This window comes from Vicia villosa, linkage group LG5, assembly GCF_029867415.1.
Source record: "Vicia villosa cultivar HV-30 ecotype Madison, WI linkage group LG5, Vvil1.0, whole genome shotgun sequence".
Lineage (NCBI taxonomy): Eukaryota > Viridiplantae > Streptophyta > Magnoliopsida > Fabales > Fabaceae > Vicia > Vicia villosa.
This window is the reverse complement of record NC_081184.1, coordinates 113,381,792-113,453,880: the sequence shown is the minus strand read 5'-3', so window position 1 is coordinate 113,453,880 and position 72,089 is coordinate 113,381,792. Positions and strand designations below refer to the sequence as shown.

General features: G+C 35.5%; 1 protein-coding gene across 47 annotated transcripts; it reads left to right on the top strand.

Moving 5' to 3' along the window:
* Positions 1-17,781: 17,781 nt before the first annotated feature.
* On the top strand, positions 17,782-54,192 carry LOC131602045 (transcription initiation factor TFIID subunit 1-like). Of its 47 annotated transcripts, none has more exons than XR_009283915.1 (18): positions 17,782-19,730; positions 19,852-20,468; positions 31,342-31,422; positions 31,591-31,665; positions 31,852-31,911; positions 32,158-32,489; positions 35,540-35,779; positions 36,121-36,201; positions 36,326-36,549; positions 38,242-38,992; positions 41,623-41,829; positions 47,285-47,771; positions 47,942-48,126; positions 48,299-48,421; positions 48,795-48,854; positions 48,970-49,021; positions 49,186-49,280; positions 49,625-49,668. XR_009283915.1 is itself a non-coding variant. In XM_058873993.1 (18 exons), the coding sequence occupies exons 11-18, from the start codon at positions 38,807-38,809 to the stop codon at positions 49,829-49,831; spliced, it is 1,359 nt and encodes a 452-aa protein (XP_058729976.1). In that variant the 5' UTR covers positions 17,782-19,730; positions 19,852-19,911; positions 20,136-20,468; positions 31,342-31,422; positions 31,591-31,665; positions 31,852-31,911; positions 32,158-32,489; positions 35,540-35,779; positions 36,121-36,201; positions 36,326-36,549; positions 38,242-38,806; the 3' UTR covers positions 49,832-54,192. The 47 variants fall into 47 exon arrangements, 35 of the variants coding, with proteins under 35 accessions (XP_058729976.1, XP_058729988.1, XP_058729985.1 ...); XR_009283907.1 differs by having other exon boundaries at positions 48,761-48,854; XR_009283916.1 differs by having other exon boundaries at positions 48,970-49,055; positions 49,625-49,666.
* Positions 54,193-72,089: the final 17,897 nt, after the last annotated feature.

Genomic DNA, 72,089 nt, shown 5'->3' with positions numbered 1-72,089 from the left:
GAGATTTATGCACCGTGCATCAGGATATACCTTATGCACATCAACCTGACCCGTGTTTGACGTTTGATTAAGAATAATAAAGGGTTAGGGTTTTCTTTTACCGAGTTTTTTCGGTGATAAATCATAATAAAGGCTCCACTAAGATTTTGAATAATTATTTGGGTGTGTTCTTAATAAAGTAGGGCTTCTGTTGCCGAGTTTTGTTATAGTTTTCTATTATATTATTTTTGATTCTTTGTATTTTCTTACATGTTGTTTCAAGATTCATCATTGACTCCTCTAATACCAGCCAAATCAATTATTTTTAAACAATTTCTTTATAGACCTCCCTAACTTCTTAGCGACTCAGACTTAGAGCTATGACTTCCTCTTTGCCTCCTCACCAACTCACTCACTTCGTTGATGTCGCTAAGAAAAATTATTATTTCAAGCAATATGTCTTCCACGTGTCCTGGATCGCCTTATTCAAATCTTAAGAAATGACTACCTTACAGGTTCGTCTTCGCAATAGTTTATGTTTCAAAATATTCGAATAGGCCTAACCCTTGGGGGGGGTATGTTATTTGGTTATAAAGAGGGACTCCCACCCTTTTTTCACTTTATCACTGGATTGCAAACTTACTTATCCTTTTCGATAGTCTTCATCTAAGAAGATGAATGAGTCCCGTTCGACGGAAGGGTTCTTTGTGTTATGGCTGGGATGTCCAATCTCTCGATGATAAGCGACTCTGTGTAGAAATGCGTATTACGCTTTGAAGAATCTGTGCCCTTCATTGCAAGATGAATTAGAGAGTAGTAGTATGCAAGAAGAGAGTCACGCTCTCTCTTTTTTCACCCTTTTTCTCGTTATACTTATCTCTTTTGGACCTTGTCACAACCTAAAAACCTAACAATTGTATCGAGCTATAGGCCCTTCTCATACAATGTTGTAAGCTACAGGCCATAAAATGTTTGTGGACCGTTTTGTTTTTGTGGGTTGGTCCGGTCTATTGCCTTTTCCTTGCGCCTATTTTACCGTTGGGAGTTGGTTCACGGTAGCCAAGTGTGGAGCGGATAATTGTTGAAAGCATTTGATTCAATAGAAGCTAAAAGGAATGATCAGGGGATTAGCCGCTTCAACGGGATCTCTTCTTTTGGTAGGAGGAGAAATTACTAAACGTCTAGCATGCCCTCACGCCTAGCGCCAATGATTCTTATTTGTAGAAAAAAAGACTATGCCTACGCCAATATGAAGTAAAAAAAGCATGGCGATCCAACTACAAAAAACATGGAGTCTGATAGAAATAGATCTATTCCTTTCATTTTTTATTCGACTTTTTTGTTGTTATTTGAATTTGATATAAGAAACTAGATAAATCTTGATTTCAATCATTCCTTTTTTTTACTTTACTCTTGTTCTTTCTTTTAATCTGGGGGCGTTGTTCCCAAAACTCCCTTCCTCCTCCCCGTCCTTTGAAAGCTAGAACATTCGCATAGAGGAGTATCCTTATCACACATGGTTTTTCACTAATGGCAAAATGACGTTTTATGATTTGGAAGAAGCTTGTATAGTTTGGGAAGGGGTTTTGATTGATCAAAAAGAAGAATTTACTTAAACCAATATGCCTTTAGGCTGTAGGCTGTAGCAGCTCGATACCGTCAAGAATTTATGACTATTGCATGGGAACAGGTTCATGTTCGAAGTATTTTTCCCTGCCAATATTTTTCTATTGGAGCTTCCCTCGCTACCTGGAAACTTCGCTCCCTGCGCTGAAAACTTTGTCTTACGCCGAAAATTCTGGAGATCTTTCTTTCTGATCTTCTGTGTAAATAACCCAATATCGGTTCACAATCAATAACATCTTCACCATCCAGAGTAACAATAAGTCGAAGAACACCTTGCAACGGTGGGTGTTTAGGCCCCATATTTACTATCATGAGGTTGCGATTGCAATGGCCCACTTTCAAGCTAAATAAGGACAAGATTGTCTTCCATTCTTAGCAATCCCTCGAAGTACTTCTGCTGAATGATAACGATCCCCTACCCCCAAGACCAATAGTTGCGGATTTAATAGCATCGGCGGGAGAGAATTCCTATTGAGTTAGCTTTTTTTCCTCCTCTTCTTGTTCTATTGATAAGAAGCATCCCGTAGCGCCACACCAGTAGAAAGTAAGGATTTTTTTTTGTGAACGTGTCATAGTTAATTATTCCTCTTATAATTTCTAAAAAAGTGAATTTTTTTCTCTTATATTTTAAAATATAGAATCTTTAAAAAAAATCATTTCACCAAAGGATTTAAGTGAACTATTTAAGCTATCGAGAGAGTATCGAATGCTGACAAAGGTTACCGACTTTTGGTGGACGCGGAGCCAACGCCCTTTACGCGAGGGAACGCCAGACAGACTGACCTTTGCTAACTAAGTTTTTTTATATAAACTGGAAGCTAGAGAGAAACTATACTAAGGTATAGTGCCGCTACTAGAGAAGGTTGTTTCATGCTAGGCGTCCAGACCTGCTACGCCCGAGTTAGAACTACTCTTCCTCTGCGTCCCACACATGCCTGCACTATTGATTGGCAAATTAAAAAAATAAGTCTTCTAATAGCGCTCATTTTGTATTGGGTTTTCTTCTCTTTTTCTTTTTCTAGTTAGTGTTTCAAAAGCTTTTTCTCTGACTTTTGTGACATTTGTCCCGAAAACAATGTTCGACTTGCATGTGTTAAGCATATAGCTACCGTTCCTTCTGGGCCAGGATCAAACTCTTCTTTAGAGTGTGATTGGGCCCTGCGATGGTAGAGCCTGGTGAACCGTAAAATAAGAAATTGAAAGATTTTGTTAAAATTGTTTGTTTGGAAATTTCCCGAAAAACTAATCATGGGTTTTTCTCTCCATAGGAACAACAACATCGTTATGCTCATTACTAAACTTGTCCCGATAGCGGAATCTATAAATGTTCCCATGGAGCGGTAACTAGGTCTAGTGCCCAAAAAAGGAAGCTTGTCGAAGGGAGGAGTGGAAGCTGCTCTTCCAATGCCCTGGCCAAGCTAATTATTGCTCCTTCCCCTGTCTACTATTCGTGGAGCTGATTCGTCTCAATCAAACTATCTAAATTAATTAGGAAATTCTTTTGAAACCAATTCAAAAAAATTGGGATAAGATGGCTCTGACTTCATGAATAACCAAATTTCAATTGAAGTGGAATCTTTTGGATAAATCAATATAAAGACACAAAAATAGATAAATAACATGTCGTGCCTTTATCGTTGGGGATAATATTCTTGATGGTGAGTGGTTGAGTGACCAAATCATATTATTGAGCAAGATATGATAAGTACTAGTCAACCTCAGTAATGTCATCACGACTCTCGAAGTCATGCGCGGTAGCAATACCAAACCAAATACGACGCGTAGTGGGGTTTTGAGCTAAGCCTTGGCTAAACCTTGGAAATCTTAATGCCATAATGCTATTTACAAGCGGTATTCAAGCTCTTATTTTCGCTACTTTAGTTGCGGCGTATATAGGTGAACCCATGGAAGGGCATCATTGCCCATCTTTTGTAATTTATGTCAACTAATCTCTTCAATGTTCGTTTCTAATTTATGTTAGAACATTACAGTGAATGCTATTCTGATCTAAGTAGTCCTTATTAGATTCCTGAAAACGGGTAAAGCAGTTGCCCATACGCCCTTTTAACCCAGTGGGAGAGTAACGTCGTGGTAAGTGTAACATGGTGGGAGAACTGACCTTTTTTAAAATGTGTGGATAGCTAGAGTCGCCACCGATTTTTATTTTATCCAATTTTTAGGAAAGGCAAAAAGAACAGGAAAGACCTTTGAAAGAGATTGAGTTCGGGGGTAGGTTATACAAAGGGAAAGTGTAAGCACCATTTGTATCCATGGTTATCCATGAACTCTTAATTGCTTAGCTCACTTTTTGTTTGAATTGTTAGAAAAGTGCGATGTGTGTTTAGAAAAAAACAATTTGTAAAGAACTTTACTTTGTAACGATTAATCATTCGAATATATACAAAGTACTTGTCTTGACAGGTGTTTTTGAAAAGCGAGGTGTGAAATGTAATTTGTTTGAATTTGTCGTGAGCAAGCAATTAGGAACTACCTACCCTAAGTTTGTAAGGTCTATCTTGTTCTTTTCCTTTTGTTAAGGGAAAGACACTATTCACACCATCAGTTAGTGGGAAGTCCTTTCATTGGATGTAATCGAGTCATCGAAGGGTCATCGCGTAGTCATAGGGCTATCCATACCATAAAGAGGGTAGGAAGTCATATGCATGGATGTGAATAGACATAAAAGCAACAAGTAAGGATACCTTAGCGCTCGAAGAGACCATCGTCATTTAATTGAGGGACGATATCATTTATATCGTATGTAACATCGAAGGGACCATGATCTTCAAACCGGAGGGACTATGATGATTTAAATTGGAGGCAACATTTGCTAAGGTATCCCTACGCTCGAGGGACTTGACTATTATTCATCGAAAGACAATATAAGAGAGGATTACCCTAAAGGTGAGTGTGTGAGCAAAAGTGATTGATTTATTTAATCTTGAAAATTAGGGTTGTTCTAGTTTGATTTATTTAATCTTGATTTATTTATTCTATTAACAGGCATCTGAACAGTTTATATAGCGCGAAAAATAAAAGCAGAAAGATAAAGTCCTACGCTATTACAAGACTTCAGGGAGGGAGAATACATAACCAAAAGGGGTGTGCAGGAAAGTAAACGTGCGGGAAAATAAAAAGTTCTAATTACTATTACATCAAAAGGAACTTGCAACCTATACACCTTCTAGAATTTAAATGGAAACAATAAACAAACATGCATGCGACAATCATTGAGAGTTTGAGAGGGAGAAGCAGAATCGGGAGAAATTAGAATTGGGAAATTAGGTTTAAGGGGAAATTAAGGTTAATGTTTAAGTAAAAAAATAATTATAAAATTTATCCTAATTAATTAGTTAATTATATGCAAAATTAAACCTAACCAAATTAACCTAAATGTCTAATTGATTTTAATTAATAAACCTAAAAAAACCTAATGACTAAGTTAATTAGAGAATTATGTCAAAAACAAATTAATTAAAATCTAAATCTAATTGTTTTTATATATTTTTATGTTTTTTGGTGGAAAACTATATAAAGGGGCCTAATTAAGTTTAGTTAGTTTATTGTTAAGAAATAAAATAAAATTAAATTAAACGACTAATGTTTATGTGGTTTTATGATTTTATAATTGGTTGATTTTAATTAAAATGTTCTGTAACAGAGGGTGTGAAAAGTAAGAAATTAGGCCCAATGCTCATGAAGAATCCAGGGGCGCGTGATCTAGTGTGGCTGGTTCCTGAGAGTCCACGATGGAGTAGCGTTTGGATACTTCAAATCTGGCCTCGAGGTTGATCCAAGGGCTAACATGTGAGGGCGCGTCCTGGTTATACATCAGCTACAAGTACTGGATCAGTAACCAAGTAAACACAAATAAATAAAAAGATTGCAAAAACCTGGGTTCAAACTCAGGTCTTGGAAGTCATCAACACACTCTCCAACCATGTGGGCTATGCTACTGCGCTTATAATTCAACCACCATCGATTAATAATATATTAAAATCAAACTTTAATTTGAAGTTGTCAAACCGATTAAACATGTGCCCCTGTGTTTCAAGCGTGGCAAATCATGTGTAAAGAGAGGGACGACTTGGTTTAATTGGCCAATAGCAACTCATACAAGTGCCACACATTGAATTCAAATATTTCAAAGTTTTTGTAGCCGCCGGAACAGTAATTCTGATCACCATCTCCAGCTGCCACGAGATGTAAACCTGCATGAATTGATCAGAAAACGAAACCAAAATGACCTAGATCACATATGATGGACCCTGTGAATCCAATGACATGGTTATTTCTCTCTGAAACGGTCTGCAACTAGGGTTTCGAAGATTTGAAAGCCTTGAGCCCTAACAATGGCAAAACCTCATCCCTGCATGAAAACTAAAAAATGAATGTTCCAAACAACTAAAAACATGATTATGAATCAGTATGCACGCATGAAACTCGTTTAAATTACATGAATCAAAGGTTTCGAATTTTTTTAAAATATATACAAATTGGTGGAGATGGTTGCGCAAGTTCTGGCCCGTGAGTGGCTTCAAGAATGATTGAGAATGTTCCTTGCACCTTAAGAAGACAATGCAACATTTGAAATTGGCTGCAACCTGCCGTACAAAGAAATCTCTCATGCCATAGTTTTTGTGAATCTTTGGAAATTTGGTTAGGGTTCTTGCCTTCTCTTTTTCGTCCCCTCATTGTCTTTGAGTGTTATATATTTATAGTGGAAGGAATTAGGGTTATAATCTTGCTTGAGAATCAAGTTGACTGGTGAGAGAAGAAATTGAAAAATATTTGTTTGAAATTTTTCTAAATTTGAAAAATATTTCTTCACCGAACTTTCACGAAATTTGGACTCACTTATTGTGTCATTTGGGCCTTTGGATGATTAGAAAATAAGTTCCTTTAATTTATTCTATTATTTTGTGATTTTATTCAATTTATTTTGTATTTAAATGAATAAAAATTCAAATAAATCAAATAAATGGAACAAAAATATGAGAACAATTCTATGGGCCCTTATTTAGGTCATAATCATATTTAGATTCTAAAACTTGGGCCCATTAGCTTAAAAGTATTAAAATTGCCAATTAGGGGTTTAAGCATTTCTCACAAACAGCCTAACTTGTGCAATCCATATCTTTCTCAATTTTGATCATATGAAGGTGATCTAATACTTTTAAGAAATCCCAAGATGTCCTCTACAACCTACTTTGGAACATTTTTTGCATTTGAAGATTTTATCTTGATGATATGGCTTCTGACAAAAAATAGCTTTTTGTTGACTTTTAAAAGGACCTGTAATGTTTGGGCTTATATCTCTCAAATGGAGCATTTATTGAGCTTGGGCCCAACATTAAAGTTGTAAATAATTGAATTTCCTTGAGAATAAGTTTTGGTTGAGAAATTTCTGATGAACCATGTGAGAGTTATGGCTGGTCAAAGTTCAGTTGACTTTTTCCTAAAAAACCCTAATTTGGAAACTTGGACTTTTGATGATCTTGGAGCTTTTCTGGATGAATCATGATCAACCCTTGATCAAATGATGAATATAAACTTAATATGTTTATGTTGACCAAAATCAGGATTTTTGACAGTAAGTTGACCACAATTGAGTTTTAGGTCAACATAGTCGACTATTGATTTATTGAGCAGTTGTCTGGGCAAATCTTGTGAATCAAAGCTTGAGACTTGATATGAGTATTCTTTGAAGCATAAGGTAAGCCATGGAGTACACTTGAGGCCTTGATACACCCATTTCCTTTTTAAAAAAACCAAAACCCTAATTGTAGCCTTGTTATTTAGGAGAGAGAGTAGACAGGCTCGCTTCTTGCGCCTCTTTGATCAATTGGAGATCTCAGCGCTTGAGCCAAATTATTTTGAAATATGGTAGGAAAATTTTGGGGTATGACATTAAGGCATAAGTCATTGGTTCAAATCCAATAAGGGGATTTTTTATACAAAAAATGATAATAGTAGTATTCCTATTTGAAGGAAGATATAAAAATATGAATCATTTAAAAAATAAACGTATTCGTTCTGTAGCAGATCTCTTACAAGATCAACTTGGATTGGCTCTCATTTGTTTAGAAAATATAATTAGAGGCTTTCCACCATTCAAACTTGGTTACTTCCTACGCTATTCGTCGGCATTAAACTATTCTCTCTTTTGGTGGTCTTATTACCATGGTGGGGTCTTCGACTGCATACCTAAAAAAGAGCCAATCTTTCCAGCCCTAGAAAAGAGGTTGAGTCTGTTGTGAGTGTCCCCTCTGAGGCCAAACATTGCGGTAGAGGGTCTTACTAGATAGGGTGGCAGAATAGGAGTCTCACTAGTAGTAGTATTAAGCGGACAGCGGTAATGGATTCCTTTTTTGACTTTGTATCAACGATTCCACTATTATTATAAGATATTATCAATTTTTTAGTGAAAAAATCATAATACAAGAAAAATTAGTAAACAATAAAAAAAGAATTTCTTCATATCTCTTTCTTTATCTTCACCCGCCCTTACTCGTCGTGAAAATTGAAAGAAAAAAATAAAAGCGTCCATTGTCATGTTCCAAAATTCATTAGTTGGGGGTTTTGATACATTTCGAAATAGAGAAATTTATAGTGGAGCTTATGCAGCTTTCTTGATTGCCTCTACATTAGGTAAATTTGGTTAATTTGATTTTTTATTTTATCTCCAAAAATTTCATCTCTTTGTATGAAGCCAACTGTAGCAGCACCATCTGCTAAAATTTGTCCCTTGTTTACGCATTTACCTTTCTGAAATTGGGGAATATTATTTCTAGTGCCACAGGATACGATTGATTAATTAATGTTTCAAAATTTAATGTTGGTTCATTAGAGGCATATAAATCGATATATTTTGGGAAAATAATCCTTCTATCTGTTGATTGATTTTATTTGATCTATAAAAGATACCCTTATTTTAGTCAAATGTCTAAGATCTTGAATTTGAATAATGTCCTAAAAAAGTTTGATAACCAGCTACTAATTCTTCTTCTGCTTTTGGTAAATCAAAAGGTAATCTTTCACATTCTGCTAGCGAAGAAATTAGAAAAATGATGAAACCTATAAGTTGACGCTATAAATTCCAACCCCAAAAACCATATTTTGATTATGCATTAACTATATCAACTGTAATTAAACCGCGGTCAAACTGTCAAATCAAAATGGAACGGGCTAAAAACTAATGATCTAAATGCTAAACTTTACTTTTCTATTGTAAATCTAGTTAGTTGGTTCTTGTGAATCGGATTCTCTACTTGCTATAAAGAGTGAAGTGACCTTAGGGAGAGGAGAAAGTAAGTAAGAATAGTGACCTTCGGCCTTCTTTTCACACTCTTACGTATACAAAAAGAATGAGCAAAATTGGATTCCCGTCTCTGCCCAAACTTTTCTGGTTTACCCCAACATTCCCTACTTGTTCGACTGTTGCTGAAAGGTGTTTTTTATGTCAAACGGACCTTTCCAGAAGGTTTTTTTCGTTCCTATTCTTCTTTTTTGTGCTATGAAAAAGGGACTTAAAATTGTTGAAAGGACTTTTTCGTTCCTGATAGTCATTTATTGAATGAGTGGATGGAAGCATGCCCTTGCTTCCTTTATTGAAGTAAGCACAAATGGTTTAATTGAATTAAATAAGTAAAATCATTTCCCTCTAGACCTAGCTGTGGTCGAGGCTCCATCTATAAATGGATAATATTCCGCTCCTTCAACTGACTGACCCAGTTGTCCGAGGTAAGGGCGACTGAGAAAGAACAGGAATACGAATCCCTAAACGTAGTGCAACCTTCGGTTCTTATGAAGCCTTTATTAGTCCTCCGCCGGTTCATGTGGATTCAACGGTACACTAAGGGGACATCATTTGCCGCTGAAACCCCAGCGAGAAATGTTATTTAAATAGTAGTCGATCAAGGCATGCAACGAGCATAAATCAGGATAAATGGTCCCGGTCTAGAAATAGATGCGACATTAAGAGCTATTCTAGTAGCTAGTCGTTCTTTCTATGTAATTCTTTGAGTTGTTTTGTGTCTACCGCCTTATCCTCAACCTTTTCCTACCTAAATAAGGGCGTATTTGATAAAGTAGGTTTTTTCGCAGATAAAGGAAAGGATATTCCCGCACCGAATCAGTACCAAAAAAAGAATGAATAAAAAAGTATTCTAATTTCTCTCTTTATCCTTAGGAAGGTGAGTCATTTTTGTTATCGAATCTTAGCTCTCTGGATCCTCTAAACTGCCATCTTCTACTAAGAATAGTGGCCACCCCTTTCCTAGCTGACCTTTGAAAAAGTTCATAGTAGGGTGTTGTTCCCTTTCCCGAAAGAAAGAGAAAGATCCCGAGAAAGCCAGGTGCTGGAGGTAAGCTATATTCTTTTCGGCCCGGAGCATTATTTTTTTAGAATACAAGGAGGAATATTAAATTCCAAATTAAGACATAAGAACTGTGGTTTTCTAAAAGCTTCTCGTGATGATCTCACTCCACGGAGGAAAAAGGTTTGTTAATTCATTCAAAAGACGAGCTAGAAAATGAATGATCATGGCACTAGAAAATGAATCAGCATGCCAAAAGCAATACAATATAAAATAAAAAAGAACCAACCATGAGTTGAATGGAATCCTACGCAAAAATCAGATAAAAAAGCTTGTAAATACATGATTATCATGATTATATTGACTATTTTTTCTTTTCTGATTACCTCAAAAGAACAAAAGAAACATCTTATATATATATATATATATATATATATATATATATATATATATATATATATATATATATATATATATATATATATATATATATATATATATATGTAAACATGATTTGCTGTTGTATTTTATCTTTTTAATTGTCTTAAAAACCGGATTTAATCGTCTACTAAATTCTAAATTATCGGGTTAGGATTGATCTAAACCAACTAATTATGTTATTATTATATGAGGTTTTATCTCTTCTGAAGAGATCCATTTTTTCCTGCCTTTCTTTGCTTCTAATGATAGAAAGGAGGAGAGGGAATGATGCGCGCCAAACAGATGTATCTTATTAGAAGTTTGAAGAGATAGGATGTTTTCCTTGGCACGAACGGGGGAAGAAGAAGTTATTCCAGCTACATATGTCTTGGATTCGGCTGGTGGTCTCGGAGACATAATTTTTTCTGAAGAATTCCCTTGTATCTAGGCATATTCTTTATGGATATCTAAGAGGGAGTGTTATAGATGACATGATTATGGATGTTCATCAATTAGGAGATTTCATATTAATTTCTATTTATTACACATGTATTATAAATAGGACTCATTGTATTCGAAATCAACACTGATAATGAGAACAATACAATATTATTTTTCTCTTCTATTTCTCTCATTCATCTTTACTCCTATATTATATTACTTTTTATTAATTTCATAACAAATCTCTAGTATATAATATTTAAGGTGAAATATTTTCTCACACCTAAACAATTAAACACAACCACGATACCCAACTTCAAATCACAATAATAATAATCATAAAATCACATTAGAAACATCAAAATTTTAATATGAAAATCTTTTTTTAAAAGTGGGGAGCACAAAAATCACATAACCTAATCTAATAAAATCTTACTATTTAAAATGATAAATACACATAAAGAAAAACTTTATAATAACATGAGGAAACTACCACCATTATTATTAAAGGTGGAAATTAAACAACAAAAGAACATTTCATAAAAAGAAAATATAAAAACAATTTTAGAAAAATTAAAACTCCTTTTAAAATATATCAAAATAATTAGTGATTTCAAATCTCCTTTCTTTTCTGGTTAGTAATTTCAAATCTCCGTTCGTTTCTTATATGTACAAGTAGGGTTCTTTGTGGACCTCTGGATCCGAGAACCGGACCGGTGGTACTAGTCCATTGAATCGGCCGAAACAAGGAATAGACCGGGAATGGTTAAATAAATTATGCGTATCCTGAAGGAAGATATGGACCATTTATCCAACAAGTATTTGAAACAAATAATATAAATTCCATCTTTATTTCTTTTCCTCACTTTTTCCCACACCCTCTTAGACTCACCCTCTCTCGTCTCTTCTCCCCACGTCTCTCCTTCCTCTATCTCCGACGACCTCTTATTCCCATCTTTGTCTCTGATGATCACTATTCACTCACACCCAAATAGTTACTGATTTTACTTCTTCCTGATTGCTGCTGCGTTGTGTTTAATGCTATCTGTTTCAGAGAAAGTTGGAGAGTATCTTCCTCTTAAACTTGTAATGTATTCAAACTTTTTTTGTTATATTTCACATACATATGTTTGCACGTTATGTTTCATGAATCGTTCTATACTATATTTCAGTTTTGCCCTAATTTGTTTTGACCTAAAATGTTTTGTTAGGTTTTCTTACCTAAATTTTTTATAAATGCATGTTACAATTTTGACCTGAGTATTGTGTTTGACGTTTGATTAAGAATAATAAAGGGTTAGGGTTTTCTTTTACTGAGCTTTTTCGGTGATAAATCATAATAAAGGCTCCACTAGGGTTATGAATAATTATTCGGGTGTGTTCTTAATAAAGTAGGGCTTCTGTTTCTGAGTTTTGTTATAGTTTTCTATTATATTATTGTTTGATTCTTTGTATTTTATTATATGTTGTTTCAAGATTCATCATTGACTCCTCCAATACCACCCAAATCCATTACTTTTAAACGATTTCTTTATAGACCTCCCTAACTTCTTAGCAACCCGCGGTGAAAACCCCAAAATACTCTTATATTTTGGAAGTGCATTTCTGATGACATTTTATTTTTTGAAAAAAAATAGTTTTTTGGAAGTGCATATCCGAAGACACATTTTTTTAGAAAAAATGTGACTTCGGTGATATACTTTCGAAGACTTTTTTTTTTGGAAAAGGGTGTCTTCGGAGATGCATATCCAAAATATTTTAATTTTTTGTCTTGGGATTTTTCCGATATGCATATCCGAAAGAACTCAATACTTATTAAGAAATTACAATCAAGGGGATGAGTTGATGTGCATAAGGTATATCCTTATGCACGGTGCATAAATACTCAAATATTGTTTATATTACTCAAAGTATTATATTTATTACTCAAAATAATATACAGATTACTCAAAATAGTATAAATATTACTCAGAACAATGAATATATTACTCAAAATAGTTAAAATTCGATATTACTCAGAATGATGTAAATATTACTCAGAATAGTGTACTCATTACTCATAATTAATAATTACTCATAATTAATAGATGTGTACAAATAATGCATATATTATTCATGGATTATGATATTATTACTCGTTTCTAACTAAAATGTTACTCGGAACAATTTAAATATTACCCGTACGAGATTTATGCACCGTGCATAAGGATATACCTTATGCACATCAACCTGACCCGTGTTTGACGTTTGATTAAGAATAATAAAGGGTTAGGGTTTTCTTTTACCGAGTTTTTTCGGTGATAAATCATAATAAAGGCTCCACTAAGGTTTTGAATAATTATTTGGATGTGTTCTTAATAAAGTAGGGCTTCTGTTGCTGAGTTTTGTTATAGTTTTCTATTATATTATTTTTGATTCTTTGTATTTTCTTACATATTGTTTCAAGATTCATCATCGACTCCTCCAATACCAGCCAAATCCATTACTTTTAAACAATTTCTTTATAGACCTCCCTAACTTCTTAGCAACCCGCGGTGAAAACCCCAAAATACCCTTATATTTCGGAAGTGCATTTCCGATGACATTTTATTTTTTGAAAAATTTTTTTTTTGGAAGTGCATATCTGAAGACACGTTTTTTTAGAAAAAATGTGACTTCAGAGATACACTTTCGAAGACAATTTTTTTGGGAAAATGGTGTCTTCGGAGATGCATATCCAAAATATTTTAATTTTTTGTCTTGGGATTTTTCGGATATGCATATCCGAAAGAACTCAATACTTATTAAAAAATTAAAATCAAGGTGAATTAATACAATTAATAGTATAATTAATTGTATTAATTAAAATATATTATTAAATATATATCATTATAATCAAGATATAATAATAATATTAGCCTAATAAATATTTAAATCAATACCTTGTTTTTATATATAAAATTAATAATAATAATAAATATATTTATTTACTATTTATTTATTATTTTTTATGATACATAAAAAAATTATTTCTTAAACTAATTTTCAAAAACAATTTTATAGTTAAAAAAATTTTATTGTATAAACAAAATTTCCAAAAAATATTTAAAGTTAAAAATTATTTTATATATAAATGATTTTTTTATCATAATTTTTTATATTTGTGATTTTTATTTATTATTTTGAAAAACTATGTAATTCAAAATTTATATTAATAAATTGACCTCTTCTATTTTAAATTTTTGTTGAATAATTATTAATATATTTATTTTTTATATAGTCTTAATTGTTGTGTATTAGTTAATTTTAGTAATTATTAATATGAAATTTATCAAAAAATAATTAAACTTTCTATGAGTTTTATTTGTTAATTTATATTTGAAATTAGAATAGAAATATGAACAGTAAAATTATATTATTATTCATAACTTATAAATTATATCAATTCTCAAATATTTGAATTAATCAATATTTCGAATTTTTCAATTTTTTGAATTTTTTTTGGATATGCATATCTTAAAAAATCTCTAACAATTTTTTAGGGTATTTTTGGAAATGCATCTCCAAATTAATCACAATTCCAATTTTTTTAATTTTATTTTAGAGTGTTTAGCAAGTTTTCAATTCCATGAGAATCTATAAAGAAATTGTCTACTTTAAGACATAATGGAGAAAAATCCTCTAAATTTTCTATCAAGTTTTATAACCAAAGAAAGATATGCAATCATTATATTAGATTAAAGATCAATTATTACTTTAACAACTCACTGCAAGTATTCAGAAGAGTAATAAAATTTAAATAATAACATTATTTATTGTGTTTTTCAATTCGCCCAACTGAAAAACTTTGATTTTATTATTAATTTTATCCATTATATTATAGTGCACTCATTTCTATTTCTTTTTTATTAATAACTTTTTTATCTTTTAATTTATTATCTGTTTTCATATTTATTAAAAGAAATTAATATTTATCAAATTTTCATCAAAGTTGTGATGTCCTCTTTCGATCACAGTTGCAAGAATCAAACCATAATCTTACCTATCAAATACAACGTCAATTATCACTGTGCTAATTTTCATTGAGCCAACTAACAATTGATATATTTTATATATTTATCTTTAAGAATTTTAATTTAAAGATATCAATTTTATATATTTATCTTTAAGAATTTTAATTTAATTCAAAAATAGTACAATTTTACTATTTTTAAATATTACTTCCTTCGGATTTTTTATAAGTCGCTTTAGAAAAAAACTATATTTAAATATAAATTATTTACAATTCTAATAAATAATTAATGATATTTTTATCTATTATATCTTTAAATATTTATTATTTTATCTTCTTTCATTTATGTAAATTTAGCTTCTACATGTCATGAAGATAAATTTAGAAAAACCTTCGTAATTTTTCATTTTTATATAATGATTTTTTTTAACATGTGTGTGAGAAGTTCAAAATAACTTATGATAAAAAATCAAGTAGTAGTTAATACACCATTATTTCATGAATCATGACTTAACAAGAGTAAGAGAATAAAATTAATCTGAATCGACTAGCACATGAAATTCTCAAAAGCAGTAGACGATATTTAAATTAATTTTTGCATACAAAATAAAAAATATCATTAAGTACATGTTTGATTTATCGGTGATAAATAAAAAATCAGGGTGAAAAATCACGTAGCCTATAAGCTCTCTTTTGTAGGTTATTGTTTTCCACGGTAGAAGGGCATGTAGCCGTGCGTTGGTTGAAAAAAAAACTATTCCAGTCTACATTTTACAATATCAACTTTACATATTAAATATATAACTAAGAGAGTGTGTTTCACGGGGATTTGGATTTTAGTATGAAAAAATAAAAATAATTAAATAATTGTACAGAAATATTAACGAAAGTTTTAGGAGTATGAAAATATTTTTTAATAGAAAAATAAAAATAATTAAATAATTGTACAAAAATATTAACCTATGAATATGATATGTCAATTATTTATTTTTAAAGCATGATATCTTGGGCACTAGTTCATTTAAAAATAATAATTTTTAAAAAAAAATACACAAATTCAATACATTATAAATTTTTTATTTTATTTTGAATCTTTGAAGAATGTTCTTAGGCGTTTATTATGGCCCATAAATTTTTTTAATAACATTATAAATAATATTGTTTCTAAGGTGGGTAAGAAGTTGAAACCAAATCCAATCAAATTTCAATGGAAGATAAGAATGGTTCTTTTCATGGCGACCTCAAATTTCAATGGAATCATCCTGTCGGATCCAAAACCCGTCAGTTACTTCACTTTTTCGTTTTTTTTCGTATTACTTTGTGTTTTTGTTTGTGAATTCATTGGTTTCCTTTTTATACGGTATCTCTGATTATATATATATATATATATATATATATATATATATATATATATATATATATATATATATATATATATATATATATATATATATATATATATATATATATATATATATATATATATATATATATATAACAACTATTTGATTTGGATCCTAATTAGTGATTTGTGATTCATTTAAGGGTAAATGTTTGATTCATGATTATTGATTTATTACAAGGTCAATGCTTAATCTGCCTTTTGATTGTTTGTTAGAAAAGAGTTTTTTTTAGGATGAAGGGATGCTAAAAGTTATTATTAGAAATTGAGGATTTGCTTATTAGTTTTTTGTTCTTATTTCATTTTAATTTAGGATTTTGCTTAATATGTTTATTTCGATGGCTTGCAATATCTTAATGGTCAGTTTTTTATTGGACAATATATAACTTGAACATGTGCTTATATATGACTTGAACATGTGCTTATAAGTGGAAGAAATTCTTATCCTACAAACCACCGATTTTGTAGGAATGAATTAGACCTAACCACAATTCTTAATATTCAATTCTTTGTATCCATGTTTCATGAAACATGAACTTATTATTCATACTATAGAAGATTTAGAATTATAGAACGAAATTGTTGCATGTATGATGAGCGAAGGTAGCATAATTTAGACTTATTGAAGATAAAAACACCCTAAAATCACTATTATAAGCAAATTTAAATTTTTTAGTTCAATTCATATGTTGATGTATCGGGTCTATATATCCAAACTATACATCAACTGCTCAAAAAAGTTCTGTAGTACCAACACTTTTGAGAAAATGCATGTCAATGTTGGTGTCCGAAATCGATATTGAAATTTATGATTAAAAAGTGAAAAATGGAAAGTGAAAAAAATGAAACGTGAAAAAATAAAAAGTGAAAAAGTGAGTTGAAAAAAACTACAAAATACATTTTTTGCCCCTTACTTATAAATTTAGACTAAAATAACAAAATATTATTTTTGTGATTTCCAAAACAACAAATTTTCCTAGATTTACATCATTTAACTCATTTAAGACATACTAGTTGAACTATGTCAATTATTATATACAATTTTATTAATCTATATTTAAATATTTAAAGTATAAAATATCATATATAATTAATTAATTCTAATCATCAGTTTTTTATAAATAGTTTATTTCATTTAATCAAATCTATAAAATTAGATTGTTATAAATATTTTCAGACTAATCTAACATAAAAATTAGATTCGTTTTGATTTTTAACGGGAAACAAAAATTAAATTCATAAATATATCTCTCTGTCGAGTAAAAAAAGACGTGGACGGTCCTGATTGGCTCCAACCAACGAACCACAAACGTGAGCCATTGGAAAAGTACTCTTTAGAGAGAGAAACAAAAGGTTTTTGTAAAGAGCAAGATCAAGACTTCAAAAACCAAAAATTCGTCATTGTTAGAGGTGGATCGGAGGTCCAGGCAGTCGGAGGAAGGAAGGAGTTGGGGCCCGACTGGGGCGGTCCTCGACCCGTTACGGACCGGCAACGGTGAGAAAGTGGAAGAAGAAATGGGTTCACGTTTCACCTTCTTCCGCTTCTTCTAATTCCAAGAACAACACCAATCACAATCGCGGTTCTTCTAACAATACTAATAATAACGATTCTCATCTTCTTCTTTATAAGTGGACCACTATTACTGAAAGCCAGAACGCCAACAATAACGGAAGTAATGGGAACGTTAAGGACGCGCAGATTGAACCGGTGGAAGAGCCTCCCCGGAGGAAATTTAAATATGTTCCGGTAATTTCTTTACGATGCAATTCTTGTGTTTTCTTTATTGGTTTGAGTTTTATTGGATGAGGATTAATTGAGAGGGTTTTGTGGATGCTGATTGTTTTTTGCGTTTCTATTAATTGTTGCACTTCTGAAAATAAGCGTATCTTTGTCGGATACCGAAGCGACACTACACTTGTGATTAAGTTCAATGGCGTCATGTCTGGTGTCCGAGCTAGAAATATTAATTTTGTTTTGATAATTTTTATATTTGAGTGTTGGTAAGATAGCAAAATCCCTTTTTGGCGGCTTTCTGAATCACGTAAGTATAGGAACCAATTAATTATCTGCTTAACTTTTCAGTATTGCCTGGGCTATAACTTATAAGTTGGTTTACAGTTTAGCGGAACTTGAATTAGGAACGCGATTTATGACTTTTTGTTTAAGCAATGAAATTCACTTTGCCGTGAATGTCCCGAGATGGAAATGGAGATATGGATGCCTTGTGGGAAACGTGAAATTCACTTTACCGTGTGATTGTCCCGAGATGAAAATGGAGATATGGATGCCTTGTCGGAAACGTGAAATTCACTTTACCGTGAATGTCTCGAGATGGAAATGGAGATATGGATGCCTTGTGGGAAACATGAAATTCACTTTACCGTGTGATTGTCCCGAGTTGGAAAATGATATATGGATGCCTTGTGGGAAACGTGTCGAATACTGTGAGGACGAAATAAAGTTAACGGATGACTTTTTGTTTAAGAAATACTAACAACCTGTTGCTGGTTACACAAGGACCCTGCTGCAATAGGTTCGGTGAAGGAACTACTAACAACCTTGGAGGAAGCTCCAAACTCTTGTCAGTTGGATTAATGTAGGTGACAAGTGCATTGCATAGCTTTGGTTTTCCAGGTTCTTGCTCCCATCGAAACGGTACTGAACCCGAGGTTTGCAGCGGTGGAGTCACCGTCCCCGATCTCTCCGGAGACGACGACTTCATCTGCTTTGCTGGTGGAGCAGAGAACAAAGGAAGCCTTGGTATGCTGCTGTGTTGATTTCCCTCAGAACCCATCACACACACAATACACACTCAAAGAATGAGTATGACTGATATAACTGAAATGGATTTGTAAAAGAGGAAAGTGTGAATATATGATTAGGTGAAAATACAAAATACGTATGGTATGTTACTTTCTGTTTTGTTTTATAGTAAGGTGCAAAATGACACTTACCTATTCCATTATTTGCATCATGACACCATTCTTTTATAATAATAATAATAACAACAAAAACTAGCATATTTGCCTCGTGCCATAACTTTAGGGACTGATAAAAAATTTCATGATTACAAAAGTAACAAAAAGAAGCCACTCAATTAGACCACTCTCTAGTAGTCCATTTTACAAAAGGACAAAAATTCTGCACTATTTTGTCGGCATACATGGTATTTAATTTCAAATATGATGTCAAAGTACCATTTCTCTTTTGCTTCCATTATAGACTTTGCTCTGAGTAAGCTTCAGTGTTTTCCATATCAAAATTTGGCATCCAAAGCTTATGACATGAACCACAATTGCTATGGCCTACTATGATGAGATCATTGAGATGTCAACAAATATTGCAAATCAGCTTTCATCTAATTTACTAAAACTATGCAACACTTCAGAGCTTACACATTCTTAAAGTTGAATCTATGTTGACAATATCCTTGTCAATCATTAAAGTTTTTTTTTCTTCTATTCTATTCTATTGTAAGATGACCGCGACATTGAGATTATGACTGAAGTCTCATGTGGTACAAAACCAATGTGGAAGTTGAGAAGAGAAGAGGTATTTATTATAAGAGACTTCTTGTTACAATGCTAATAAAAATTTGTCGTTCCTGTTGGTACCAAGGGCTTGCAATGTGTTAAATTTAGTAATCTTTATTTAAAGCATTTGTATTATGCAGAAAATGCTACTACGGATGGAAAAATCTAGGTCGTAGAAACAATATGTTATGATGATTGAGGTATTGTTTTTCCTTTCAGTAGTAATTATAGTTATATTAACCTTAATATCTTTGTTGATAAGATTTATCATATATCAATGGGTACCTATACTGATAATTTAGTTGGTCCTTATTGTTTCGAGTACAAATAGTTCAGTCATAGTGATCACTTAATAATATTTATATCTATAATAATTCTATCTGATCATTTGCACATATAGACTTTACAATATCAATTTTAATAGATTATTGGCATTAAGGAGTTCGGACCCGATTGGGGCGGTCTTTGACCCGTTACGGACCGGCAACGGTTTTCACCGGACCGTCGAGAAACTGGAAGAAGAAATGGGTTCACGTTTCACCTTCTTCCGCTTCTTCTAATTCCAACAACAACACCAATCACAATCACGGTTCTTCTAACAATGGTAATAATAACGGTTCTCATCTTCTTCTTTATAAGTGGACCCATATTACTCAAAAGCCAGAACACCGACAATAATGGAACTAATGGGAAAGTTAAGGACGCGCAGACTGAACCGGTGAAAGAGCCTCCCTGGAGGAAATTTAAATATGTTCCGGTAATTTCTTTACGATGCAATTCTTTTGTTTTCTTGATTGGTTTAAGGTTTTATTGGATGAAGATGAATTGATGCTGATTGTTTTTTGCGTTTCTGTTCATTGTTGCACTTCTGGAAAAAAACTTGTCTTTGTCGGATACGGAAGCAACACTACACTTGTGATTAAGTTCAATGATATCATGTCTGGTGTCCGAGCTAACAATCTTAATTTTGTTTTGATAATTTTTATATTTGAGTGTTGGTAAGATAGCAAAATCCCTTTTTGCGGCTTTCTGAATTGCACAAGTATAGGAACCAATTAATTATCTGCCTAACTTTTCAGTATTGCTTGGGCTATAACTTATAAGTTGGTTTACAGTTTAGTGAAACTTGAATCAGGAACGCGATTTATGACTTTTTGTTTAATAAATGAAATTCACTTTACCGTGAATGTCCCGATATGGAAATGGAGATATGGATGCCGTGTCGGAAATATGAAATTCACTTTACAGTGTGAATGTCCCGATATAGAAATGGAGATATGGATGCCTTGTGGGAAATGTGAAATTCACTTTACAGTGTGATTGTCTCCAGATGGAAATGGAGATATGGATGCCTTGTGGGAAACGTGAAATTCACTTTACCGTGAATGTCCCGAGATGGAAATGGAGATATAGATGCCTTGTGGGAAACGCGAAATTCACTTTACCGTGTGATTGTACCGAGATGGAAATGGAGATATGGATGCCTTGTAGGAAACGTGAAATTCACCTTACCGTGATTGTCCCGAGAAGGAAATGGAGATATGGAGGCCTTGTGGGAAACGTGTCGAATACTGTGAGGACGAAATAAAGTTAACGGATAACTTTTTGTTTAAGAAATGAAATTCACTTTACCGTGAATGTCCCGAGATGGAAATGGAGATATGGATGCCTTGTGGGAAACGTGAAGTTCACTTTACCGTGATTGTCCCGAGATGGAAATGGAGATATGGGTGCCTTGTGGGAAATGTGAAATTCACTTTTATGTGATTGTCCCGAGAAGGAAATGGAGATATGGATGCCTTGTGGGAAACGTGTCGAATACTGTGAGGACGAAATAAATTTAACGGATGACTTTATGTTTAAGAAATGAAATTCACTTTACCGTGAATGTCCCGAGATGGAAATGGAGATATGGATGCCTTGTGGGAAACGTGAAGTTCACTTTACCGTGATTGTCCCGAGATGGAAATGGAGATATGGATGCCTTGTGGGAAACGTGAAATTCACCTTACCGTGATTGTCCCGAGAAGGAAATGGAGATATGGATGCCTTGTGGGAAACATGTCGAATACTGTGAGGACGAAATAAAGTTAATGGATGACTTTTTGTTTAAGAAATGAAATTCACTTTACCGTGAATGTCCCGAGATGGAAATGGAGATATGGATGCCTTGTGGGAAACGTGAAGTTCACTTTACCGTGATTGTCCCGAGATGGAAATGGAGATATGGATGCCTTGTGGGAAACGTGAAATTCACTTTACCGTGAATGTCCCGAGATGGAAATGGAGATATGGAAGCCTTGTGGGAATTGTGGTTTATGTTGTGGGGACGAAATAAAGTTAACCGATGACTTTTTGTTTAAGAAATGAAATTCACTTTACTGTGAATGTCCCGAGATGGTAATGAAGATATGAATGCCTTTTGTGGGAAAGGCGTTGAGTGCCGGGGGGACGAAATAAAGGCGACTGATGAGAATTCCTATAAAAGCGGTGGTAGTTTTTTTTGTTCGAGGATATGATTTGGAAAATAATTTATGGCAATCGAAAGTGGCATGATTCAGATATTGGAATAAGAATTCTAATAAAAAGTACGTCACAATGAGAATAAAAGAGTGTTGGAGGAAGAGATGGATTATTTTGGTGAAGATGAAAAGAAAATATGTCATTACATAGTGGTCATTGGCCCTAGACAGAGTCTAATGGTAAAGGAGGATCTAGGTGATATTTCCCAAATTATTATTCAATAATTTTTTAGTCTTTATTCATGTCAAAATACAGATCTCTCCATTGTGTCGGTATATTCCATAGGGTTATTTCTTAATACATCTCTTGGGATGGATTGCTGATTACATTTTCAGAATATTGTATATTATCATTTCATTTACTAGGAATTTTTTTAGAATTATGGATTGATTATCTCAGATAAGCTTTTCCTGTCTGTTCTATTATATATTAGCCTATTAGGCAGTATTTTGTTATTGTGATAGAGAAAATAGTGGTTCATTCATTCAACTGGAAACCCTCAATTTAGTTCTTAAAAGATTAGCAAGATCAAGTTAGTCTTCTAATGACATGAATGACATTGGATTGCTGATAGATTAAAAGTCCAGCTGTTAACACAATGACACTGTCAAATGATTTTGTTTTCTAAACAACACTCGGTTGATGTTCATATACCTAGACCTAACCCTTGGATCTGTTCTGTGTAGTACAGCTGCGGATTTTTACTTTTTTAGATAGGGCTTGTCATATACATATACTGAACATAATAGAATATTTTGTTTTGTTCTCTTTGATCCACACTTCACAACAATCCATTTAGTGGAATTAAAACATAGCACTTTTAAACGCGGTTTCTGACTTTTTGTTTAAGAAATAAAATTCACTTTACCGTGATTGTCCCGAGATGGAAATGGAGATACGGAAGCCTTGTGGGAAACGTGAAATTCACTTTACCATGATTGTCCCGAGATGGAAATGGAGATATGGATGCCTTGTTGGAAACGTGAAATTCACTTTACCGTGAATGTCCCGAGATGGAAATGGAGATATGGAGGCCTTGTGGGAAACATGAAATTCACTTTACCATGAATGTCCCGAGATAGAAATGAAGATATGGATGCCTTGTGGGATATGTGTTGAGTGTTGTGGGGACGAAATAAAGTTAACCGATGACTTTTTGTTTAAGAAATGAAATTCACTTTACCGTGAATGTCCCGAGATTGAAATGGAGATATGGATGCCTTGTGGGAAATGTGTTGAGTACTATGGGTACAATAAAAAGTTAACCGATGACCTTTTGTTTAAGAAATGATATTCACTTTACCGTGAATGTCCCGAGATGGAAATGGAGATATGGATGCCTTGTGGGAAATGTGTTGAGTGCTGTCGGGAGGAAATAGAGTTAACCGATGAGAACTCCTATAAATGCGGTGGAAGTTATTTTGTTCGGGGATAGGATTTGGAAAGTGATTTATGATAAATGAAAGTTTGCGTCTTGTATGATATGATGAATATAAGAACAACTCTATTGCTGAAAGTGCGTCACAATGAGAATAAAAGAGTGTTGGAGGAAGAGATGGATTATTTTGGTGAAAATGAAAAGAAAATATGTCATTACATAGTGGTCATTGGCCCTAGACAGAGTCTAATGGTAAAGGAGGATCTAGTTAGCAAAGATGTTGATATTTCCCCAATTATTATTCAATAATTTTTTAGTCTTTATTCATGTCAAAATACAGATCTCTCCATTGTGTCGGTATATTCCATAGGGTTATTTCTTAATACATCTCTTGGGATGGATTGCTGATTACATTTTCAGAATATTGTATATTATCATTTCATTTACTAGGAATTTTTTTAGGATTATTGATTGATTATCTCAGATAAGCTTTTCTTGTATGTTCTATTATATATTAGCTTATTAGGCAGTATTTTGTTATTGTGATAGAGAAAATAGTGGTTCATTCATTCAACTGGAAACCCTCAATTTAGTTCTTAAAAGATTAGCAAGATCAAGTTAGTCTTCTAATGACATGAATGACATTGGATTGCTGATAGATTAAAAGTTTAGCTGTTAACACAATGACACTGTCAAATGATTTTGTTTTCTAAACAACACTTGGTTGATGTTCATATACCTAGACCTAACCCTCGGATTTGTTTTGTGTAGTACAGCTGCGGATTTTTACTTTTTTAGTTAGGGCTTGTCATATACATATACTGAACATAATAGAATATTTTGTTTTGTTCTCTTTGATCCACACTTCACAACAATCCATTTAGTGGAATTAAAACATAGCACTTTTAAACGCGGTTTCTGACTTTTTGTTTTAGAAATGAAATTCACTTTACCGTGAATGTCCCGAGATTGAAATGGGAATATGGATGCCTTGTGGGAAATGTGTTGAGTACTATGGGGACAATATAAAGTTAACCGATGACCTTTTGTTTAAGAAATGAAATTCACTTTACCGTGAATGTCCCGAGATGGAAATGGAGATATGGATGCCTTGTGGGAAATGTGTTGAGTGCTGTCGGGAGGAAATAGAGTTAACCGATGAGAACTCCTATAAATGCAGTGGTAGTTATTTTGTTCGAGGATAGGATTTGGAAAGTGATTTATGATAAATGAAAGTTTGCGTCTTGTATGATATGATGAATATAAGAACAACTCTATTGCTGAAAGTGCGTCACAATGAGAATAAAAGAATGTTGGTGGAAGAGATGGATTATTTTGGTGAAAATGAAAAGAAAATATGTCATTACATAGTGGTCATTGGCCCTAGACAGAGTCTAATGGTAAAGGAGGATCTAGTTAGCAAAGATGTTGATATTTCCCAAATTATTATTCAATAATTTACTAGTCTTTATTCATGTCAAAATACAGATCTCTCCATTGTGTCGGTATATTCCATAGGGTTATTTCTTAATACATCTCTTGGGATGGATTGCTGATTACATTTTCAGAATATTGTATATTATCATTTCATTTACTAGGAATTTTTTTAGGATTATTGATTGATTATCTCAGATAAGCTTTTCTTGTATGTTCTATTATATATTAGCTTATTAGGCAGTATTTTGTTATTATGATAGAGAAAATAGTGGTTCATTCTTTCAACTGGAAACCCTCAATTTAGTTCTTAAAAGATTAGCAAGATCAAGTTAGTCTTCTAATGACATGAATGACATTGGATTGCTGATAGATTAAAAGTTTAGCTGTTAACACAATGACACTGTCAAATGATTTTGTTTTCTAAACAACACTTGATTGATGTTCATATACCTAGACCTAACCCTTGGATTTGTTTTGTGTAGTACAGCTGCGGATTTTTACTTTTTTAGATAGGGCTTGTCATATACATATACTGAACATAATAGAATATTTTGTTTTGTTCTCTTTGATCCACACTTCACAACAATCCATTTAGTGGAATTAAAACATAGCACTTTTAAACGCGGTTTCTGACTTTTTGTTTAAGAAATAAAATTCACTTTACCGTGATTGTCCCGAGATGGAAATGGAGATATGGAAGCCTTGTGGGAAACGTGAAATTCACTTTACCGTGATTGTCCCAAGATGGAAATGGAGATATGGATGCCTTGTGGGAAACGTGAAATTCACTTTACCGTGAATGTCCCGAGATGGAAATGGAGATATGGATGCCTTGTGGGAAACGTGAAATTCACTTTACCGTGAATGTCCCGAGATTGAAATGGAGATATGGATGCCTTGTGGGAAACGTGAAATTCACACAGTGTGATTGTACCGAGATGGAAATGGAGATATGGATCCTTGTGGGAAATGTGAAATTCACTTTACCGTGATTGTCCCGAGATGGAAATGGAGATATGGATGCCATGTGGGAAATGTGAAACTCACTTTACCGTGAATGTCCCGAGATGGAAATGGAGATATGGATGCCTTGTGGGATATGTGTTGAGTGTTGTGGGGACGAAATAAAGTTAACCAATGACTTTTTGTTTTAGAAATGAAATTCACTTTACCGTGAATGTCTCGAGATTGAAATGGAGATATGGATGCCTTGTGGGAAATGTGTTGAGTACTATGGGGACAATATAAAGGTAACCGATGACCTTTTGTTTAAGAAATGAAATTCACTTTACCGTGAATGTCCCGAGATGGAAATGGAGATATGGATGCCTTGTGGGAAATGTATTGAGTGCTGTCGGGACGAAATAGAGTTAACCGATGAGAACTCCTATAAAAGCGGCTGTGGTTTTTTTGTTTGAGGATAGGATTTGGAAAGTGATTTATGATAAATGAAAGTTTGCGTCTTGTATGATTATGATGAATAAAAGAACAACTCTTGTGCTAAAAGTGGCATGATTCAGATATTGGAATAAGAATTCTTTGAAAAAGTATGTGAGAATGAGAATCAAAGAATGTTGGAGGGAGACAAGGATTATTTTGGTGGAAATGGAAAGGAAAGATGTCATTACATATTCAGCAAAGATACTGATATTTGAAATAATAATTATTCAATAATATTTTAGTCTTTATTCATGTTGAAGTACTGATCTCTCCGTTGTGTCGGTATATTCCATAGGGTTATTTCTTAATACATCTCTGGAATGGATTGCTTATTACGTTTTCAAAATATTGGATATTATCATTTCATTTCCTAAGAATATTTTAGTATTATTGATTGATATACGTAGACAGAACATAGTAGAATGTTTTGTTTTGTTCTCTTTGATCCATACCTCACCAATCCATTTAGTGGAATCTATTTTATAGTATAAAACATAAAAAAATAGACGTTCCAGCCTTGTTTAACACGTATCAAATGCTACCTTAATGTTTTCATCGAGCTGGACCTTGGACAGTTTTCTCAGATTTACTCATATCGAATTTGGTTTCTCCATGTTGGATTTGTACTTCTCACCGTCAAATTTCTCTGGGGCAATGATAGAAAGGTCTGGAATTGTTAACAATTTTGTTCTTTCTTCTGGCAAGGTTTCTATTATTTCTCATTTATGTTGGCTTTTCACTAATTGGTTCTGTTGAAATACGAGAGACTAAGAGACATTTGAATAAACCGTGTGTTTTGTAAAGCACTACGGAGACTTTATTATATATAGAGAGATTACAACTAATTATATGATATAGTCGATGTGAGACTATTCTATATACAAATATTATTAACACTATATATTTACAAATATCAACACTCACCCTCAAGCTTGAGCATATAAGTCAAATGCACCAAGCTTGCCACATATATAATTAGTTCTGGGACTTCGTAAAGATTTTGTAAACACATCTGCTAATTGATCATTGGAGTTGACAAAGCTTGTGACAATGTCGCCTGATTCAATCTTCTCTCTGACAAAGTGACAGTCTATCTCAATATGTTTGGTCCTCTCATGGAAGACTGGATTTGAAGCAATATGCAATGCAGCTTGATTATCACAAACAAGTGTCATTGGTCTTGCTTCTTCAATTTGAAGTTCTTTGAGCAACTGTTTTAACAAAATGAGTTCACATGTTGCCATTGCCATGGCCCTATACTCTGCCTCGGCGCTTGATCTTGCAACTACATTTTGTTTCTTACTTTTCCAAGATATAAGGTTTCCTCCAACAAGTACACAATACCCAGAGGTGGATCGTCTATCAATGGGTGACCCTGCCCAATCAGCATCGGAGTATCCAACTATCTGAGTATGTCCTTTATCTTCATACACGAGGCCTTTTCCTGGAGCACGTTTGATGTAACTCAGAATTCGGACAACAGCATCCATGTGTTCTTGGCAAGGAGAATTTAAGAACTGGCTTACCACACTAACTGCAAAAGAAATGTCCGGACGAGTGACGGTGAGATAATTCAACTTTCCAACCAATCTCCTATACCTTCCCGAGTCAGATAGGGGCTCCCCCTGATTGGGTAGGAGTTTGACACTTGGATCCATAGGAGTATCAGCTGGTTTAGCGTTCAACAAACCTGTTTCTTCCAAAATATCCATAGCATATTTCCGCTGAGAAATCACCAAACCATCTTTAGATTGGGCTACCTCAATACCCAAGAAATAGCGGAGTTTACCAAGATCTTTTGTCTGAAATTGATTCGAGAGATGTTGTTTTAACTGGAGTATTCCCTGCTGATCACTGCCAGTTATGACAATATCATCCACATATACAATAAGATAGACACACCCTTGGGTAGAGTGACGATAAAACACAGAATGATCAGCTTCACTACGGACCATGCTAAACTGTTGTACGACAGTGCTGAATCTGCCAAACCAAGCTCTCGGAGATTGCTTAAGACCATAAAGAGACCTGTGTAGCCTACAAACCATATCTGAGGACTCCCCCTGAGCAACAAATCCAGGTGGTTGCTCCATATATACTTCCTCTTCAAGATTACCATGTAAAAAAGCATTTTTGATGTCAAGTTGATGAAGAGGCCAATGTCGAATGGCTGCAATGGCTAGAAGAAGTCTAACAGATGCCATCTTGGCTACAGGCGAGAAGGTATCACTATAATCCAACCCAAAAATCTGAGTGTATCCTTTGGCTACCAAGCGAGCCTTAAATCGATCAATCTTACCATCTGGACCAACCTTCACTGTATAAAGCCAACGACAACCTACTAAAGATTTTCCAGGGGGTAGAGGGACCAGTTCCCAAGTACCACTGCTTTGAAGAGCACACATTTCGTCAATCATTGCTTGCCTCCACTCAGGGTGAGATAATGCTTCACCTGGAGTGTTAGGAATAGAAACAGAAGACAAAGAAGACAAACAGGGTGAGATAATGCTTCACATGTACTGTCTCAGGGATAGGTACTACCTCAGGGTGAGATAATGCTTCACATGTACTGTCTCAGGGATAGGTACTACCTCAGGGATAGGTGTAACAGACGTGGGTTGACGACGCTGATATGTTTGAAGTGGGCGAGAAGTGGGGGGGTCAACTGTAGGGCTAGAGTGATGGTGGATAATGGGAAATGAGACTTCCGGAAGAGGTGTGGGAGTACTATCCTGAAGGGGTTCCGGAGTTACTTGGCTGGACTCGAAATATGGAACAGACTCGAAGAAAGTAACATCGGCCGATACGAGGTATCGTTGTAGAGTATGTGAGTAGCAACGATAACCTTTTTGGGATCGATGATAACCAAGAAAGACACACTTTAGTGATCGAGCTGATAGTTTATCAAGACCAGGAGAGAGATTGTGTACAAAACATGTGGAACCGAAGACTCGGGGAGGAATTGGGTGAAGTGGGGAATTGGGAAAAAGGATTGAATGAGGGATTCTATTGTTAAGGACTGATGAGGGCATGCGATTTATAAGGTAACATGCCGTTAGCACAGCATCCCCCCAAAACCGAAGTGGAACGTTACCATGGAGAAGTAGGGTCCGAGTAGTTTCTACGAGATGCCGATTTTTGCGTTCGGCTACCCCGTTTTGTTGAGGTGTATGAGGACAAGATGTTTGGTGGAGAATACCATTGCCGGACATAAAAGTTTGAAATTGTTGGGATAAGTATTCACGAGCATTATCACTTCTTAAGGTACGAATAGACACACCAAACTGAGTTTTTATTTCTTTATAAAATTTTTCAAAAATAGAGAATAATTCAGATCTATTTTTCATTAAAAATAACCACGTGCAACGTGAAAAATCATCAATAAAGGTGACAAAATACCTAGACTCAAGTGTAGAGACAGTACGTGAGGGACCCCAAACATCAGAGTGGACTAAAGCAAAAGGGGATGAAGCTCGTTTATTGACTCGATTTGGAAATTGACTACGAGTGTGTTTCCCTAACTGACACGACTCACAATGTAAATTAGACACCTTCGATAAACTTGGCACCAACTTCTGTAGTTTAGGAAGACTAGGATGACCTAACTGAGCATGGATAGTGAGTGGGGAATCTTTGGCTGAGCATGTCTGAGATGACACTGAGAGGTAATAAAGGCCTTGAGACTCACATCCGACGCCAATCGTCCGTCCCGAATTCCGATCCTGCAGGGTAACATTACTATTAGTGAAAGTGACAATACAATCAAGAGACCGAGTTAAACGACTGACTGAAAGTAAATTAAATGAACAATTAGGTACATAAAGAACCGAAGTAACAGAGAGAGAAGGTAGAATTTGAACAGTACCAATCCCTTCAGATCGGGTTTGAGAACCATTGGCAGAAGTTATAGTAGGTAAGAAACCCGAGGTAGAGAGGGAAGTGAAAAGATTTTTATTACCAGTAACATGATCAGACGCACCAGAATCAAGGACCCAGGATCCAAGAGAAGATGATTGAGAAAGACAAGCAGATGAATTACCAGTGTGTGCAATCGAAGCAGTATAATCTGAGTTCTGATAATTTTGATACCACTTGAGAAAATCATCGTAGTTTGGCGTAAAGTTCTGAGTAGCCATGAGTATCAGATCTGGAACAGTTGCACGGTGGCAAGTGGGGCGATGGAAAAATCGTCGGGATCGACCGAATCGGTGGAGACGTTTCTGCCGGTAAGGTTAGTTAGCCGGAAGGTTGCCGGAAACAATAGCAGCAACAACGAATGGCGGCGGCGACCGGAGAAATTTGAAAACTGATGCCGAAATGAGTCACGGCAGTGTATGGAAGGCAAACCGGAGTTATGACACGGTTTGCCAAAAAATTTCTCACCGGACGACAATGGGTCAACCGGGTAAAGCACGGTAAAGATTGTCTCTCAGTAGGCTCTAGATACCATGTTAAGAAATGTGGTTGGGCCTAACTCAACCCTACAAAACCGGCTTGTAGGGTGAGGATTGCCCCCACTTATAAGGACATGTTCAGGCCATATATTGTCCGATGTGAGACTCTTAACACACCCCCTCACGCCCAGGACTAGACAACTGGAGCGTGGAAATAAATGGCGGGTGACCCGATAGCGGAAACCATAGAAGGTGGCCCACCAGATCTTAAACGAGGCTCTGATACCATGTTGAAATACGAGAGACTAAGAGACATTTGAATAAACCGTGTGTTTTGTAAAACACTACGGAGACTTTATTATATATAGAGAGATTACAACTAATTATATGATATAGTCGATGTGGAACTATTCTATATACAAATATTATTAACACTACATATTTACAAATATCAACAGGTTCTTTTGTGCGATTAACACAAGATTGAGATTACAATATCGTGTTGTACAAAACCAGGATCGAGATTGAAAAAAACACAGGTATTCAAAAAATTAATATTATTTTAAATGTCTCTTTTAATCAAACCTAATTTTGATTTTCCATTTTTATTTTTATAAGAGAGATCTTGTTAGAATGCTAATCTTCAGGCTAGTTTTCTATTATCTTTCACTTGATCTTATATTTTTCAGCAATCTATTCTATTGTAGGATGACCGTGACATAGGGATTATGACTGAAGTCTCATGTGGTACAAAACCAATGTGGAAGTTGAGAAGAGAATAGGTAGTCATAAAAATGATATTTATTTAAATGTCTCTTCAGATCTAACCTATTTTGATTTATAATTTGAAATTCTTATAAGAGGCTTCTTGTTACAATGCTAATAAAAATTTGTCGTTCCTGTTGGTACCAAGGGCTTGCAATATGTTAAATTTAGTAATCTTTGTTTAAAGCATTTGTATTGTGCAGAAAATGCTACTACGGATGGAAAAATCTAGGTCGTAGAAACAATATGTTATGATGATTGAGGTATTGTTTTTCCTTTCAGTAGTAACTATAGTTATATTAACCTTAATATCATTGTTGATAAGATTAATCTTATATCAATGGGTACCTATACTGATAATTTAGTTGGTTTTTATTGTTTCGAGTACAAATAGTTCAGTCATAGTGATCACTTAATAATATTTATATCTATAATAATTCTATCTGATCATTTGCACATATGACAATTTATATTCTTGCCAATAGACTTTACAATATCAATTTTAATAGATTATTGGCATTAAGGAGTTCGGACCCGACTGGGCGGTCTTTGAACCGTTACGGACCAGCAACGGTTTTCACCGGACCGGTGAGAAAGTGGAAAAAGAAATGGGTTCACGTTTCACCTTCTTCCGCTTCTTCTAATTCCAACAACAACACCAATCACAATCGCGGTTCTTCTAACAATGGTAATAATAACGGTTCTCATCTTCTTCTTTATAAGTAGACCCATATTACTCAAAAGCCAGAACACCGACAATAATGGAATTAATGGGAAAGTTAAGGACGCGCAGATTGAATCGGTGGAAGAGCCTCCCCGGAGGAAATTTAAATATGTTCCGGTAATTTCTTTACGATGCAATTCTTTTGTTTTCTTGATTGGTTTAAGGTTTTATTGGATGAAGATGAATTGATACTGATTGTTTTTTGCGTTTATGTTAATTGTCGCACTTCTGGAAAAAAAACGTGTCTTTGTCGGATACGGAAGCAACACTACACTTGTGATTAAGTTCAATGGTATTATGTCTGGTGTCCGAGCTAGCAATCTTAAATTTGATTTGATAATTTTTATATTTGAGTGTTGGTAAGATAGCAAAATCCCTTTCTGCGGCTTTGTGAATTGCACAAGTATAGGAACCAATTAATTATCTGCTTAACTTTGCAGTATTGCTTGGGCTATAACTTATAAGTTGGTTTACAGTTTAGCGAAACTTGAATCAGGAACGCGATTTATGACTTTTTGTTTAATAAATGAAATTCACTTTACCGTGAATGTCCCGTCCCGATATGGAAATGGAGATATGGATGCCTTGTGGGAAATGTGAAATTCACTTTACAGTGTGAATGTCCCGATATGGAAATGGAGATATGGATGCCTTGTGGGAAATGTGAAATTCCCTTTACAGTGTGATTGTCCCGAGATGGAAATGGAGATATGGATGCCTCTTGGGAAACGTGAAATTCACTTTACCGTGAATGTCCCGGGATGGAAATGGAGATATGAATGCCTTGTGGGAAACGTGAAATTCACTTTACCGTGTGAATGTCCCGAGATGGAAATGGAGATATGGATACCTTGTGGGAAACGTGAAATTCACCTTAGAGTGATTGTCCCGAGAAGGAAATGGAGATATGGATGCCTTGTGGGAAATGTGTTAAATACTGTGAGGACGAAATAAAGTTAACGGATGATTTTTTGTTAAAGAAATGAAATTCACTTTACCGTGAATGTCCCGAGATGGAAATGGAGATATGGATGCCTTGTGAGAAAACGTAAAATTCACTTTACCGTGATTGTCCCGAGATTGAAATGGAGATATGGATGCCTTGTGGGAAACGTGAAATTCACTTTACCGTGTGATTGTACCGAGATGGAAATGGATATATGGATGCCTTGTGGGAAACGTGAAATTCACTTTACCGTGAATGTCCCGAGATGGAAATGGAGATATGGATGCCTTGTGAGAAACGTGAAATTCACTTTAATGTGTGATTGTCCTGAGATGGAAATGGAGATATGGATGCCCTTTGGGAAACGTGAAATTCACTTTACCACGATTTTTCCGAGATGGAAATGGAGATATGGATGCCTTGTGGGAAACGAGAAATTCACTTTATCAAGAATAACCCGAGATGGAAATGGAGATATGGATGCCTTGTGGGAAATGTATTGAGTGTTGTGGGAACGAAATAAAGTTAACCGATGACTTTTTGTTTAAGAAATGATATTCACTTTACTGTGAACGTCTCGATATTGAAATGGAGATATTTATGCCTTGTGGGAAATGTGTTGAGTACTGTGGGGACAAAATAAAGTTAACCGATGACTTTTTGTTTAAGAAATGAAATTCACTTTACCGTGAATGTCCCAAGATGGAAATGGAAATATGGATTCCTTGTGGGAAATGTGTTGAGTGCCGTGGGGACAAATTAAAGTTAACCGATGACTTTTTGTGTAAGAAATGAAATTCACTTTATTGTGAATGTCCTGAGATGGAAATGCAGATATGGATGGCTTGTGGGAAATGTGTTTAGTGCTGTGGGGACGAAATAAAGTTAAACGATGACTTTTTGTTTAAGAAATGAAATTAACTTTACCGTGAATGTCCCGAAATGGAAATGGAGATATGGAAGCCTTGTGGGAATTGTGTTGAGTGCTGTGGGGACGAAATAAAGTTAACCGTTGACTTTTTCATTAAAAATTGTAATTCACTTTAACGTGAATGTCCCGAGATGGAAATGGAGTTATGGATGCCTTTTGTGGGAAAGGTTTTGAGTGCCGTGGGGACGAAATAAAGGTGACTTATGAAAATTCCTATAAAAGCAGTGGTAGTTTTTTTGTTTGAGGATAGGATTTGGAAAATAATTTATGGTAAACGAAAGTTTGCACCTTGTATGATGCATAAAATTACAAATCTATTGCTGAAAGGTGCATGATTCAGATATTGGAATAAGAAAATTACAAATCTATTACTGAAAGTGGCACGATTCGAATATTGGAATAAGATTTCTATGAAAAAGTACGTCAGAATGAGAATCAAAGACCGTTGGATGGAGACATGGATTATTTTGGTGAAAATGAAAAGGAAAGATGTAGTCAAATGGTAAAGGAGGATCTAGTCAGCAAAGATACTGATATTTTCCAAACTATTATTCAATAATTTTTAGTCTTTATTCATGTCAAAATACTGATCTCTCCATTCTGTCGGTATATTCCATAGGTTATTTCTTAATGCATCTTTAGGATGGATTGCTGATTACATTTTTAGAATGCTACCTTAGCGTTCCCTTGGGTAAATCACACTTATGTTGGAAATGGCTTGTGCAACCTTCAATGGTGTTTATTTCCCATATTGTTGGCCATCAAGTGTAATCAGTATTGTCGATGGCAGATGGCTGAGCCAAAACCCGGCATACCGGCCACTTTGCAGGGTCGTTATAGCGGATAATGGCGGAAAAACGTGCAATATGACTGATTTTACCATTGTGGTGAGCCTGCAAACTGCCATGTATATCCACCAAAGAGGCCCCTCTATGTGCTATTTGATAACACTGGGTGGAGTCTACTAATTAGAGCTATAACCATCCATGGTTGTCAATTTTTGTATCATATTACTTTATAATAGTAGGTATCAAACTTGAGTTAACTCAAAAAGTTGCTTTTGTAGTAGACTTGGATAGACGCGCATAGAGTCCCCTGTATGAGTACCAATTGTAGAATACAATGTTAGTAGCAGTGTTTTTTAAAAACCCTAAGATAAGAGCAACAGTTGAATGATATGTGACTGCAGTAGTAACCTAGTTATAGCACGACTCCATAGATGCATTTAGAATCTCAATGTGAACTTATCTATTAACAAGGGGAACGTTGTGTCGAGTCTCAACCTTGCAGCTTTTGCAAGTCTGCAATGAATCAATGCGCCAACAAGGTGAGTGATCCTAACTCTGATGAGCTGATTCCAGCTTTGACGAGGAGACCCAGTCCCACGCAGTGTTATCAAACAGCGGCGTGATGGCCGCTATGGCAGACGAAAGGCTACGATGGTGCGAATAGGGGAGAGGAGGACGAAAGGCTATTATGCCGGCGATGTCGGATTCGTAAGGAATGTGTGGTGGTTTATGCAATTTGAAGGTGATGTTTTTATAACTTCACTCCAATTTGTTTCTAATATGTTATGTTCTTTCTCTTCATCCTTTATGCGATAATCTGCGACATCAATTTACCAATTATTTTGATATTTGTAACCGATGATATGCTATCAACAATATCCATATCTGGTTTTTCACTGATTTTTCAGATCTGCGACATTGATTTACCAATTGTGAATTTTGATTTGAGAATTTAATTTGCATTTGTGTGATTTGTTAGATTGGTGATTTTTTATTTTTGTACGTGCGATTTTTGGTTTCAAATGTGTTTCAATTCATGTGTTACTTGAACCACTCTTATTTGTTTGTTTGTTTTTGTTGTAGATATATATTGTTGATATGGGCATTTGATGTTACAACCGATATTCTGAAGCTTACAATCCAACCGTCGAGGATCGTTATGATGTAAATGTTGTTGATTCAGGCATTTTATGTAGTTTACAGGCCAGGGGAATTTATGTTACTGTCCACATTCCTTAGTGTTGTTAATGAAGAGTTTTTTGACACACTTTCTTCTAATATTCTGCAGATGCGATACGATCAACTTAGAAGCATTGCTGGTCGTATACATATTGTGGTTGGAGGGAGGTTCAAGGGGAAAGGCTGCAGTCCGCGTTTAGTATTCTACTAGACATATTGTGAAGGATATTGAGCATGTGCAGTAACTGTTCATTTATTTCGTCGCAGACGGAGTTAAGTCGGTCTATCGAACGAGCTGCCAAGATGAGGTACACATGGAAAATAAATAGTCAGGTACACATGGAATATCTATTATATCTATTATGAAAAGCTTATGACCTTGGCAGTAGTTTCTAGTTTCTTGAAATATTATTCCAAACTAGAGAGACGGGAAACTCGATGATATCTTAAGATGTTCTACATTCTTAAGTTCCATGATTTGGTAAGTGATATCACAATTTACATTCGCTCCCTGTTGGAATACTATGATATGCAATGTTGTCAAAATCGCGAGTCAACTCGTTGAATCGCACGAGTTTGCGTTTTACCCATAGATGGCCGAGCGAAATCGTGACCAGAATCGCCGGAGAAGAGGATCGGCGCCGGATCGTCGTGCTGGAGCGGTGAATCGCAGGAACGGCGTGCGTTCCGATCTGTGTTAATTTCCGGGTCGGGTCACGAAACCCTTTTTTTTTGGGGAACTGTATTCCAACTTTCCAAGCCACAGCCACGTTGCCTTCTCCTCTTTTTTTTTGGGAACTGTATTCCAAGCCACGTTTTAAAAGCACAAGCCACCACCCTTTCATTTTTCTATTTTAAAATTAAACCCTACCTTCCATCCACCGTTTCATTCTTATTTTAATAAATAACTAAAGCTTGTTTTCTTTCTTAACCTTTTTTTCTATTTTTAAATTAAACCCTACCTTCCACCCACGTTTCATTCTTATTTTAATAAATAATTAAAGCTTGTTTTCTTTCTTAACCTTCCTTCCACCCACCGTTTCATTTTTTTTTTAATAAATAATTAAAGTTTTCTTTCATTCTTTGAACAAGAACCATCGTTGAACAAGAACCATCGTGGCCTTCCAACTTTCTCTCTAAATTTGAAGCAAATGAATGGGTTGAGGATAATGTTGAACATAATTCAGACTCGGATTTGGATGCTCCAATTGAAGTTGGAGAAGAAAATGCTAATGGTGGTATTGGTGCTGCACTAGGAGATGATTTGGAGATTCCTAATGACATTGGTCATGCTGAAGATGAAATTGATGAGAATGAAGATCATATGGAGGATGATTTCCCTGATTTAGGATTGAATAATATCATGGATATCTAGAGTAGTAGTTTTACATTAGGATTAAGTTATTTACTTCCGTTTGAATTATTTGCTTCTGTGTGAACTTATTTGATTTGTTTGAGTTTTGAATTTTAATCTTTATGTTTGAGGTTACGATCCTACGGTTTTGTATTACGATCCTTTTCCGATCTATGGTCATCTATTTTGGTAGGATCTTACGATCCGTGTTACGATTATCCGAGTTACGAACTATTACCCTTCTCCCGATCCTAATCCGATTTACGGGTTTCACAACATTGCTCGCCTGGAAGTAAGAATCTGCAGACTTTCATGATGAACAGGCTATTGGTACACATGTGCCGTGAGTTCCAAGCTGCAGAGAAGCAGCACTTGTCTCCATACATTCGCATTGACTACTTTCTTTCACAGTTTTCCTTCCTATCGGAAGCCTCATTTCGTAAAAGGATCAAGGAATATGCTAATTTACAGGTATTGATGGTTCACAGAGCTAATTCCATGTTAGACTATGAAGTGGATGCAAATGGAATTCCTTATTTTTTTCAAAATGATTGAGCGGAAGTTCTGCAAGATTTTGCATTGGATTTTATGTGATTTTTTACAATCTTAGTTTTAACCTTCATTATATCTTCGGTATTCCTGAATGTTTCATTCAATGTGTATTACTGCAGAGAGGCCCAAATGGACAATCCATTTTTGTTAAAAAGCGTAATTTCCGCATGTGGTCGGAGGATGAATTGAGAAAAATGGTGACACCAGAACTTGTGAGTTACATCATTTGAGATTCGGTTCCTTTGTTGATGAATAATACATCTCTTTACGTTGACATGCACTGTTAACAGCATAATAGTTGCACATAAAATTCTCTTAAAAGCATGATATGATGGTTTGGAACTTGCACTGTAAAAAATATCCCATCAGTTATGCGGTTCAGAGTTGCGTACCTGATACTGTTTTCTTGGGTTGTTGAAAAAGTTTGGTTTGAAAAATTATCATGAGTTTTTATCAGTTACTCTGCCTGGTACTTTTTATATGATTTTATAAGGTTCAGGGTCTTGATGCTTCTGAAGTTGGTGTGTGCTCTGAAGGTCCTTTAATTGCTTGTCACTGTGTGTCCTAAATCTTCATGCTTATGCGTTATTGTTTGTTTTTATCAGATACGTCTATTTCTTTAATATGATTCCTTCTTGCCTTTCTGTTTGATATCCATTGTTTTACGTTTGTGCTTTTGAAAGCATGCAAGATGGCCTCTACCGCTTAAAACATTTAGGAATAACTGAAACACATCCTAATAATATTTCATCTGCAATGAGTCGGCTTCCTGATGAAGATATAGCACTGGCTGCTGCATCACACATTGAGAGAGAACTGCAAATTACTCCATGGAACTTGAGTAGCAATTTTGCTGCCTGTACAACTCAGGTGATCTATGTTTATTTGATTTTTAGATTTGTTGGCTTCAGCTTCATCATATATCTTGCTTATCAGTTATATGTTCAAAATTTCTAAATATTAGACTTTTAAAGGTAAAGTAAATCTGGGTTTACAATTTAAAGTTAGAGGAAAAGAGAGGAAGATTTCTTTTCAAAATAATCAGCTGCCTGTAATGAACAGTGTATTATAGATTGATCTTACTGTAAGATATAATTGTAGTATGTATATGTAATTTGTTCACAAATGAGTTGCTGACTTGTGTAGGTCCTTCATGTTTCATAGTGTGTTTACGCATTTTTTTATTTAGTTATTCTAAGACTTTCATACTTGGACTCCCATCTCAAAAAAATTGTTTTTTTTCTTTTTGACCTTCTCATTTATATTATGCTACTTCGAAAATTGAGTGAAAAAAATAACATTTCACTCCATTTATGAAATTAGATTCCTGTAGCAAAATAATTCATGCATCCATTATTTTTCGTGATAATTTTCTTTTATGGATAGAATTTAAACAAAAGTTATATTTTTAGAAGATAGGGTTTATGATGAATCATATTGTCTCTATCTTTTGTTTGATATAAGGAAATTTCACTTCACTGATTATGATTTTTTATGAACAGTTTGTTGCCACCTTGTTTTTTCTAGTTTATAATTGATTTTTTGTGAAACTATAATTCTTAGCTTCTTGAAATCAATTCTAGGAAGCAATTCTCCCTTTCCATCAATTTTTCTTTTTTGTCCTTAAATTGAACAATAACCTTAATTCTCACTGTCTTTTTTTTTATTATTTTTGTCATTTACACATCCAAAAGCCATATTGATAAAAATATTCAAATATTTTTCATACAAATCACTCACTTTTGTTGTGAATATATCCCAAACATAAATCACTTTATATTAAACTCAATTTTAATTGAAATCAATTCTACAAAATTAATTCTTTCAAAATTAATTTATTTCACCGGAGAACCAAACACCCACGAAATCTAGTACGTCCAAAAATGCATTTTTAAATTCTAAAGACATTTTTAATTTTTTACAACCGCGTGGGAACACCTTTTATGGTGGAAGAAATAATCTCCAAATTAATCTTGTAATCGATATAGTCTCACTTACAAGTTACAAGCAAATGTTAATTTGAAGGCTACTTACAAGAAAATGTTAATTTGAAGACTGCTAAGCAAATAAGTAGCATTTTAGATACAAGTAACAAGGAGTTTCAAATAGATACTTAAAATAAATTTAGAATTCTTTTCAAGTTACAAACTGTTGTTTTCGAATTAAAATAATTTTTTTTTTTAAAATTATCAAATTCTTTTCAACTTACAAACTGTTGTTTTTGAATTAAAATAAATTTTTTAAAAAGATTATCAAATAAATTATAAGTTGAATCTCATACTATATTGTTATATTATTTTCTTTAAAATGTTTCGTAGTACTATTTAAAAATGGGTTTAATGGACATTCAATGGGAGTAAAAAATAACTAAAAAATATGATCGTCAATTTTCCATGTCATTCATCTCATTTTAATATGTCCTAATGATTTGCCGAAATTGAATGTCAATGTAAATTTATTTCATATTTATGGAGCATCTCCTATTTTCTCAATTAAAATTATTTGATATCTTACTGTGTGTCATGTAAGAAATTTTTTGGAAGAGAATTTTTTCAAAACTGAAATAATTAAAACTGATAAGCTCTTTACTCCATTTTTTTTTTTTAAACAACACAAAAATACTGAAATAATTAAAGTTGGAGAAAGGTTGGATGACCTGTCATTTTAATTAAGCTTGTTAGAAACCATGATTTGTTTAACGAGACTATAGAGATAATTCGATAAATTTCAATGCAATTTATCTGTCCAGTCAAACTTTTGCCACTGTTTAGAAAAGGTAGCAAGAGCTTGCTTTTGGATCTCCATTGTCGCATACTTTGGATAGGGATGTCAACTTGCATCCGTTAGCGGGGATCCCCAAGGGGATTTTCCGTTTGGGGCCCCAAAGATGGGGAATTTCCCCCCGCGGGGATGGGATGGGGATCAAAGTCTCCCCGAAGGCACTTCGGGGACGGGGGTGGCGCAAATATCTCCCGCCTCGTGGAGTCCCCGCCCCGAATAAAATAGCATAATGTCCTTAATTTATATATAATTTTAAATTATTATGTAAGTTTATTTGACATTTTATATAGTTAATCTTATACACAAATTTAAAATATATATCTATTGTTAGTAAAAGAGTGATATAAATGATTTTGTCATTTCTTTTAGTTTAGAAATTTTGTTCGATATTATAGATTAAATATTGTAAAAAAAAATATATTTATTGGTTTGTTTTTGAAGCTTTTACTATTAATTTGGTTTAAAATAATATATAAAAAAAATCATATTTATAGATCTCCGCATGGTGGGATCCGTGGGGACCCGCGGGGATCCGCGGGGACGGGGGACAAAATCCCCCGAAGCGGGGATCCGAAGCGGGGATGGGAAATAAATTCAATGGCGGGGATTGTGATGGGAATGTATCCCCCGTCCCCGCCCCGCCCCATTGACATCCCTAACTTTGGAGGGCGGTACATATCTTGACTAAATCAAGTTCCTTTGGATATTCTCTTTGTCAGGGTAAGGAAAATATTGAACGGATGGAAATTACTGGAGTTGTTGATCCATCAGGCCGCGGCTTGGGTTTTAGCTATGCTAGGGCACCTCCAAAGGCACCAGTGTCTAGTGCAGTGGTGAAGAAAAAAGCAGCGGCTGGCAGGGGAGGTTCCACTGTTACCGGTACGGATGCTGATTTACGTAGATTAAGCATGGAGGCTGCACGAGAGGTGTGTTGCGTTTTATGTTGGTTGCTGACCTGTTAGTTGTTCTGCAGCCATTAAGGCATAGTTATGCAGCCATTAATAAGGGACAGCAATACAGATTTTATAGCTGTATTATATGAATACAGTTATACTCATTTACACAGCCATATAGAATATTTCCCTTCTTGTAAATAGAAATTAATTAGAGTTAATTAGGATTTAATTAGTTTCTTTAGTTACTTGTACTCCCTAGACTATTTATATCCTATTCTATTATGTACAAACTCAATATAAGAAATACAAAATTCTACATGGTATCAGAGCTACAGTTCTGATCCGAAATAAAAATTAGGATTTTCCCATGGAGGAAAAAACAAACAGCTCGAGCATCTCAGATGCTGATCCAAAGGCTGCGACTGGAAACACCACCAGTCATAATGAGACAATTCTCATTACTTGTTACAAGCTAAATGGACAGAATTATACACAATGGTCCAGATCTGTCCGACTCTTCCTCCAAGGAAAGGGAAAGGAAGACTACATCACCGGCGACGCTAAGCAGCCAGCAAAGACTGATTCAAACCATGCAAAGTGGAAACTTGAAAACAGTCTTGTGATGTCGTGGTTACTCAACTCCATGACAAATGAGTGTGGTGAAAATTTCATGTATTATGGCAATGCTGCAAAAATCTGGAATGCTGCCAAGGAGACCTACTCAAATGTGGATAACACTTCAGCCATATTTGAGATCAAAAGCCTCTTACATAACCTTCAACAAGGAGACTCTCAAGTAACAGAGTACTATCACACTCTCACAAAGTATTGGCAGCAACTCGACATATATGCCGATACAGAGTGGAAGTGTCTGGAGGATGAAAATATATACAAAAAATTGATCGAGAAGGATCGAATCTATCAATTTTTATTGGGACTAAATAAAAATTTAGATGAAGTAAGGGGAAGGATTCTTGGAACTAAACCTCTCCCAAGTATTCGTGAAGCATTTGCAGAAGTAAGAAGGGAAGAAAGTAGAAGAAAAGTTATGTTGGGAAGTCAAAGAGCAAACATTGAAGGCTCTGCCCTTATAGCAAGAGGTCCACCAAAGAAAGGTAGAGGATGGTGTGATCACTGCAAGCGTCCTGGACATACAAAAGAAACATGTTGGGTGCTTCATGGGAAACCCACGGATCTGAAACCACGATTCAAGGATACACGCGCATATGCTGTTGCTGTTGATGAAGGCAAATCAAAAAATACTGCAGAGGCAGACCCTTTTAACAAAGAACAAATAGAGATGTTGCAGAAAATGATGCAACAAGCAATACAAAACACTAGTACTTCCTCTTCCACTGCTACTCTTGCTCAAAAAGGATATGAATTCGGGGAAGATGATTGGCAATGCTGAGGAGAGTGCAGGCCTTTACTACCTAAGAGTTGAAGAACAAAATAAAAGATCATACAAGGCTGCCCTTACGTGTTCATCAAAGAATGAGAATGATGTAATGTTATGGCATTACCGCCTAGGACACCCAAATTTTATATATTTGAAAAAGTTGTTTCCATCATTATTTAATAAAGATTCTGGTTTTTTCAAATGTGAAGTGTGCGAACTAGCCAAACACACCAAGTCTCATTTTTCCATACAACCTTATAAGCCATCTAAACCTTTCACCCTTATTCATAGTGACGTGTGGGGACCTTCACGAGTGAGCAATATTACTGGGTCAAGGTGGTTTGTCACCTTTATTGATGACCATACAAGAGTCACTTGGGTGTTTCTCATGAAAGAAAAGTCAGAGGTGGGGAGTATATTTGAGAACTTCCATAAAATGGTTCAAACCCAATTTCAAAGCAACATTCAAATCCTAGGAACTGATAATGGGGGGGGAGTACTTCCACCACGCCCTTGGTACATACCTTGCCAAAAATGGGATTGTACACCAAACTTCATGTCCATATTCTCCCCAGCAAAATGGAACAGCATAGAGGAAAAATAGACACCTATTGGAAGTCACTCGAGCCCTCATGTTGTCCATGAATGTACCTAGCCATTTTTGGGGAGATGCGGTTCTTTCTTCATCATACCTAATAAATAGAATGCCCTCCAAAACACTCAACCTAAACACACCTCACCAAACCCTCTTGTCCTTTTATCCTTCGACCAAACTCATCACAAATCTCCCACCAAAGATTTTTGGATGTACTGCATTTGTACATGATCAAAAGCCAAATCCCAATAAGCTGGACCCAAAAGCCATCAAATGTATATTCTTGGGATACTCTCCTACCAAGAAAGGATATAAATGTTATTGTCCTCAGAAAAGACGAATCTATCACACTATAGATGTCACGTTTTATGAAGAGAATGCTTTTTATTCCAAGGTTGCCATTCAGGGGGAGAAAGTGACAATTGATGAACACCAACCTTGGGAAATTACTATACCAAAATCTGTCCCAGAAACTGTACCAGAATCTGTCCCAGAAACTGTACCAGAATCTGTCCCATATGTCCCAGAATCTGTCCCAGAAGCCGTACCAGAATCTGTCCCAGAAACCGTTGCAGAAAATATACCAGAATCTGTCCTGCAAGAATCTGTTCCAAAATCTAACCCACCGAAACCTGGCTCAACCACTAAAAATTCGGAATCTGCCCAAATAATACTTGAACCTGAACTGGACCAGCAAGCAACCACTCTTGAGGCTACCAAGACAACAAATGGAGGAAAAGAAGTACAAGTATACACAAGGAAGAAAAACAAGCTTCAAACTCTTAAGGAAGTAAAAACATGCACTCTTCCGAAGCATAACCAAGGCTGCCCAAAATTCAGATTCTGAACCTACTCACAAAGGTAAATTACCATGCATTGATTCATCTTCTAATTTATTGGATACTGACACATATGACCAAAGCTTAAACTTACCTATTTCCATAAGAAAGGGAGTGAGGTCTTGTACCAAACACCCAATTGGGAACCATGTTTCTAGTGAAAAATTGTCGCAGGAGTACAAGAATTTCATCAATGCAGTGGACAACACCCACATTCCTCAAAATTTTCATGAAGCTATCCTAGTTCCAGAGTGGAAGGCTGCGGTTGTGGAAGAAATCAAGGCACTAGAGAAGAATAGTACATGGCAGCTCTGTCACCTTCCAGATGGAAAGAAGCCAGTTGGATGCAAATGGATATTCTCGGTGAAATATAATGTGGACGGGAGTGTGAACAGGTATAAAGCTCGATTGGTGGCAAAAGGATTCACACAGTCTTATGGTGTGGACTATGAAGAGACCTTTGCACCTGTAGCAAAATTAAACTCAATCCGTGTTCTCCTTTCTTTGGCAGTAAATTTGGATTGGCCACTTCATCAGCTAGATATAAAAAATGCTTTCCTAAATGGTGAACTTGAAGAAGATGTTTACATGAGAATACCACCAGGACTTGAGACGTCAGAAAATTCAGGCAAGGTATGTAAACTCAAAAGATCACTATACGGGCTCAAGCAATCCCCACGGGCTTGGTTTGATAGGCTTACACGAGTAGTTAGAATGCATGGTTTCTCTCAATGCCAAACAGACCACACAATGTTCTTAAAGCATTCAGAGGAAGGCAAGGTAACCATCTTCATTGTTTACGTTGACGACATTATTATTACAGGTGATGACTATATTGGAATTAAAGGGTTAAAATTGTTACTAGCTAAGGAATTTGAAGTTAAAGACCTTGGTCAGTTACGATATTTTCTTGGAATGGAAGTGGCACGATCAAAATTTGGAATCTATTTGTCTCAAAGGAAATATACTCTTGACTTACTTCAAGAAACGGAGATGTTAGGATGTCGGCCAGCAGACACTCCTATGGAATCTAATGTGAAAATAGGAGAGGAAAAAGAGAGTCCACCAACTGATAAAGAGATGTATCAAAGACTAGTGGGGAGACTTATCTACCTAACCCATACACGACCAGATATTGGTTTTTCTGTCAGCATGGTTAGTCGCTACATGAACGATCCCAAAGAGACTCACATGAAAGCAGTTAACCGTATTCTGCAGTATCTCAAAAAGGCACCAGGGAAGGGGCTGCATTTCAATAAGGACACAAGCAGGAAAATAGAAATATTCACAGATGCAGATTGGGCAGGCTCAGTAACTGATAGAAGATCAACCAGTGGGTATTGCTCATATGTATGGGGCAACTTAGTGACATGGAGAAGCAAGAAACAATCTGTGGTAGCAAGAAGCAGTGCTGAAGCAGAATTAAGGTCAATGGCTCATGGGATTTGTGAAGGGATGTGGCTCCAAAGGATGCTTGCGGAACTACAAGTTCATACTTACCATGAAGTAACTCTATTGTGTGACAACAAAGCTGCCATAAGTATTGCTAAAAATCCTGTGCAACACGACAGGACAAAGCATGTAGAAATTGATAGACATTTCATCAAGGAGAATTAAGACAATGGATTAATTTCTCTTCAGCACACACCCTCAAGTCATCAAATAGCTGATATCTTGACTAAGGCGCTTCCTAGAGCTAACTACGAAAACTTAAGATTCAAGTTAGGCGTGATAGACATCTATGACCCAACTTGAGGGGGAGTGTTGGTTGCTGACCTGTTAGTTGTTCTGCAGCCATTAAGGCATAGTTATGCAGCCATTAATAAGGGACAGCAATACAGATTTTATAGCTGTATTATATGAATACAGTTATACTCATTTACACAGCCATATAGAATATTTCCCTTCTTGTAAATAGGAATTAATTAGAGTTAATTAGGATTTAATTAGTTTCTTTAGTTACTTGTACTCCCTAGACTATTTATATCCTATTCTATTATGTACAAACTCAATATAAGAAATACAAAATTCTACATTTTAGTGGTCTGCTCTGAACTGTATGTGATTAACTATAACTGTATGTGAATCATAGAGCTTCATTTTAAAGATGGTTTTCTTTTCTAGCATTTTGTATCATTTCTGTGAGTAAAGCTGAGATAAGTTGAGAAAAATGGAATAAAAAATTAATGCTGCAAAGTGTTTTAATATGTAATTTATATTAATAACAACAAAAAAGGGTGTCTAAAAGCAGAAGTGGAAAATTGATTTTCATTGATGCCTAGTCAACAAGTTCATTTGCTTAAATAGGCAAGCGCCTTTATGGATTTTGTTCATTACCTTGTCCTTTTTCTTTAACTTGGGACTGCACATGATTATGAAATATGATCGTTTTGCTTATCTTCAATTTCACAATTTTCCCTTCCTGCACAGATTTTGGTCCATATATTAATTGCTTTTGTTTTCTCACATATAAATAGGTAGCAAACAAGTTTTCTAGATATAAATGCTCCAAAACAAAGGAATATATCACCATTGCACTGCTTTATGTGTCTAGTTGGCTTCTGATAGCTTGAAACATGGAGGGATAACATAGCATATTTGATCCATATGGATGGATGCATGTTTTTAATTTCTGACATGTTCTTATTCCAGGTACTTCTTAAATTCAATGTTCCCGAGGAAGTCATTGCAAAACAAACCAGATGGCATCGCATTGCTATGATACGCAAACTTTCAAGTGAGCAGGCTGTGTCTGTGGTTAAGGTTGATCCAACAACTATAGGAAAATATGCCCGTGGTCAGCGAATGTCCTTTCTTCAGTTACAGCAGCAGACCAGAGAGAAGTGCCAGGAGATTTGGAATAGGCAAGTTCAGAGTTTGTCAGCTTTAAATGGTGATGATAATGAGAGTGATTCAGAAGGAAATAGTGATCTAGATTCTTTTGCTGGGGATCTGGAAAATTTGCTTGATGCTGAGGAATTTGAAGAGGGAGAAGAAGGTACTATTGACCTAAAACGTGATAAGGGAGACAGTGTTAAGGGTCTTAAAATGAGAAGACGCACAACCTTGGCTCAGGCAGAGGAGGAAATAGAAGATGAAGCAGCTGAGGCCGCTGAATTATGCAGGCTGCTTATGGATGGTATGATTTCTTATTGATTATTGAAATATTATTCCATACCTTTATCAGTACTTAATGTGATCTTTGTGTTGTTCTAATGAAGTGACCAGATTTTGTTAATTGAATCACTTTTTGAAATGAACATGGATGCTGCTTGTATATTTGACTATTTTTGGCAATGTTATATTCAGATGATGGAGCTTACCGGAAAAAAAAGAAGAATGCCAGGGTTATGGTGGATGCAAGAAGATTGATACCGAAACTACAACCAAAATTTGTCTTTGACAGCACTGAACAAGTAAAGCTAACAAATACAACATTGCAACTTGATGGAACTAATCATTTTAAGGTGGATGCAATTACAGATCATAGGGAGGTAAGGCAAAAATTAGTTTAGTCACATTCTCATGTCAGTGTGCATCTTCTCCTTTGGTGCACTTATTTCACAATTTGTAATTTGTATGAAGATTAGATCATAAATTATCATGTAAACAATGAAATTTGCTACTGTTGAAGCCTAATTCTTTTACTATGTATGTTTTTGGCAGGATGATAAATTTTCTGCTAAGAAAAGCAAATCAGTTAAGGTCAATAAAGCAAAGAAGAGTGACATTTCACCTATTAGTGTATCAAATAAAAAAATCAAACTAAATATGGGAGAAGGAATCAAGGTAAGCAGGTGACATTTATGTGTTTCATTATTCTCTTTTCTCTATATAGAAAAACCCTTTTAAAAGGCACACCAAAGCTTTCTATTTAACGATGCTTGCTGATGAAGATGATTTGGCATCTATTCCTGTATCAAAGCATTGATTTTAATTTTCTGCAAATAATTATAAATACATACATGGAATAATTTATTAAAATTGATCATTTACGTCAAGAATTTGACTAACGCTTCGATTCTTCACCAGGTATTGTGTTGGTATTCATCGAGGGGGAGACATATAATTATTAACTTGCTTAGTTTGAATGACTAATTAGTGAAGTTTGATTTTCCAATTGATTAGGTTCCTATTGCTAACTCTGTTGCACTTTTTGAAGCTGTGTGTCTGTATAAAGGAACAAGAGTGAGATATTGGCCAATATGATACCCATCAGCAGGTAGAGATGTTAACAACGAATCAGAATTTGTGGAATCTGTGGATATTGGCCAAAAAGATATCCTTATGTATTTGCATCACCATTAACAAATATGTTTCTTTTTGTATGTTTAAAGAGCTATAACAGTGCAGCTGATTCTCTAGCAAACTAGGCTATTGATGTCGGAGGTTGGACCTCATAAATTTTCACAGTTCTCTATAGGTTTAATTAAAGTTTGATTCTTTGATTTTATGATTATTGAGAACTGTGTCTAATTTTTTATTTTAATTGACATATCTCCATTTAGATATGTAACTCTTTGAAACAATACTAAGAACATTTTCTTTTGTAGATAGTCAAGTTAAAGAAGAAAGTCTTTGTTAATGATCATCTGACAGCATGTCACTATAAAAAACTACTCGCAATTATGCTAAATTTCATGTTGAGGTATTCCCTACCAATTGAGCATACTGAGATTTTTACATTTAACACTTTGTAGTTTGTATCAAAGATTGAGATTTTTACATATAGCACTTTGTAGTTTGTATCAAAGGTTGAATGTTGTTGACAATATTATAAACTTTGAACATACCTCCATGTGTAGACGTTCACCATTAGCAGTTTATAGACATAAAAGATAGTGCTGCAATGTTTGGATTATGTGCATATTGATGTTTATGTTATGACTCCAAAAAGAAATTTTCTTTTGATACATTATATTCTTCTTAGTGATTTGGGCGGCATGGTAAACAATCCGATTGATTGTAACTAATACATGAAAAGGTCTGCAGAGTTTTTGAATGGTGAGACTTGCTTCTCTTTTCTAAAACAGTGGCTGGAGCTATTTACCTCAGGTATTTAGATTTTGAATAGGGTCTCTAGCTTTTACTATTTACATACGTGGACAAGCATGTTTAATGTTGTTAGAATATTATATCTTGGTTACGTATAATATTAATCACATGCTTTTGGTATGTTGTGTGTTTTGTTTAGGATGATTTGTGTGAGTTCATTTCACTCATAACCCCGTGATGTACCGAAGAGAAAACAGACAACACTATAGCTCGGCATTCAAATCACACAATAAAGGCAGAATCAAAGGACCGTCGCCGCGAAACTGATCACAATACTGAAACAGTGTCATCACCATCCTCGAAAGATAAGTGTTTTTTAATAAAGTCGCGATAATGATCATCTTATAATTGATTTTTAATTCAATACTAGGCATAATCATGTTGTGAATAATGTTTTATGTATCTGAGAAAGCAATTTACAGCATACTGCTAAGTTGAATGTCAACGCATGTGAAACCAAAAAGCGCAGCTGCTCGACTAGATGTGTGCTTACTTATGATTTGGTTCTGTGTTTTTACAAATCGCGGGGTCGTCGTGACCATTGAAAGATAAGTATTTTACATGTTATATGGATCAATCATGATCAAATATTGTTTGTTTATAGACACTTATTGTTATGATAATCACACTAAAATTAGTCAGAATTTGGTATGGATGGTTTTTGATTTAAAAACCTATGGATTATGTCCAGTATTGCATTGCATGGTTCATATTTCTATTATGAATGCATACTTTGAATCAGTAATGAATTTTTTTTCATTATCTGTTCGACACAGTACCAACATGGTTTCTATTCTTGAAAAGGATATTGTATGATATCTTGTGGTTATTGTCAAGTTTGGCTACTTAGTGTGGTTATACTACGACATTGGGTGCATTAAATAGTTTGGTTCAAAGTGGATGATCCTAAACTAAATATGTTTGAACATTATCTTTGGGAATTGTGGATATTTAGTAGGACATGTATAAAAATTGTACCCACGCTGCAAATTGATAATTTAAAGTTATTCTTTATATAGTTTAAAAGGATATGATTTTAAATATAGAAATATCTTGAAAATTGCTCTTCTTAATTTATTATCTTAGTTCATTTTTCTTTTTATTTTATAACATTTTAAAGAAAAAACTTAAAAAATAGATGTTCCAGCATGTATAACACTTATCAAATGCTACTTTAGCGTTCCCTTCGATAAATCACACTTATGTTGGAAATGGCTTGTGCAACCTTGAATAGTGTTTATTTCCCCACATTGTTGGCCATCAAGTGGAATCAATGTTGTTGATGGCAGATGGCGGTCCATGGCGGAGCCAAAATCCCGGCATACCGGCCACTTTGCGGCGCCGTTATAGCAGATTATGGCAGAAAAGCCTGCAATATCTGGCCGATGTTTACCATTGCGGTGAGACTACAAAATGCCATGTATATCCACCATAGCGGCCATGGCGCTGCTATTTGCTATTTAATAACGCTGGGTGGAATCTACTGCTTAGAGCTATAGTCATCCATGGTTGTCAATTTCTGAATCATATTACTTTGCAATAGTAGGCATCAAAGTTGAGTTAACTCAAAAAATTGCTTTTGTAATAGACTTGTATAGACGAGCATAGTCTTCAGTATGAGTACAAATTGTACAATACAATTGCAGTGGCAGTGTTTTTTTTTTAAAAAACTAAGATAAGAACAACAGTTGAATAAAATGTGGTTGAGGTATAGCCTAGTTATAGCACTTGACTCCATAGATGCATTTAGCATCTCAATGTGAACTCATCTATAAACAAGGGAACTTTGTTGTGTCCGAGTCTCAACCTTGCAGCTTTTGGATTTGCAGGGTTTTATGGATGCCAATTGTTTTTTGTGTTTCTATTAATTGTTGCACTTTAGAAAAAAGGTGTGCCTGTGTCGGATATCGAAGAGACATTAAGTTCAATGGAGTTGTGTCTGGTGTCCGTGCTAGCCATCTTAGTTTTGTTTTGATAATTTTTATATTTGAGTGTGTTTGGTAAGATACTAAAATCCCTTTTTGGCGGCTTTCTGAATAGCACAAGTATAGGAACCAATTAGGTATCTGCTTAACTTTGTAGTATTGCTTGGGCTATAACTTATAAGTTGGTTTACAGTTAAGCGAAACTTAAATCATAACGAGATTTATGACTTTTTATTTAAGAAAGTGAATTCACTTTACCGTGAATGTCCCGAGATGGAAATGGAAATATGGATGCCTTGTGGGAAACGTGAAATTCACTTTACCGTGAATGTCCCGAGATGGAAATGGAGATATGGATGCCTTGTGGGAATTGTAAAATTCACTTTACCGTGTGATTGTCCCGAGATGGAAATAGAGATATGGATGCCTTGTGGGAAACGTAAAATTCACTTTACCGTGAATGTCCCGAGATGGAAATGGAGATATGGATGCCTTGTGGGAATTGTGAATTTCACTTTACCGTGTGATTGTCCCGAGATGGAAATGGAGATATGGATGCCTTGTGGGAAACGTGAAATTCACTTTACCGTGTTTGTCCCGAGATGGAAATGGATATATGGATGTCTTGTGGGAAACGTGAAATTCACTTTACCGTGTTTGTCCCGAGATGGAAATGGATATATGGATGTCTTGTGGGAAATGTGAAATTCACTTTACCGTGATTGTCCCGAGATGGAAATAGAGATATGGATGCCTTGTGGGAATCGTGAAATTCACTTTACCGTGTGATTGTCCCGAGATGGAAATGGAGATATGGATGCCTTGTGGGAAACGTGAAATTCACTTTACCGTGATTGTCCCGAGATGGAAATGGATATATGGATGCCTTGTGGGAAACGTGAAATTCACTTTATCGTGAATGTCCCATGATGGAAATGGAGATATGGATGCCTTGTGGGAAACGTGAAATTCACTTTACCGTGATTGTCCCGAGATGGAAATGGATATATGGATGCCTTGTGGGAAACGTGAAAGTCACTTTACCGTGAATGTCCCGAGATGGAAATGGAGATATGGATGCCTTGTGGGAAACGTGAAATTCACTTTATGAGGGCAATCCTCACCCTACAAGCTGGTTTTGTAGGGTTGAGTTAGGCCCAACCACATTTCTTAACATTAACCAATGACTTTTTGTTAAAGAAATGAAATTCACTTTAAAGTGAATGTCCCGAGATGGAAATGGAGATATGGGTGCCTTGTGGAAAATGTGTTAAGTACTGTGGCGATGAAATAAAGTTAACCGATGACTTTTTGTTTGAGAATTGAATTTCACTTTACCGTGAATGTCCCGAGATGGAAATGGAGATATGGTTGCCTTGTGGGAAATGTGTTGAGTGCTGTGGGGACGAAGTAAAGTTAACCGACGACTTTTTGTTTAAGAAATAAAATTCACTTTACCGTGAATGTCCCGAGATGGAAATGAAGATATGGATGCCTTGTGGGAAATGTGTTGAGTGCTATGGGGACGTAAGAAAGTTAACTGATGACTTTTTGTCTAAAAAATGAAATTCACTTTACCGTGAATGTCCCGAGATGAAAATGGGGATATGAATGCCTTGTGGAAAATGTGTTTAGTGCTTTCGGGACGAAATAGAGTTAACCGATGAGAACTCCTATGAAAGCGGTGGTGGTTTTTTTGTTCCAGGATAGGATTTGGAAAGTGATTTATGATAAATGAAGGTTTGCGTCTTGTATGATATGATGAATAAAAGAACAACTCTTTTGCTAAAAGTGGCATGATTCAGATATTAGAATAAGAATTCTATGTAAAAGTACGTCTGAATGGGAATGAGAATTAAAGAGTGTTGGAGGGAGACATGGATTATTTTGGTGGAAATGGAAATGAAAGATGTCATTACATAGTGGTTTGTGGCCCTAAACAGTCTAATGGAAAAGGAGAATTTATTCAGCACACATACTGATATTTGAAATGATTATTATTCAATAATTTTTTAGTCTTTATTCATGTCGAATTACTGATCTCTCCATTGAGGATCAGAATGGCGTTTTAACTACTTTTTAATTATATGATGCATCTTCTGTTTGTTAGTTCTAAAAATAGGGGTTTGTCAATGCTGCAATGTTGATAGGACTGAAAATTGAGTTAACACAATGACTCTGTCAAATGATTTTGTTTTCTAAACAACGATTAGTTGATGATCATATGATCTAACCCTTGGAATTGTTCTGTGTAAACTGCTGCAGATTTTTACTTTTTTAGATAGTGCTTGGCATATACGTAGACAGAACATAATAGAATGTTTTGTTTTGTTCTCTTTGATCCATACCTCACACCAATCCCTTTAGTGGAATTAAAACGTAGCACTTTTAAACTTCATTTCCCATTCTATTTTAAAGTATAAAAGATAAAAAAAAATAGATGTTCCAGCCTTGTTTAACACTTATCAAATGCTACCTTAATGTTCCATTGGTTAAACCACATTTATGCTGGAAATGGCTTGTGCAACTTCTGAAAATGAATTGGTAGGGTTTTATGGATGCTGATTGCTTTTTTGTGTTTCTGTTAAAGGTTGAACTTCTGAAAAGAAAAGTGTTTCTTTGTCGGATACCGAAGCGACATTGGAAACATATTATCTATGCATGCAGTTATTCAGGGAGAGAAAACAAGAAAGGCATATGCTGCTTTGCTTCGGAGGCATAAAGCAGCTGTTATTATACAGAAGCAGATAAAAGCAGTGTTTGTAAGAAACAAAGTTCGGACTGTTAAAGATGCTGCAATTTTAATACAATCAGGTTAGAGTTTATATTTTATAGATGCCATGATTCATAACACCATTGTTTATTTATTTTGGATGCTTGAATTTGAGCTTACAACTATGATGCTAACACAATAAGAGCATCAGATACAATACACATTTGACACCATGATATGCTGTTACTTGAAAAATACAGGATATGGTTGAAGTACATATATAAGTAAATACAATAATTCACAAAATATGATGAAAATATTATTGCACTGGCCAAGAATAGTGATGAAAGTTGAATATAGGTGAAGAAATGTGATATAAATTGCATCTGTGTAATTAACATATATAAATGAGAAAATGGGGATTACTAGCTTAATGAATGAAGCAGTGACATAAATTGCATTTGTTGCCACTAACGAGCAAGAGTATCAACACTGAACATAAAGTATGCATGTGAGATGTGAGTAGTAATGGAGAATATGAGTCAGAAGTGTCAATGGCATGTCGGGAGTGTATCGACAGTGTACCCGGATTTTTTTATTTACTTCAAAAATTTGATCTGTCATATTGCATCAAAGTATGGTGACAAGATATCGGAGCGTATTAGAGAGTATCATCAAGTACGATACGAGAAGAAAAATGAACTATAGTATTAATGCATATTGGGGTCCCAAAAATTAGACACCTTTTTTTTTTCCAAAAAATAATAATTGATCTTATTTGTGACTTCTTTTTAAATTGCGACACTACACTTGTGATTAAGTTCAATGGTGTCCTCTCTGGTGTCTGTGCTAGCAATCTTAATTTTGTTTTGATAATTTTTTATTTGAGTGTTTGGTAAGACGCCAAAATGCCTTATTGGCGGCATTCTGAATAGCACAAGTATAGGAACCAATTAGTTATCTGCTTAACTTTGCAGTATTGCTTGGGCTATAACTTATAAGTTGGTTTACAGTTTAACGAAACTTGAATCAGGAACGAGATTTATAACTTTACCGTGTGATTGTCCCGAGATGGAAATGGAGATATGGATGCCTTGTGGGAAACGTGAAATTCACTTTACCGTCGATGCACCGAGATGGAAATGGAAATATGGGTGCCTTGTGGGAAATGTGTTGAGTGCTGTGGGGACGAAATAACGTTAACCGATGACTTTTTGTTTAAGAAATGAAATTCACTTTACCGTGAATGTCTCGAGATGGAAATGGAGATATGGGTGCCTTGTGGGAAATGTGTTGAGTGCTGTGGGGACGAAATAACGTTAACCGATGACTTTTTGTTCAAGAAATGAAATTAACTTTACCGTGAATGTCTCGAGATGGAAATGGAGATATGGATGCCTTGTGGGAAATGTGTTGAGTGCCGTGGGGATGAAATAAAGTTAACCGATGACTTTTTGTTTAAGAAATGAGATTCACTTTACTGTGAATGTCTCGTGTTGGAAATTGAGATATGGATGCCTTGTGGGAAATGTGTTGAGTGCTGTGGGGACGAAATAAAGGTAACCGATGACTTTTTGTTATAGAAATGAAATTCACTTTACCGTGAATGTCCCGAAATGGAAATGGAGATATGGAAGCCTTGTGGTAATGTGTTGAGTGCTGTGGGACGAAATAAAGTTAACCGGTGACTTTTTGATTAAGAAATGAAATTCAATTTACATTGAATGTCCCGAGATGGTAATGGAGATATGGATGCCTTTTGTGGGAAAGGTTTTGAGTGCCGTGGGGACGAAATAAAGGTGACTAATGAAAATTCCTATAAACGCGGTGGTAGTTTTTTTGTTTGAGGATAGGATTTGGAAAATAATTCATGGTAAACGAAAGTTTGCACCTTGTATGATGCATAAAATTACAAATCTATTGCTGAAAGGTGCATGATTCAGATATTGGAATAAGAAAATTACAAATCTATTACTGAAAGTGGCATGATTCGAATATTGGAATAAGAATTCTATGAAAAAGTACGTCAGAATGAGAATCAAAGACTGTTGGATGGAGACATGGATTATTTTGGTGAAAATGAAAAGGAAAGATGTCGTTACATAGTGGTCTGTGGCCCTAGACATAGTCAAATGGTAAAGGAGGATCTAGTCAGCAAAGATACTGATATTTGCCAAATTATTATTCAATAATTTTTTAGTCTTCATTCATGTCAAAATACTGATCTCTCCATTCTGTCGGTATATTCCATAGGGTTATTTCTTAATACATCTTTGGGATGGATTGCTGATTACATTTTTAGAATGCTACCTTAGCGTTCCCTTGGGTAAATCACACTTATGTTGGAAATGGCTTGTGCAACCTTCAATGGTGTTTATTTCCCATATTGTTGGCCATCAAGTGTAATCAGTATTGTCGATGGCAGATGGCTGAGCCAAAATCCCGGCATACCAGCCACTTTGCAGGGTTGTTATAGCGGATAATGGCGGAAAAACCTGCAATATGACTGATTTTACCATTGTGGTGAGCCTGCAAACCGCCAGCGCCATGTATATCCACCAAAGAGGCCATGGCCCCTCTATGTTCTATTTGATAACACTGGGTGGAGTCTACTAATTAGAGCTATAACCATCCATGGTTGTCAAATTTTGTATCATATTACTTTATAATAGTAGGTATCAAACTTGAGTTAACTCAAAAAGTTGCTTTTGTAGTAGACTTGGATAGACGCGCATAGAGTCCCCAGTATGAGTACAAATTGTACAATACAAGGTTAGTAGCAGCGTTTTTTAAAAACCCTAAGATAAGAGCAACAGTTGAATGATATGTGACTGCAGTAGTAACCTAGTTATAGCACGACTCCATAGATGCATTTAGCATCTCAATGTGAACTTATCTATTAACAAGGGGAACGTTGTGTCGAGTCTCAACCTTGCAGCTTTTGCAAGTCTGCAATGAATCAATGCGCCAACAAGGTGAGTGATCCTAACTTTGATGAGCTGATTCCAGCTTTGACGAGGAGACCCAGTCCCACGCAGTGTTATCAAACAGCGGCGTGATGGCCGCTATGGCAGATATACATGGCTGTTTTCGGGTTCTCCACAATGGTATATAACATCCGATATTGTGGGTTTTTCCATCATAATCCGATATAACGGCGCTGCAAAGCGGCCGGTACGACGGGATTTTGCCTCTCTGCCATCGACAATACGTCCCACCATCATTCACTCTTCTAGAATTTTCTTTCCCATGTGTTTAGTCCAGCCTGGAACTTTAAGTCATTTTTGTTACACTTTCACATTTCTGCCTTAATAAATCATTTCAGTATTCCTTGTTTTGATGCCAATTATCTCGATGGATGATAAATTCAAATGTGATGTTAAATGTCATGGGGATTGGGAAGGCATTGTGGTAATATTCAGGACTGTCTGATGATGCAGGTTGCTGTACTAGAGGAGCAGAAAAATGAGGCTACAGAAATTGACGAGATTGCTGAAAAGGTAGAAGATGAATCTAATCCAGTAGAGGCCGATTCAAGTGCAGCAGAACCAACTAGCAAGAATGAGATTTTCGATGAAAAAGCTGATAGAAATGACGTCCCAATGGAAGAAAGCGAGGTAATCCCTTGCTAATATCTTCACTTCAGGTTTATCTGCATACCATTGTATTTTTCTAGAATTTAATAACTGCAGTTCACATTCTATACAATGCGCACATTGATAGATAGATAGAAGGGAGATGTTTTTGCAGTTGTAGTTAGGATATGTGTTAATGAGTTGGATAGAAAAATGATATGTGATAGAATATCATGGCATTGTCTGATGACTTGGGGATCATTAGATTAAGACCTTAGTTTCTCTTTTACCTCTTTGTTCTTGTTTCAACTTGATAAAAATCTAGAAGAAAAACGGAATGGGCAAGTTTAAGAGTTCAAATAAGCATTGCATTACCCAATTTGAAATTTTGTAGTTTGGAATTATTATCATGTAAATAGTAACTACATGTCTCAAGTTTATCGTGTGTTACCAACTCAATTGAAGTCCACAGCAATAACTAGCAAGCTATTTGTTATAATTTCTTTTTACTGACTTTATCATGTATAATGACGACTTTATGTTTCAGCCTCAAGACAAAAATCAGGTAGTACGTCAATATCTCAATGAGAGTTTGGATTTGAGTTTGGGTCTGACATCACATGATGAGGACAATGATTCTGATTCAAAAACTAATCAAGCTACAGAAGGCCAGTAATGCAAAGTGAACTCAAGTGGCACTGAGACATGCACAAAGTTGCCTCCTCATTCTAAGTGATTCAGACTATATATTAGCCTGATGGAATTGAGTTTTCACCCTGGCTAGATGGTTCACTCCCTGGCTGGTTTAGGTTGGATTATTGTGGTGGCATATGCCAGTTTTATGTTATTATTATGCAGTGTCCTTGCTGGTGTAATCAGAATATGTAATGCAAGAACATATATACATTTTCCCAATCATTGGACATAATTTTTTTCCTAGGCAAAATATTCTGGACTGCAAAATCATTTGTAGGTGAAAATCAATAACGTCACTGAGATTCTGCTATTGGTGTCTTATAGTTGTTCTCTTTGAATTATGCTTAATACTAAGAGATGCAAAAGTATGATATGGATAAATTGAGAAAAAAACTTCTTTAGAGCAGAAGCAGCTCCAGGTGAGAAGGGAATTATTTCCATTTGGAAGCATAAAAGGTAATTATGTAGAAAAAAACTGCATTTTTGCACCACAGCTAGTTACTATATATTTTTGTACAACAGGTAGTTACTATATATTTCTGTAGCTCAGATATATTAGTCACGAGCCCTCTTTCTGTATGAGTCATCGTATGGACGATGCCCAATAGCATTTGGGGACCTTTTGCTTGCATCATTATTTGCTGGCTTGACTGCAACCTTATCCTCAAGGTTGAGATGAGGATATGTCTATCCAAAGTCATCAGCATTCGCCCATGTGATTTTGGTGTTATGAAGTCCTATCCAATGAATCAAGGGTTGGAGATCAGTATTCTCCCATGTTATTGTGGTGTTAGGAAGTCCTATCAAATAAATCAAGTGTTGGAGATCTCTGGTTGTCTTCATAGTGCGGGAGACACTACTGGATAGCAAATGTGTTATGGTGAGAATTTGTGAAGGTGGTTTGGCCATGGAAGGGGTGCAACTTAGACATGTGGAAGACTAGATAGATTTTCACATGTGTAGGAGAGCAAGTTCATAAGCAATTGTTACAATGGTGTGAAGGATTTGAAAGGGTCTGAAGATAGATTTTCACACGTGTAGGGAGAGCAAGTTCATAAGCAATTGTTACAATGGTGTGAAGGATTTGAGAAGGAAAGTTTGGTTCAGGTTTATATCTCTCTCGTGGGTATAAGATTTATGTACTATGTTTTTTTGTTTTATTAATTTGCTAAATAGAGAAGACTACTCCTACGTGACACCTTTTATTTCATGTAGTATAACTTTTTTAATCTAACTTGTTTTTTTGTTTAGTATAATTTTATATAACACGTAATTAATCAAAACATAAGGATATGTTCTACTCTTATTAGATTTTTAATAGTATTTGTTGTTTAATTTAGTTTACTTGGTATTAGTTATTAAATTGAATTTATGCAATTTTGTTTACTAAAAATAAAAAAAATACAAAAATATGTGATTAGTTTTTCTTTATTTTATTTTTATATATGGTAAAACACCAAAAATATTTTAATTAGTCATTTTCTTTTAGAGTTTAATATGCTTAGTTTTGTTAATTGTAATTAATATTTGTTAGTATTCATGCATTATTTTATATATCCGTGACTAACATTTTTTTTGTTTTTGTGAGGTATTACCATCTTGAGACATTTGGACTATTTCGGTGGATATTAATAATTTGTATATATTATTCTTTTATGTCCGCTTTAATCTTTTATTCGGGTTTGTAATAATCCGTAGTAAGTTTCATCCCCATTTTATTACTGTACTCCCGCTCCCGAAGCCTTGTAATAGCATAGTTTAATTCTTTTCTCACATTTTTTCTAAATTATGTAACTGCTCACAGGATGTAATAGTCTAGGTTTAAATTTCTCGAACTTTTTTCTTATTATGTAACTCTCCCAAAGCCATGTAATAGCGTAAGACTTTAGATTCAGCACTTTAATTTCCTGGACATATTTGATTGCTAGTAATTAGGGTTTGTATGGCAAGATTAATCAATAAACGCTAGAAAACCTAATTCAAGACAAATATCTGAAAATAACACATTTGCACACTTGCACCTTTAGGGTAATCTCTCTTGTTGTCTTACGATTACATAGTCACATCCCTCGAACGTAGGGACATCTTAGCAAAGAAGCCTACGATTAATATCATCATAGTCCCTTCGTTATAAAGATCACAGACCCTTCGAGTTGCCTACGATAAGATGTTCTTGTCCCTCGATGAGGCTACGATAAAATGATGATAGTCCCTTCGAATTGCTAAGGTATCCTTACATGTTGCCTTCCATGACCATGCGATGACCCTACGCCTGTCCCTTCATATCCAATAGATAGGATTTCCTACCAATTAATGGTATGGATAATACTATCTCCAAAAGAAAAACATAATAGAAAAGGAAAGACTATTACTTAGTGGATAGGTTCTCCTAAATGCTTGCTCATTCCCAAATTCATTTTCACACCTCACTTTTTCAAACAAAATATTTTCAGACAACACTATGTATACATTTGTACAAGAAACATTACAAAGTATGCCTTACTAATGGCACTCCAAATATTTTTCAAGCACACACACACACACACACACACACAAGTCAAACAAGACAAATTAAAGTGAGCTAAGCAATTAAGAGCCCATGGATAACCATGGATACAAAGGATGCTAACACCTTCCCTTTGTATAACCTACCCCCGAATTCAAATTCTTTTAAAGGTCTTTCCTGTTCTTTTATGCCTTTCCTAATAAAATTGGATAAAATAAAAGTCAGTGGAGACTCTAGCTAACCGCAACATGTTTTACGAAAAACAAAATAAAAAGTCAGTTCTCCCACCGTATTACAGGTGTCATTGACTTCTTACCTCTTTACATAGTATTTCTTGTTGCATACATGCAATTAATGGGAAAAATGTAATTTGGCGAGACAATGTTAGTGTCTTGGTTGCCAGTCCATTTAATATGAGATCCATATAGCTTGCAACATTTTGAACCTTTGATGAACCTTGGGAAGCCCAAGGAATAAGTCGTTGTTCTCTATGGCTTTGATGATCGTATATGTGGGTTTCTTTTAGACATAAGTGATGTCGTTGGTTTTTATAGTGAATGATCGGGGATTTCATTCACGAAGCCAAAGGGGGGGGGGGGGGTGGAAATCTCATAGAACAAAAAGTTAGAAGTTAGTATTACACCAAGAATTCACTAAGAAGATGATGAGTTTTCTATGTTGTCTTGTCTTTTGGTGCACTCATTTCTAACTTCTTTGTAACAGCCAACAAAGCACTAGAAAAAAGCATATCCATATTCTGGATTTTTTATGTATGATGTTTTTTGTCGGGATTATGGCTTCTGGTTGCCTTTCACCAATTTTAAGCTCCACTTGCTGTCAAATTTAATGTTGACTCTCATATATTTATCTTCTGTCTTAGACCCATATTTGAGACTTTTAACATATATTTGAAAACCAAATGGGTGAGTAGGCAGATCTCACCATGCCTCATATATTTTATTTCGCTCTCATGAAGGATGATTCTATTATTTTAGGTGTGTACTATTTTTTTGGGGTAATACAATGCATTGCTTCTTGTTGTTCCTTATGATTTTTCTTCTATCATGTTGCAGCTAACATGGCAGCGATGCTAAGATCTATCTCGCCTATCCCCAAACCAAAAAATGGCCATAATAGACCACAACGAAGATAGAAGGTTGTTTCTGCCTTCCAAGTGAGTGAAATCTGGTGTAATATTTTTCTTCGAGGTCTGTCTCGAGATTATGATTTTGATCATTAAAGTTTAGACAAGACCACAAAAGTTTACCAAACGTTGGAAAGATATTTCAAAGACCAAATCTTATTCCTGATGAAGAAAAAAGTAGGTTCGAGGCCATGGTGTCAATCAGTATTATAGTTTCTCTAAGATTGGTATGCATTTTGGTAAAACCAACCTAGCTAAAACATGTTGAATAAAATGCCATATCATATAGTTTTCAACATGTTGAACAAGATGTCACAACATGACAGGTATGACATCGTGTTTACTGGGGCATGGTTGTTGGGGCTGATATGTCAAGTATATCAGCTATTTTATTAGCTACAGAATATTGTGGAATATTCAGTTAGATTTTGTGTATCCAAGATCGATTCAATCGTAGATATTTGATTGGTTTTCACAATATCTATAATTAAAAACAATTTAGGAAAGATTGTATTGAAAACCTATTTTCTTGGAGATCAAGCAACATACTTTTTGCAGCCTCCTTGTAGCGGTTTTAGGCCCAATTCAGTCAATACTAATTCCATAGACTGGACTAAACCTAGTTTTGTGTGGAACTGATATTTTGTGTTTTAGGGTTCTAGGAATCCTTATTGTGGTTGTGCTGTAAGTTCCATGTTGTGTGCATTCACAAACCTGTAGGTGCTAAATGCTGTTTAATCTCTGAAGCTGCTAAGCAAGGAGAGTATTGTCAGTTCTTATAAGCTTTTAAGCATTGAGAATTGCGTGTCTTGGAAGAGTGTATTCTACTTTTGATTGTTTGTGATTTTGTCACGGGTTGTGACTGTGGGGATTTGAGGAGGGCCTCATACCTAGGTGAGTCTTAGGTAGAAGTCATAGAAAGGGTAGTGATTAAGTGAGAAGTTGTAAACGGGGGAGTTTAACTTTGAATTGATACTATCTTATATTGATTTCATCCCTGGCTTGGTAGCCCCAAAGTAGGAAGGTTGTTCGAACTGGGTAAACAGTTCGTTGTGTTTTTTATCTTCCTGCACTATTTTTCGTTACTGCAACCATCCTGTTCTGTAGCATTTAATCAACATATATTTTTGTCGTGACATATTATTCAACATCACATATCTAATACCAGAACTTCAATTGGTATTAGAGTAGACATCCTGATCTGCATCTGGGGTGAGATCTAGGGAAGTTACTTCCTGGTACGATAGACAAGGAAGGAGGATTTTTGAACACACCTCCTGTTCTGGATGGAAGTTATTATGACTACTGGAAACCTCGTATGGTGGCTTCTTGAAATCCATAGACAACAGGGCTTGGAAGGCAGTTTTGAAAGGATGGAAGCATCCTGTTGTTGTGGGAGCAGACAAACAACCCACTACTGTGCTAAAGCCTGAAGAAGACTGGGACAAAGGAGAGGATGAACTAGCTCTTGGAAATTCCAAAGCTCTAAATTCCATCTTCAATGTAATTGACAAGAACATATTCAGGTTGGTGAATATATGTGAAGCAGCCAAGGTTGCATGGGAGATTCTTAAAACTGCTCATGAAGGCATATCCAAAGTGAAGATGTCAAGACTCCAACTACTAATCACTCAATTTGAGAATCTAAGGATGAAGGATGATGAAAGTATTCACGACTTTTATATGAACTTCCTTGAGATATCCAATGCGTCCAGTGCATTAGGAGGAAAGATACCAGAAGAGAAACTAGTGAGAAAGATGCCAAAGTCTCTTCCCAAGAGATTCAACATGAAGGTGGCTGCCATTGAAGAAGCTCAAAGACATTAACCGGATGAGGTTGGATGATCTAGTAGGATCTCTTTAGACGTTTGAGTTGAGCATCAATGATAGAGTTAAAAAGAAGAACAAAAGCATAACTTTTGTAGGCAATACTGAAGATGGAAAGGAGGAATATGATCTACATTCAGATGAAGGAATATTCAATGCTATAGCCCTCCTTGGAAGATAATTCAATAAGGTGATGAAGTAGATGAGCAGAAATCCAAGATCAAATGTCAGGGACACCTCATCTGACATCCAAAAGTCAAATGATTTTAGAAGATGAAGATCTGAAAAATAGTTCACTCAAGGGAAGGGAATACAGTGTCATAAATGTGAAGGATTTGGCCACATTAGAGCTGAAGGCCCTACATACCTCAAAAGACAAAAGAAGAGCTATTTGTAACTTGGTCTGAAGAGGACTCTGAAAGTGATCTTGAAGAAGAATCTGCGAATTATGTGAAGGTTTTAACAAGCATGTGCTCATCCAATGACGTATCTCGTGATGATGGACTAATCTATGATAAGTTAGCTACATCATACAGAGAACTATGTCTTAGAAGTGCTGAAATACATCAGCTGAATACAGAAAAGGAAGGGCGTTTTAAGAATATCATTGGGCTGGAAGATGAAGTGAGCTCCCTGAAGTCTGAACTTGGTAGAGTTCATAAATCTGTCAGAATGCTGAATAATGGGTCTGACGTGCTAGATGAAATTCTTCAAAGGAGAAGAATGGATGGAAACATGAGTGGTCTAGGATTCAATGAGAAAAAGGAAGATGCTCTATATTTCAATAACCATAAGGGGGTATCAACAATGTCAAACCAAATGTCTCAACATTGTGGCAAGAGGAGCACTGGTTGCACCACAGTGAAATTCTTGGACTGGAGATGTCATCACTGTGGACGATATGGACACATAAGACCGTTTTGCTTCAGGTTGTTCCCCAAACCTACACCTCTCGTTAAGTTTGGCAAGACCAGTTTTTTTAACAGGAAGATGACACAGTGGGCACCTAAGGATGATGTTACGAGCTTTATTGCTCATACCTCGCTCAGAGTTTCCATCAAAGGCGACTGGTAATTTGACAACGGTTGTTTAAGACATATGGCACATGTTAAGAATTTACTGGTGGATATCAAACCTCGCCCAACTAGCTATGTGATGTTTGGTGATAGAGCCAAAGGAGAAATCAAAGGGGTAGGAAATCTGAAATGCTCAGGAGTTCAAAACCTCAATGATGTGTTACTTGTGAGAGGGTTGACAGCTAACCTAATAAGCATAAGTCAACTATGTGATCAAGGCTACAAAGTAAACTTCACCAAATCTGAGTGCCTTGTCACTGAAAAGAAGAATGAAGTGATGATGAAAAGGGTCAGGTCTAAGGATAACTGTTACTTATGGACTCCTAAAAAATTAAGCCATTCCTCCACTTGTGTCCTAGTCAAAGAAGACGAAGTTAAAGTATGGCATCAAAAACTGGGACATTGATCGCGACTTTACGTGTCTATTAATCTGATGACTGCAAGTGCACAGTCGTGTCGTGTAGTTTTAAAAGATATCGAATCCACAGGGACTATGAATCGACCTACCGTTATCTAAGGTTACTATGTAAAGCTAAGACTACTAATATTTTGATTGTTCCTAAGGGGAAGTTATTGTGAATTCTAAGAAATGTAGTAATAGGCGGATATCAATATGTATTTCGTTTAACTAAGGTGATCCGAAGGTCCATTGGCTAATGTATAAATTCGATTAAAAATCTTTATTAATTCTATTGATTAAAAGTCCTCCTCTCAAACTCTCGCTCTGTTGATTCAGACTACTGTCCTAACTCGTAATGTACGCTCTCGCCATCCCATTAGATTTAGAAAAGCTTTTTGGAAGCAACATAATTAATAAAATGCTTGTTTTATGAAGTCGTTATCTACTTAAATCTCCTAATCTCAAACTCTCGCTCTGTTGACTCGGAACATGCTAATATCCCTAACGTACGCTTTCGCCATCCCGCGCGGGTGTAAAAACATTTTTTGAAAATAAATAAGGTCTAATTAGTTTTAATACGCTTTCGCCATCCTTAAAACTAATGTGCTATGTCTACTATCCAGTTAAAGATCTCAAATTTTCGCTCTATTGATTTTAACTTTTGACCGTCTTAACCCCTCAAACTATCGCTCTATTGGTTTTAAGACTTACTAATTAAACTAGACATACAAACCAAAAATAAGTGATATTTAATAAAACATAATTAATCCAATTTATTTCGGATCCCTACGGTTAAATTACTTTACATACCGATATCTTAATTAATTAGCCAGGCATATTAATACGGTTAAACATGCATAAATTAATTTGGTTCATAATAAAAGGCATGTTAAATGGCATACAATATATCATGCAACAATAATATAAATAAAGGCGGTGAATAATAAACCTTAAATAAAATTAATCTGAAATGAATTGAATCTTGAAGTACTCGAACTTCCACCACGGGTTGGCTGGATCGTTCTTCGGAAATTATTTGGCGTAAAATGTAAAAGCAAGGAATGTAAAAAATAAATCTAACGTAAGGCTAGATCTATAAAAGGTTCACAACAATTTCTGGTGTAGAAATTGTTGTGAGAAAATGAAAGCAGTTAAATGAAAGGCAGGAAAATAAAGGCTTGAAGAAATAATTCGGCAGCACTTCGTTAGCAGAAATTCGGACCCTTTGAACTGAAGAAGCAGCCTCTATTTATAGCTGAGGGTCTGCAGTTGGAATGCGTGAAAGGAGGAACTTCTGACTTGGACTTGGAGACGTGCGTCTCCATTTTTTGGGGAAGACCAGCTGCACGACCTGAGACGTGCGTCTCAAGTGGAGAGAATTTAGGGGGAGCTGGAGACGGGCGTCTCCTCTTGGGTGACGTGGCAAAAGACGTTGGAGACGTGCGTCTCCACTTGCTGGATTGAGTTAGGCCACGCGCAATTGGTTTCTTCGTGGGCTGGACTTGTACTTTGCACAATTAGGCCTTCTTTGCACCCCTTTCTTGCTTCAACACCCCTTTTTCATCTTTTAGGCACAAATAGTAGTGATTTTAGCTCTGTTTCTTTCTTTTTCACAAATAGTCTCAATATGAGCGTAAAACCTGAAATATCGCAAATACCCGCATAATATCACAATAAAACAATATAATTAAAGGAAAATGCTAATAATATTTATGGATTTCAAGCTAAATATATGATATAAAATCGTGTTATCAAATTCCCCCAGACTTGAACCTTTGCTTGTCCTCAAGCAAATAATAAGATAGAAACGGGAGGACAGTGAAATGAAAAACATTTCCACCACGTCGTTCGGGTCGTACTCAGCTACAGAGTGTTTCTGTTCGAAACTTATGCGGCAGACCCTAGCAATAAACTTACATTCGCGACACTAGACAACTCCCAGCGTGCATACCAATCTGAATCATGCCATCATAGCTTGACCTTGACTCTTCATCTTGTTTTACCCTTTTCATTCGCGCGCAATCACATTAAGCCCATTATCTTGACACGCAAATAGTAGAGTATCCGGTTAGTGACTATGATCCTTCTTATGGAGTTCTGGCATATTTATGTGGTATACTCCTTAGCGCTCATTTGTAGATTGGGGGGAATCGAACCATAGTCCTTCCTACCAAGTTCAGTACCAGGAAACTTCTGAACCAATCAACAATGAGTTTTTATATTTGAGATTTGTGACCGTTAGGTTAAATGATCGTGTGAGGATCACCTTACTTAGTAGGTACATTTCTATTGGAAGTTAAGCATATAATAATAATTATGTGGATCATACACTTATATTCATCGACTCTCTGCGTAGTTGGTGTCTAAGACGGTGCCGATGGTTTCGGTATAAAGGGTATTCAAATTGGTTACGCATACTTGGGGGTTTTAGAGTGTCGGGACGATAAGGGTATTGTCTTGAATCTTTATTCTGGTTTCTATGTGTTACGTATTTGAGTAGCTTCGTACTTCTCGAACGTGTGGGGTTATGCGTTTATCGTAAAAAATTTGTTATGACTCAAGAAAATGGAAAAAATTGTAATAGCCACGGAAATATACATATAAGACTTAAAATTCCCTAAATATGCTTTATTGAATTTGAAAAGAAACATTACAAGGAAAGGAAATAAAATAAAAGGAAATGATACTAAAGCGAGTAATACGACTCCCCCAGACTTAAATGATGCAGTGTCCTCAATGCATAGCTACTACTCCTCGTTGTTGCGGTTGCGAGAACTGCTTGCGCCTCTTGTACGAACACGTTGACGTCTATCAGTAGGAGAGTCATTTGCACGAACGTTAAGATCATGTAATTGCGTAGCAATTTCTGTGTAGCGGTCTTCGGTCCTGACAGCGTAGTCGTGGTGATCTTGTTGCATTTCTCGAATTAGCCTTAGTGTTTCGTTTTGATTTGTCTGCATAGCTTGAAAAAGTTGGTCTTGGCGTTGAATTGCAGCATACATGGCATCGAGAGTAATTGGCAGAGGATTGTTTTGAGGAGGTTGGTTGAAATCAGCTTCTACTTGGTTGAACTCTTGTTCCATTGCATCCACTGGTTCATTATGATGTTCATGTTGGTTTTCTTGAGGATTTTCATTAATAAGCCTCCAACGCTGAATATAACGGATGTTGATTTGCTCTGGGCATGGCAGGATGACATTTGGAATTAGAACTTTGTTGATGACCAGAGTGTAACGGCCATCATGACGTGGTGAAACCAAGTGAGAGTCACGGCAGTAAGTGAGATCGAGGGACTGAGCAGGCATCATGAGATGAGAAAGGGAGATGAGGTCGTCAGCGAGACCTAAGGCACATGCCAAGGTGGTAATAATACCGCCAAACAGGAAGGGGTTTGTAGTAGGAGCGTTGATGCAACCTTGGATGTGTTGGAGCATAAATGGTGCAACATTGAAACGGATATTATTTAGCGCACAGTATAAGAAAAATAACTCATTTTGGTTTACCTTGTGGTTGTTGGATCTTGCAAAAATAGTGTGACCCAAAACACGTTGAAAATAACGTATAGCGGGGTTTTGAATATGAGAAGCATGAAGATTCCTCCAACCGGTAGCATTTTTCGCTAGTCATATTAAACCAAAATTCAAAAGCGAGTTGCTCCCAAGGTCGGCCATTGAGTTCTTGAAATATTGTGCGATGAGCATTTGGTGCATTGTTAAAATGCAAATACGTAGCAACTTCTTCTTGATCTAAATTAACGTCACGGTTAAACATCTGAAATTGGATGTTACCGGTTAAAAGTGGTTGATCAGAAGGAGTGTCGTAGTGGAAAGAGCTTAAAAACTCTAAGTTGAGCGGCTCATAAGTGGATACGGGTTCGGTACAGAGATGGTGTAGGCTAGATTTTGTAAGTAAACGGGTGACACCATCTATTAGACCCAGAGTTTCTAGACATTCGATGTTCACGAATTTCGTGGGGACAACCGAACGTTCATAGAAAGCGAGATATTTGGTTATTTGAGCATTGTCGTTTTCCTCTTAAAAGATAATATGTGAAAGGTTGGGAGGTGGCCTCTCAGGACGCACACTTCAGATGACTGAACGTGGAGGCATGATGTGTTTGGAAGGAGATAGTGTGAAGAGTAGAAGAATAGAAAATGGTTTGGAGGTTGTGAAGAAAAAGAAATGATGGTGGTGTGGTTTTATAGTAAGGTTTGAAAATGGTGGAGTAAATATAGAATTGAAATGAATTTATGGTGGTGTTTGAAGTTTGAATGGAATGGAGAAATGGGAAATGATGTAGAGTTAAAGAGGTGATGATGGAGGATGAATGTGGTTTATGGTGTTTAAATGGAAGAAATAATGGGGAGAAGGAAGAATATTGAATGATGAATTTTGAATTCAAAATTCAAGGAGGGAATAATTTATGGTCTGCGTGGTCAAACGAAGCATGCAGCCTGCTACCCTTGGGAGACGCGCGTCTCAGGCAGTCAGTCTGCTGGGGGACAGGGTATGGAGACGGGCGTCTCCAGTCCTTAAAATGCAGAAGGGTGGTCCCACAGAGGTGGAGACGCGCGTCTCCTAGCCTAGGGACATGCCTGTCTCGCATGTGATGCTGTAGTCACGTGCTGACAGATACAAAGATTATGAGAAAAGCACAAAGTAGTGACATGTGATGTTACTATAAATAGTAAAATACCAGACTGAGTGTGTTATATGCATTCATAAATATATAGCAATCAGACAGCAGAATAATATAACACAGTAGCAGTAATGAATAAAATAATGCATTTCAAATTAAAACTGGTACTGAGTGTTAATAGAAACAGAATGTAAAAATGCAGAAAATAAAATTCTAAACTAGAATTGGAAATTGCTAAAAATAAAAATCTAATATCCTAAAAGTTAACATCTAGCCACGTCTGTTGTTGTGCACATTAGATAAATGTGTTTGAAGACTTCGTCGAATTGGGCATTGACAGTGTCGATGAAATTGAAGAAGTGCATTTGCAGAGTGTGTAACTCGTTGCGCATATGTTGAACTTCGTGTTGTAGTGCATCTATTGCTTGGCCTTGTGTGTTAGGATTGTGAGCATGCTCGATCCTCGGAGGAGTATTTCTTGGGGCCACTGATTCAGCAGATGCAGCAGGTTGTTGTTGTTCAGGCTCGACATCAGTCATGTCTTCAAATTGAACTTCTTGTGAACCAGTAGGAGTCTCAAGCTCATACTCAGGAATGGGTTCATCTTCAGGTAGAGGCTCATATTCAGGCACATGATCATCCTCAGGCATAGGTTCATATTCAGGCACATGATCATCCTCAGGCATAGGTTCATATTCGGGTATATGTCCATACTCATAGTATCCAGGAGAAGTGTCAGGTTCAGAGTCTTGTTCTGCTATATACATGTCATCATCTAAATGTTCATAGGCTTGTGGGGTTTCTGGAGATGACTCTCTTTCAGGAATCTGATCATAGTAAAGCCAATTAGCAGGATTGTGCACACTCGTCCTTGGATTCGGTAAGGTGAACTGATATAGCACTTTATTATCAATGAGTAAATCAAACTGATCAGGTCCAAGGTTTCCAATGATACCTCGATTAAAGTAGAAGCGAATGTTCATAGAGTTGTAGGAACCAAAAGGTATCAATCTAAGCATATATATATATATATATATATATATATATATATATATATATATATATATATATATATATATATATATATGTGTGTGTGTGTTTTTTTTTTCAAAAAAATAACATTTTAATTGTTATTGTTGAATTATAATTTTATGTTTTTGTTTTCTACTTTTATATAAATAAAAAAGGGAAGTGAAAAAAGAGGGGGAAATAAATATTTGAATTCAAAAAAGTGAAGAGTGAGTTGGAAAAAACCAAAAGAAGACATTTTTTGTCCCTAGATTATTAATTTAGACTAAGCTAACAAAAATGTATTTTTATAATTTCCAGAACAACAACTTTTCTTATATTATAGATTTTATAAATTCTCTGTTGATCATGTTATAATAACGACGTGTCAGATATTATATTTGAATATTTTTTCCTTATATTATGTTTTAAAGTTTGAAGAGAGTGAAAGGAAGAACTTTAAAGAAAGAGGAGTATGGGAAAAAAGTAGAGGAATTTTCCTTATTTTTTTAGCAAAGTATTTTTTTTATAAAAAATAACTTAATATTTGTCATCAATGTATTTTTAATTGTAAGATTATTATAACTACATAAATTGAATTTGAAGAATTTATTTAAGGGTGTTGCTAACTAGTGTTCTCAGGGCAATGGTTAAACATTCCAAAAAAAGAAAATATTTTATAAAAAATTTAATATTTCAATTTTTAAGACATAAAATACACAGATTATCGAGATAAATTTACTATTTTAAAGTCTTAAGAAGTAACCTAAGAACACTGGTTAACATTTCCCTTTATTTAAACCATATAAATTCTCCAAAATCGTTAGGGATGTCAACGAGGCAGGGAATGTTCGAAGGATGCTTAATGGTTTAATATAATGTTAATATTAATA

What these genes read in the sequence shown, in the direction of transcription:
- LOC131602045 (XM_058874003.1), top strand. Translation starts at nt 38,807, where the DNA reads ATGCAAGATGGCCTCTACCGCTTAAAACATTTAGGAATAACTGAAACA. An exon ending in ATGCAGGCTGCTTATGGATG is followed by an intron (nt 47,772 to 47,941) that starts GTATGATTTCTT and finishes TGTTATATTCAG; the next exon opens with ATGATGGAGCTTACCGGAAA. An exon ending in ATATGGGAGAAGGAATCAAG is followed by an intron (nt 48,422 to 49,185) that starts GTAAGCAGGTGA and finishes TTTCTTTTGTAG; the next exon opens with ATAGTCAAGTTAAAGAAGAA.